General features: G+C 43.4%; 1 protein-coding gene across 2 annotated transcripts; it reads left to right on the top strand.

Moving 5' to 3' along the window:
- Window positions 1–60,958: 60,958 nt before the first annotated feature.
- Window positions 60,959–65,984, top strand: Tmem18 (transmembrane protein 18). 2 transcript variants are annotated; one of them, XM_087907218.1, is made up of 5 exons: window positions 60,959–61,095; window positions 62,364–62,484; window positions 63,984–64,038; window positions 65,359–65,452; window positions 65,537–65,984. In XM_087907218.1, exons 1-5 carry the CDS (start codon window positions 61,039–61,041, stop codon window positions 65,630–65,632), a joined length of 423 nt encoding a protein of 140 aa, XP_087763344.1. In that variant the 5' UTR covers window positions 60,959–61,038; the 3' UTR covers window positions 65,633–65,984. The 2 variants fall into 2 exon arrangements, with proteins under 2 accessions (XP_087763344.1, XP_087763345.1); XM_087907219.1 differs by having other exon boundaries at window positions 60,962–61,071.
- The last annotated feature ends 6,105 nt before the right edge of the window (window positions 65,985–72,089 follow it).

Below are 72,089 nucleotides of genomic sequence, written 5' to 3'. Positions count from 1 at the left end.
TCTCTCTATTCCATTGAGACAGGTTTCTCAGTGAACCTGAAGCTAGGCTCACAGTCAGTAAGCTTCGGCAGTCACCCTGTCTCCATCCTATACAGTGCTGAGGTTATAAATGCCAAAGTTAGTTTCCTGTTGTTGCCATAATAAGCTACCAAAACTAGGATGGATTTGATAGCTTATCTTAGTCAACCAAGGTCAGAGCCTGGCTGGTTCTCACCATCAGCCCTGGGGAAGACCAATGTCTGCTCAGGTACTAGCAGAATCTGATCCTTTATGGTTGGAAGCCTGAGATCCTTAACTCCTTCCAGTCTGCCTGTGTTCTTGGGCTTGGGGCAGATTCCCTGGGAAACAGGTCTAAGGTCTCCCCCTCTTAGAATTGCTCTCGTTCTGTTCATCTATTGTACTTCTTATAGTAGCCAAGGAGGGACTCCTATGTGATTGGATGGGACCCACCCTGACAAATTCAGAACAAATTCCCATCTCTCAGTCATCACAGGCAGCAAAGATGGCAAAGCCCTGTGGCCACACCAAGCGAGCTAGTCACATTCCAGTTTTCGAATGGCAATCAATTTTATGATAGAGGGTCTCAAGAGCATCTCAGACGGCCTTGGAACTCAAGACTGCCTTGCTTTCACCTCTTGTGTAGAAACCATAGCACTGATCCAACCCAACTGGCTCTGCAATAACCCTCTTCACTGAGAACTCACTGATGTACTAACCTTCAGCTTCTCTGTGTTTTTCTTACTACAATGGAAACTATCGGAAAACTAATTGGTATGCTTCCTCCTTCTTCCCCCAGACCATAGTTTTGATAAACCTGAATTCTAAGGATCCCCTAGGCTGAGACCCACTAGAGCATTTCCGCACCATAGACACGGGGCCTGTCAAGGCAGTTATTATAATTTCATAAGCTGTAGCTATTAACTGTAAGTTTATTATTATTACATTAGGCTCTCAAAGTGACTATTTGTGTGCGATTTTCTTTTTAGTGTTTGTTAGTGTTCAGGTTGGATGTTAAAAGAAAAATGGTTTAACAATGAAGCCCTTTCAAATAAAAATGAGGGAGAATTTTGTCTCCATCAGTAGCTCTGGAAAGGGGGTTGGTTTCCTCCAGATTTGTGAGGCAAATGAAGTATGCTCGGAGAACAGCAGTCAACCCCGACTGCTCATTTTCCGTGGCATTTGAGACTTTGCTCTATAGCTACAATAAAACATGTGAGATGGGATGTTTTGAGGAATAAATATTAATTTACCTGCACTTTTAGAAGTTCAAGGTCTAAGATCAGGCAGCACCTTGTCCTCGGCCTTATGGTAGATGGCTTCATGGCAGACAGAATGATGGAACACTGATTCATGATGGGGTCATGATAGATGGATGAGATGATATCATGCAGGATTCATGGCAGATGGATTCATGGCAGATGGATTCATGGCTGATGGCAGGTTATGGATGGACTCACAGAGGATGGTATTATGGCAGGAGCCCATGTGAGTGGTAGCGATCACGTGACAAGACAGTAAGAAAGAGAGACTCAGGGTGGGGCTCATTCATTTCATAACAAACCACTCTTACAGGAACTTACTAGAATCCCAGAAAAATGACACTGACATCTTACAAAATCAACCTGTCTTAACCTTGATTTGACTGGAGCCGGAAGAGGCAAAGATGAGAAGCGTCAAGAGATTTCTATGATAGAAGTCTGAGGACAGGAACGGCCTAGGTAAGGATTTTCTGCATCTCCGGCATACCCGCAGCTGTCTAGATCATGTGCTGCTGTCAGGGTCTTGATGAGATGATTCCTTCCCTAACCCTATAGAGGACTGGCCCTTTAAATCCACACTGTATAACCAGATGGTGGCAGACGGTGGAATTTGCTTGTTTTTATATCGTAGCTGCACTGGATAAATTAGGTGATCGTTAAATGAGCGACTGTTATGTAAAGGTGTGAGAGTATAAGTGTGTCACATAATTTCATTCGTGCTGTGTGTGCACATAATTTCATTCGTGGTGTCTGCTTTAGGGAGATCGTGTCCCTTGATGAGGACTCAGCTCATACCATTTGAGGCCTGCTGACATCTTCCTGGGGCTCAGCATCTCCAGGAGTTTCCAGGGAAATGGAAGGTCTTCCCCACATGCTTTACTTCTTCAAATTGAAAGCATTTTCTATTAAATCACTAAATATTGCAAAAATGAGTTTGTGGTTTTCTTCACACCCTCTACCCATTCCTCCAGCGCTACATTTTTGACAGTGTTAGCAGAATCACAGACTTCCCAGAAGCAGGTGATTGACATGGAAACAGAACTGCTAATTAATGTGTCAATCTTCTGCTAATCCTACCCAGTCACCCATGAATGACTCTCTGGACAGGATCCATCCAGTGTAGTTCCTCAGTTACATGCATATACCACTCCTATACTCGTTTACTTAAAGTCTGTGAAGCTTTACTAAAAGGGGCGCAGTAAGGTACAATCAGGAGGTGAGACACCATGCTCCATGACCCTCAGATCCCTGGTATTACCAAAAATCAGAGCTATAAATAACTGCAATCAAAAACATAAGACCCCCTCTGCTGCACCTTCTGTTCCTTTGTCATGGCTGACCTACCCCCAAAGTAAACCCTTGTGGTTCTTCTGCCTGCATTACTTGTTATGCAAATGGAGAAGCTTATTTAACTTACACTGTGCCCAAAATCTTTCATGATTTCCATAGGACAGTCCAGGACCTACCTCTTAAACAGGAAAACTTGTCATGGAAACAGAAAGACAGCCCCCAAGCTTCCCGTCATGAGGGCATAACCCACTGCCCCCTCTATTCTACTCGTGATGCCGATGTCTCTGCAGACTTATGAGATACAAGAGCATGTGTTTCTGGAAAGGGTTGGGTATGGCTGATCCTCAGAAGTTTCACTCCTAAGGCATTATACTCCCCAGGACCTCATCAATGTGGGTCATCAGAATCACCACCTGAAGCCAAGGTCTTGCTCACTTCTTGCCATGTTGCCTGCCTGTGAATTAGTGGAGAAGGGTTTTGACATGTCCCAGGAGCCAGTAAACAGACTAGAGAAGGCAGTCTGGCTGCTTTGTTCATTTCTCCCTAGATTGCTGGATTCCAGTTCTTGGTTTTCCCTCCTGCAGCTCTTCTGAGTCAGTGGGCTCCAGGGTCTGTCACCCAGGTTACTACACATGGCTGCTGTCCTGGATCCCACAGAAGACTCAGCCTGGGTTTTGGCCCCATGAACATATACTTCTGCACAGCCAGGCAGGGTTGTGAGGAGTGCTTTGGAAGTCAGCTGTCGATTTGTTTCTAATAGCTCAGATTATCAGCGAGGCGCTGTTCCGTTTCAGCACTGATTGCTGGACACCCTCTTGTGTACTGTTCTGCATGGCAGCTGGAAGCATGGGGCAGAGACATTGACAGTCGCCAATGTGCTTTGACCTATATATTTCCTTCTCGTTTGCCACCCTAATACCATTTCCTCTTCGATTTCTTGGGATTAATTATAAAGAAATGCTTGCGTCTGAGGAACATTTCTGAGGACATTTGATTTGGAGACATGTCTTCAAGCTTCTAGTCAGTTCTATCATGTGCTGTGTAGCTGGAGAATTACAGTGGGTTAATAACAGTAGTTATACATTTTTCTCACTTTCTTTTGCTTATATTAAGTATTATTTTTTATTTTTTATACGTCATTTATTTTTTAATTTCACCTTACATTTCAACCTCAGTTCTCCCTCTCACCCCTCCTCCTAATCCCTTCACCTCCCCCCACAGCCCACCTCCCTCCCTGCTGTGAGATAATGGTCTTGTACACTGTAAAGTTTTGCCAGTTGTACTGATATAATAAAATGTTGATTTGTCAGTAGCCAGGTAGGAAGTATAGGTGGGGTGATCAGAACAAAAGAATTCTGGGAAGAGGAAAGGCTCACTCTGCAGGCATCACCCAGATGCAGAAGAAGCAAGATGAGAATGCCTCGCTGATAAAAGGCACCAAGCCACATGGCTAACATCGACAAGAATAATGGGTTAATGGATGCACAGCTTCCTAGGCCTGGATGTAGGAGGGAGGGCCTTGGACTTCCCACAGGGCAGGATTCCCTGCCCTCTCTCAAGTAGGCAGGGGGAGGGAGGGAAGAGGGTGAGTGGGGGAGCAGGAGAGGATTGGGAGTAGGGGAGAAAGTGTAAATTTGTGAATGGAAAAATTAAAAAAAGAGTGCAAAAAAAGAATAATGGGTTAATTTATGATGAAGGAGTTAGTTGATAAGAAAGCCTGAGCTAATAGGCCAACCAGTTTAAAATTAATGTTGGCCTCTGTGTGTTACTTTGGGACTAAATGGCTGCAGGACTGGGCAAGACAGAAACCTCTCTCAACACCTCCCAATGGGTAAGGACTCCCATGGGGCATCGCCAAAGTCTGACACATTAAGTTGTGGCAGGACCAAGCCCCTCCCCTCTGCATTAAGGCTGAGCATGGCATCCCACTGCAGGGAATGGGCTCCAGTAAGCTAGGTCATGATCCAGGGATAAATCCTGGTCCTACTGCCAGGGGCTTCTCAGATAGTCTAAGCTTCACCACTGTCTCCCGCATAAAGGAGGGCCTAGTTTCACCCCATGGAGGCTCCACACCTGTCCGTCTAGAGTTCATGAGTTTCCATGAGCTTAGTTCAGCTGTCACTGTAGATTTCTCCAACATGATATCTTGATTCGACTGGATTCCCAGAGCTCGGCCTGGTGTTTTGATGGGGAACTTCAGCCAATCACATTCTGCTTAGGGTGTGTCCCCCTGGAGCCACACAAAACAAATAAAAGATCCATGTGCCCTTGCCGCTTGCTCTCTTTTGCCCCCTGCGTCCCCGGATCACTGGAACCCTGGTTTTGTAAGTTTTCCTTTCTTCTGTTTATTAAAGTTAAATCTTTTATATTAAGCTAGTCTGGTTAATTTTTAACTACCGATCGACCATGCCCATCAGTGTTTGGTTGGGAATCTCTACATCTGGTTCCTTCAGTTATAGGATGAAGGCTCTATGGTGATAATGGGGTATTCACCAATCTGATTACAGGGGAAGGTCTATGGCTATGGGTCTTAGCTGGGGTCATCGTTGTGAATTTGTGGGAATTTTCCTAGCATCAGGTTACTGTTTTTCCTATAGGCACCACACTTTACTTCTCATTTAGGGCTGAGAATTGGACCTTGAATCATATTTTTGTTAAACTTAGTTTTCTTCTATTTACTACTATTTTTTTCTGTAGTTCAGGGGATGAAAGCCCAGGACCCATGCTTATCAGGCAAGCATTCTACCACTGGGCTGCATCCCCAAGACCCCTGATTGTTTTTACTATTTATTTGTAGGAAAGGTAGTGTTTTAGAAGAAGTTGGACATACAGAGTAATCTCTTTGGCATTTTCTTTTCCTTTTGTGTTCTAGGGAGACTTCTCTCTCAGAGCTGAGAGTTTCACTTAATAGTTTTTCTTCTTCAGGAAAAGTCCTGGCAGAATTCATCACTCTCTGCCTGCCACTGTCAGCCCGTCACCTCACCTCTGTGGTTTGGAAAGGCCTCTCTGCATTATTTCATAAAATGGCAGGTCTTGGTCTGTACACGTCTCTGTAAATAATTGCTGGCTCATGAGAGCTGATATCTCCTTTCATTATTGCTTCCATGTCCTCTAGAGAGAGCTTATTTAGAAAAAGACCTTGATGCCAACATCCCTCAAAGAATGTGTAAGAATCCTTGAAAAGGAGGTAAGGGAGCAAGGGAACTGCATCCTGGAATCCAAGATGAGCACTTTATGTGAGCTATATTTTATGTTCACCAGTTAGACGGTTGCCATGCGAGTGATGCTGTTTGACAATGGAGTTTAAAGGATGAATGCTGCCGCGTGGTGTAATCCTGCTACCAGACACGAAAGGATTCCAGGCCTTATGATGCTCAAAGTCTACACAGTGATCATGGCACACTGTGTATTACTTGAATAGCTAGCTCAATAAACAAACATCAAGCCCCAAATATTACTGAAAGCAACAGTATAAGCAGAATTTTCATGAATTTTATAAATTTATTAAGAATTGTGAATATATTTTCCATTTTTCAGTACTAAAATTGTCAATAAAGGCAGATACTGAGGTTTCATTGAGGAAGAGCATACCATCCACCTGCAGGAGATAGTCAGGAATTTTTTTTCTGTTAGCTAATTCACAGGAACATACCAAAGAGAGTGGAAGTTCATAGCTCAACATGTATCTGGCTTCCCGAGTCATCACTGTCATCAAGACTCTTAACTCTCTGTATGTTATCTAGTGGCCTTGGTGGAGCAGTGCACAGACTTTCAGCAAAGCCTGTAAGTCTTGACTGTATAGTCTAACAGGATGGCTTTAGAATAGCTGGGTAAAATGGACATGCAAACCTTGGGGGAATTTCAATTCAAACTGTAACACAACAGTTTTCAATAGCAGAACCACATGTATGAAGCACTGAGATTCAGACTGCTGAAGGACAATGGTGATCAGAATATATGCTCATGTGCAAGATCTAAAAGGTGCATTATTATGCAGTGTTTGAATTAATTTGAAAAATATGAGCACTTTGTCCTATCACACTTTATATAGAACCTGTCAAGGTTGTCTTTGTCTCATATGCTGTTGCTCTGATAAAATACCCTGACACAAGCAACATAAGAAAGAGAAAGTGTTTATTGGATTCACAGTTCCAGGTTACAGCCCATCATTGTAGAAGAGTCAGCAGTAGGTGCTTAACAAAGATAATCACAGTATATCCACGGTCAAGAGCAAAGGGCGGTGAATTAATGCATTCATGCTTGTGCTCAGATCACTTTCCCTATTTGCACAGTTCAGGATCCCTTGACTGGGGAATGGTGTCACCCACAGTGGACAGGTCTTCTCATAAACTAATATAATTAAGGTAGTTGCTGTGGGAAGGTGTATAGCTAACAACTACCCACCTACTGGGGGATGGCCTCGTAGACTAATTACCTGGATGTAGAAGCACTTCCTGCCCTCTTCCTCTTTGCCTTTCCCCCTGGACCCTGGTTTTGTTTGTTTGGTTTGTTTGGATCTCATCTTTTGGTGTGGGAGAATTGTCTGTATTCTGTCAATCATGTTTTAAATAAACGCTGATTGGCCAGGCAGGAGGTGTAGGTGGGAAAACCAGATAGGAAGTGGAAATGATGCAAGGAGAGCAGGAGAATTCTGGGGAGGAGGAAGTTGATTCCTCCCACTCCTGCCCAGATCACCGAAGCAGCAGGATGTGATCTGCCCCAGCTGAAAAAGATACTGAGCCACATGGCTAAAATAGATCAGAAAAATGGGTTAATCAAAATGTGAGAGTTAATCAGTAAGAAGCCTGACCTAACGGGCCAATCAGCTTTATAACTTACAGAGATCTGTGTGTGATTTTTCTCTGGGACTAAACAGCTGGGGGACCAGGCAGGACAGAAATCCGAACAAGCAGGCCCCCTCATGTTACAATCTTTATCCATCATTCATGCAGAGAATCCTGATTTCGTAAGTTTTATCTATTAATAAATACCTGTATATTTCTTAGTTCTGAGCTAGTGTGGGATTCCTTTTATTAAGTGCCAGATCCCTCTGTGATCAGGTAGTCTTCGACAGAAAAGTCTACATGATTTTCAATATAGATAATCTGTCATCGATAGTCTTTCCCAGGTAACTCTGGATGAAGCTGGCAACGAAACTTTATTTGTGAATTAAAACATAACATTTTGGCTGACAAGATTACCCTGTGTATAAAGGCACTTGCTACCAAGCCTGGGAACCTGAGTTTAAACAAGAGAGAGTGGAATCCTGAAGGTTGTCCTGTGACCTGCGCATGGACACTGATATGCCTGTGTGCATGAGATGGAATCACAGAAATTAATAAATGTAACAAAAATGAAAAGTAACACCTTAATGAGAGTTTAGTCATGCATTTTATAAATGGAAAAGTTCAAGCATGTGGTCTCACAATGAGCACCAAGGAGGCATAAAATCTATAAATTAAATGGAAAGGTCAGCTTAGTTCTTAGTGTCTGTTACCTTCTGAGAGATGCATCAGTTTCCTCCAGAACAAGAGAAGAAATGTGATACTTGAGTCTGGGTAGATTGCTCCGGGGTTAAAAGCATGCCCTGCTCTTGTCAAGAATAACTTTGGTTCTAAGCACCCATGTCCAGACGGCTCACAGCAGCCTGTAGGTCCAGCTGCAGGGGTATCTGTACCTCTAGCCTCTGAGGGCATCTGTATTCGTGCGCACATCATTATAAATGTGAACATAATTAAAAACATAATTAAATCATGATGAAAAATAATTACTTTTAAATATCCAATAGTTCAAGTAAGCCAAAAATAAATATTACCTAGCACACTAATTGATTCAATAGATGACCATCAGGAACAATTTTAGTTATGGTGTGTGGTATAAAATGCGATAAGTGAAAATGTTAGTGGTATGGAACACTAGCCGATAAGGACAGACACAATGGACTCCAGGAACCTTAGGCAGAACGTGGGTGGTGTAGCAGGAGGCAGGACACTGGGGAGCTAAAGGGCCTGCTCCAAATGACTTTACTGGATAATGGGCAATGTGAACCTGGCCACATAAGGCTTCTGATAGTAATCCCACGTTAGAAAGCGGGAAGGCTCCCACTGGTATCTTGATACCTTTCTTGTCTATAAGCCAACGTTCCCTGTGGTGACCCAGTGAAACCTAGATACACATAGTTCTTTGCACTTGGGATCTGGCAAAAGCCAATTCCAGAGAGAAAGGTGCTGGATGATAAGATGGAGACGACAATGAAAGCAAAGAGGAGGAGACAGCTTGTGGATCCCTTCTAGCAGCAACCGTTTCTCAACAAGAGACTATTGATTCTCCATAGAGCAAGTTGTAGAGTGTGGGAATCCCTTCTGAGCCAGATTCCTTCCTGCTGACGATTTAACCCCTACAGACCACCCTTTCCTTCTTCTGTTCTTTATATAAGCACCTCCAAATACAAACCAGGAACTTTCTGTGGCTCTTTCTACCAAGTCTTTGTTCAAATAGCCCCTGTTCTGCCGCTGAACAATTTGGAACCTCTTTAAAGCTAGATTCGTGTTTTCAAATTGGCTTACCTGTCAGTATTTCAAGATTCAGAGCCTTCAAACCATGAATTTATCTACCTTTTTACTTATCAGCCACAGCCAGGACGCTCATCACATATGTGGAAAAAAAAGAATGAATGGATAGGAAGAATGCAAGATGATACGCAAAGCTCTGAGCCAAAGAAGCATCTAAACATCTTGGCAGCTCCTCCCCGCAGCTGTCACTACAGCTAGGTACCCAAGGAGCTCATTTCTAAATGTAGTATTAGTATCTTTAAGGTTTAAATTGTTATCATATTAAAATTATACCTACTAGTATGTATATGATATACTTACAATTCATCGTTTTACCTCAAAAATAAAATTGCAATTTCCCCCAACACCTCCACTGACAAAGACTTTAATTGTTCATTTTGACACTAGGAACTGTTGCATTGGCAGTAAAAGAGAACGAACAACTGACTTTGCTTCGTCTCCTTGTAAAGAAGCAAGCTATGATCGTGAGAAAGGCTGCTGACTGAATCCTTCAGTCATTCTTGGGCTTTAAAGTTAAAGCTTTTGCTGCCCCATTTTGTTGATGCTCTCTTGGCGCGATGTCTGTACCCATGTGCTGGGGCTCCAGGGCAGCCTAGTACACATTCCCAAGTCCTGGCCACTCTCAGTTCTCCAGGGATGACTGCGGGACACTCACTGTACAAGGCTCGTAGGCGAGTGCAGAAACCCGTTTGCTGTGCTGTTTCCGTTGTAGCAGCTCATGAGATGCTAGCATGATAAGCCTTACCTGACATATGACTATCTGAGCAACGCTAGATGAACCCCACAGCCCAGACATCAACTCCGGGGAGGAGCATGGTATGCAAACCAAAGATTGCAGTGACCCCAAAGATGAGCGGAGTAGGATCCTGGATCTCTCCTGAAGCCACCCAGTCTGTGGCGCCATAGCAACTGTTGTTTCCAAAACATCGGCCTTGGGCCATTGCCTTCATGGATATCCTTTCCTACAGCGAAACCTACAACTTACATAGTGAAGAACATTGACTAGAAACAGGTCTGGTCTACGACCACAGAAACCACTGAGTGTGTCTCTGTTAGCCACGCTGCTTCCCTGGATGCTGACAGTTTCAGAAGGAGTTACTTTTCTGAGAAAGAGTTAGCTGAGCCTGGCCATCACTTATTATTGTTATGTAAGCTATATTATTATTATATAGTCCACTATTATTACATAGTCCACTCCACAAATGATACAAAACAGATGGTGCTGAGCTTCACAAGCCAAGAACCTTGCTGGGATGTGTCCTAGGGCTAAAGCACCTGTCTGGCAGGTATGAGGCCCTGCTTTCCATTCCCAGCAGTGAAAAATACCAAAGATAATTGACTTCACCACGTGGTCTAGTTATGAATTTATTCTCAAAGCTGTCCTGTTTCAGCCCCAGTACCTTTACTAACCCACAGAGCAGGGATGATTTCGGCTTGCAGAGTTGAGAACAAAGAGAAGAAAAGATGATAAACCACTGGCGTATTGGACAAAGAGTAGAACAAAAGGGGGAGAAGATCCTGAGAAAAAGTAACCAATATGCACAATCTTGACATCACACTGGAAAAAGATCTCTACACATAATTAAGGATGCCAACAAGCTTAAGTACACATAATTGCAGATTTTAAAAGACATAGAAATTCAAAATCCCATGAATTTTTGGGATCAATTACCGATGAGGATATCTGTGGACCACAGAGATCTCTGATAGGATTGCAATAACTAGTTCACCTGTCTGGACATGAAAAGCACCAGGTACCTCTCTTGGGACCAGTCCTCGTGTTCCCAAGTAGCTTTCCCAGAATTCCTGAAGCCAGGCTATTTGGGTGCTTCTTGGCTGTTGACAATACCATTCCCCAGCAGAAATTAGAATATATAGAGATATATATTATGTATGTTTTATATCTAGTGTATGATTATACATGTATGTCTAATAAGCTAGATGATGATAGTGATCACTATCGATGACATGATTGTCTTAGCTATTTTCATGCTATGGTATAACCATCCTTTACAGCGCATGTTTAAGGAAAACACGAAAGTGTAACCTGTCTCTCTAGAGTCGAAAGCGAACACCACTCATTTTCATCCTTTGCTGGAAACAGTTGCTTCTGGAAGGATCTCCAGCTGCTGGGCTCATTGTCAGCGTCCCCACAGCATCTGCCAGAGATGTGAGGGAAGCCATCCTTTCAAATCTGGCTAATAGGAATTCTTTGGAGCCCTATGGCTGTGTCTCTATAAAGTATGAGTAAAAACCCTGACTTAGGAAGGTTCCCTGCCAGGCCAGCCTGGGACCACTGGGTACTGCATTAATTTGAGACTCTCAGACACAGGCATGAAATGAGGTGGGGGAAGGTGAGGTGGCTGTTTTGAAATAAGAAAACAGTTCAGTATTTCATAGCTAAACGTCATATGTTTTATGATGACCAAACTGTTTGAAATAATACAATTCTAGAGGCCTGCCAGTATGGCTTAGGAAGCAGATAATGTTTGACATGTTTCATGAGTTAGAGCTGTAAATGCTGATTTACACATCAGAGATAGAATTCATTAACTGAAAATAGACACCAGAAGAAAGACTCCCTAATTAATTCTTCTTAGGTTACTTGACATTTGTGTTTGACCTCAGTTGATCTCTGTGTTTGGAGTACAGACCCACCAAGACCTCCGACGAGGGACAGCAGAAACGAGCCCTGGATAGGGACCTTGCACACTGCACTCTGGGAAGAGCAGAAAAGAGCTAAGGTTAAGATGAGAACAGAATGCTGTCCCATGGGCAGGAGCCACTGTCCTAGTCCTGCAAATCCAAAACCACCACAAGGTGGCGCTGTCTCCAGCATATGACCCGCTTTTCCTTCATTCATGTAAGTGGGAATGTCCCCACCAGGATGCTGTCTCTCATGCTGTAGAGCACACACTAGAAATTATGTCACACTCAATGTGAGACTTCTATTTAAGAATTTTGAAATATCTCACATATGCACCTTCCTGACTTATTCAGAATAGTTGTTCATTAATTTATTCTTTACTACTAGGGATATAATTTCTGTCTTGTTCAGTAATTCTGTCTAATCTTTAAACAAATTGTTATTAGGGAGGGAGAGAGAGAGAGAGAGAGAGAGAGAGGACTGAGAGTATGCACTTAAAGGTCAGAGTGCTGTGGAGCCAGGGCTTTTCTTGCACCTTTATGTGGGTTCTGGGGATTGGACTCAGGTCACCAGGCTTGCACAAGCACCTTTCCTCATTGAGCCACGGACTCACTTTGATGTGGTCTCTCAATGCTACCCCGTGTATTGAATCTGAAGCAAATTCAACTTCAAACTGTTTGCTTTGTTTCTTAACATGAAACGTATCCTCGAACAGTAATTCAGGGGATGCCTTTGAAAGCAAGGGCCTCTTTCTGTGAAATCGGTCCTCTCTGTTGATTAAGACTGATGGTTTTGGCACTGGATCCCACACCTCAGGAATTCATCTTCTTGCTACTGCAGTGCTTTTAGTGCAGATACAGGCCACGGGCACCAGGGGCTCTTGCTGGTCTGGGACAGGTCACCCCTTCCACTCTGTCTGTGTCCGGTATGATCATCGTTGTTGCTATGCCTGAAAGACTTTGCAGGGATGGTGTGGTTGTCCTCAGCATGGTCTGATGTTGAGAAGGCAAGTACAAGGCAGGGATACTAAAAGTAGACCCCTTAGGTCTGATTTTATGAGTGGATAAAGAGTCAAGAAAATTCTTTTCTAGAACAAAATTCTGAACAACTTGCAGAAAAATGGGGAAATTGATAAGGACTCTGAGATAAAATTCTTCCTCTTAGTTCAGGCAATGGCCTTTCAGCTAATAGTTAAAAACAAAAACCTTATTTTTTACATATTTTCTTTTAAGAATTCATCTCTACCTCAAGTTTCGTCATTATTACTATTCTCACAGTAATGCCTAGTAATTTAAGTTCCTCCACATCTGTACACTTTTCCTCCAAACAACGTGCCTGGGGAAAGCTCATTACCATTCCCTGGGGAATCTCTCCCTCATCCTGTTTTGGGAACCTTCTGGTGCTGCACAGGGGTGTCCTAGGAGGCCACGCTGCTGATCTGCTGCCTTTGGTCCCCGTGAGCATGATCTCTCTATTCCTTCTGATGACTGAATTAAAGAGCAATGGGGACACGATTCGGAAAGTAGATGTGATCAATAACAGACCACCCTCCACTTCTCTGTGGAGTAGGGGGTCTCCTTGTCGTGATAGAGACTCCAACCTCTCCCCACATACTCCTGGATGCTAACAGTGTAGCAGGATCTAGCGGTCTTCCTACTTTCCGAGGTTCTTGTCTTAAATAGGAAGGTGTGCTGGATTTTGACTTTCGCCTGCATTTAGAACAATGACTTTGCCCTGTGTGCTGGCAACATGGTGCATCTCACTGACCAATGTTTTGGTGCCATGTCGACCTCAGATCTGACACTGATAGAACCTGGTTGTGGCGTAGTGTTCTTTCTGCACTGTGCTTTTGTAGTTACTGGGCACACTGGGCTGTACTCTGGTGATACCAGTACCTGGCTTTAATACGAAGATAGCAGGATGGACTTGGACGCATTCTTCTATTTTGGAACATTTCATCAACTACTGATAATCACATAAAAGTTTCTTATCATTTATCAGTGAGACTTTCTTCTCCTTAGATCTTTTTAACTAATAATTCTGTTTCTGGTCTTGTGATGAACTACCTAATTTCTATTTTTGGAACCTGTCTGCATCATCTGAATTATAGAATTTGGCACAGGCTGCTTAAATATTCAAATCTCCAGAAAGATGACAATAGATCGGTGCTATCATAAATATCTGTGACTTAAAATAAATGCAGTCCAAGGTAATTTCATTCGATGTAAAACTGTTTAGTTATTTACCACTCCTAGTATATTTAATATTTTATCAGCATGTATTAACATTTTTATCTCTAATGGCATTTTTATTTGTGTCTGTGTTTTAACTCAGATCATTAAATAGCTACTTTCTGCCAGGCTCCTCCCCATTGCATCTGAGTTATTTGGCCTCCCCCGTCTGCTCGCTCTCACACACAGCATGTTTTTCTGATTTCAGCTGTCTTAGCAGGTAGATAGCAGCTTTCCTCATCGCTTTAATTTACTTTTCTGAGTTGGTAATAGGAGGAACACTGTGTGCGTGTCTGTCACCCTTATGTCTGTCGTGAAATAATCTCAGTCTGTGTTCATTTTCTCATTTCTTTGTTCCTCTTGTTAGACTGTGAGAGTTTACAAGTTCTGTTTCAGGCATGACACTTTTCTAATCCGTAGTTAATCTTTTCATCCTTTTAATGAAGCATTTTATAGAGCAAATATTTCTCATTTTTGGGAAGTATAATCTGTCAAATTTGGCTTTGGTATCTAGTCTTAGAACTGTTCACCTAACTCTGGCTTCTTTATTCTATTCTCTGTGCTTTATTCTGAAACATTTATACAAAAATATATATCTACAAACAGCTATATATTTTACATGTAGTTCCACGATCCTAATTAAGTTAACTTAAGTCTCTCAAGACTTGTGTTAATGTTTATTTTTGAAGTCATGGATGCTTAGTCACCCGGCACACACATTCACACATATTGATACTCAGCACAGAGTAGAACACACTGGCTCTTTATCACAAGGTCAAAATTAAAACCCTGTGAAGAAGCCCCAGTTGTCCAAGACAAGACAGAGAGAGCATTTGTCAATGAATGTGACCAGCTCAGCTATCAAAGTTAAAAGAGATCCTTCCCTGAGAGTGCCACCTGCAGCCAGTGGCTGACACCAGCCTGCACCTCTGGATTCAGTGTTTATTTGGTGTCAGAGACAGTGAAACTCATGTGAATCTTATTTCAAGAGGCAAAATCAGCTGTATGACATTTGTTATTTGCTCATATAACATTTTTTACTGTTTTCCCTATTTTCTACTTTCTTAAGTCAATTATTCCATATATGTGAGATCTATATGTATCCAGTAATAGAATTAACAAGTATACCATGTCTAATACGCGACAGGAATGGAATTAAATTAAAAGTAATGTCTGTGGAAAGAAACATTCTTTTCTCTACTTAAGACTCCATCTTTCTTATAAAGTAGCTAGGAATGTGTTATAAAGTCAAGTCATTCCATATTATCTAAGGGGCTGATGCTGTTTTATTAGTTATACTATTTTAGAAATTGTGAAATTAACATTATTTAGTGTTGTTAATGGAAAAAACACATCTTAATTTATCTTAAAGGGAATTTCGCTTCCTTTGGAGCCATTTTGAATGACCATGACCTGGAAGCAGGATTTAAGTTACCCCAACTGCTAAGTTTCACTGTGAGAGTATATTGATGAAGTCCTATAGTTTTACAGAACAAAGAGTCATAAATCAAGGCAAGTTTAAAATATATTGTTAGGTGCATCAGAGAAGCAATTATAGCAAGATGGAAACAGCTTTTTTATTGGCCCTAGATGCTATTTGATGGTGTTCTTGGGTTTTGTGTTGGTAGAAGATAGTGGTTTGCTAAGTTAACACACTGAAAAAAAACCAGGTTGTTCTGTTGGTCACAAGGTGTTAGTGCAGACACAGGGTTGTGGACAAGGAATGACTGTTCTGGATGCTTAGAACCAGCCCAGTGTTAAGTGATTAGTCCCTGGACCCATGCTATTTCAACTTCTTTACGATACTGAAATTCTAATCAGTCAGTGTCTGCAGACACAATAGTCTTCACTCACACTATCAAAGAATATAGATTAGTGATTTACCCCCACCCACTGATAGGCATTTTAGCTGTGTGTTCTGTGATACATTTTAGAATAATTTTTTGTCCAGCTAAATAATTTTATTGATATTTTAATTAAACTACATTGGATAACTAGATTTCAGGTCCAGTTGCAACACTGTGATGTTGACTTTTTATCCAAGCATAAAAAGGTGAGTTGTAGGTTATTTTAATCATCATTTTCAGCCCTTAGATATTTTAGCAACTCTAGCAAATCTACTTTTTCCTAATTCACCAATAAATTCCCAAATCTGACAGAAACTAAATGGCATAATTCTTGAAAATTCATCCACAATACCAACCTCACTCTTCTCTTTTTTTGAAAGCAAAACTAAATAGGTAGGTATGAGAGAATTATGTTCATCTTTTCAGCCCTTCCTACTATTTAATATGTCCAGGTTGCTGCTTAGGACAGTGGTCTGAAATTGTCTCCGGACATCACTATCATGGCTGCAGCATTTGTAGCAGGATTGGTAATTCCAGATGGAGAACAGCTGGAGAAAACTCCCAGGATTACTGGAGATTCAGAAGAAGTCTGAAAATCAGAAACGACCTTCCCTACTCAAGTGGCTTTCCCAGCAGGCACCCCACTCAGAAGACCTCAGTCTCTGTGTATGTATGGAGTCATACAGGCCTAGTGATTATGTACATATGGACACAGAATGTTTTTCTGCAAACTGGATATTAGTCAAATGCACTTTGGAGAAATTTTGTTTTAAAGAATCGCTAGGAAATTTATTTCTTTTTTGTTACTGTTACTTTATGTATGTTTTGCTTTCTGTGCTCAGGAAATTAATAGACAATAACAAACTTCAAAGAAAACCCAGACTGGAGTTCTCTTCTAGAAAATCCCCCAACATAGGAAAGAAACAACACTGTACCTGCACAGTCTCTTTTAGAAGACAGACAATAAGAGAGAATTCAGAAGCAAAGTTTTGAGGACCTAATTCACTAGAACTGAAACCCTGGAAGTACCATGGAAGATAGGACAGAACAGTCTCATTCTTCCTTGGCATCTTTGTGGAAAAATTCTTAACTATATCTAACAGCTTTCCACTCAAAAAAAAAAAAACCTGAAGAAAATTACAACACATTATGACCTGTAGGAGACGGCTCTTTTGTTTTCCTGCTGCTCAGATCTGAATAATCACACAAAAACTGTATTAATTACAACATTGCATTGCTCAGGCATATTTCTAGCTAGCTCTCACATTTTGAATTAACCCACTTCTATTAATCTGTGTATCACCATGAGGCTGTGGCCTACCAGTCAGGTTCTAGCTATCTGGTGTCTTTCTCCTTCGGCAACTACATGGCATCTCCTTGACTCCACCCTCTCTCTCTCTCTCTCTCTCTCTCTCTCTCTCTCTCTCTCTCTCTCTCTCTTTCTCTCATCTCTGTTCAGATTTCCCACCTGGCTTTGCTCTGCTAAGACATTGACCAAAACAGCTTCTTTATTAACCAGTGGTAATAAAACATATTCATAGCATAAGAGGGGAATCCCACACCAATGACTCTGCTGGATGGGATCTAAGTAGGGTGGCGCATATAGCAAGGAAAAGCAACAAAGGAACCAAAAGGTGAAAAATTAATGGGAAGGAAATCCAAGATCTGTCCCCCATCAGAAAAGCAGAAACACAAGCGAAACGATCAACACCATCTTTGTGGAGGCCCTAAGAGTATCAATGCCTTATAGTTAACTATGGGGAAGAGATGTAAAAAGAGGGGACAGTCACACAGCAAACCCTACCCCAGGCGTCCTGCCTTTCCCAAGGTCTCAGAAAATAGGCAAGAGGCTCGCAGGCTACAGCACAGGCAATAGAGATCATAACTGAAACAAATGTATAGGCGATTATTGGTGACTGGGACAATGAGAGAAAAACATTTTATCCAGTGGTGTAATCACTAGTTGAATTACTCATGCTTCTGTAAGAAACCCTAATGGAACTCACTGGGTCGTCCAAACCAAAAACAACAAAAGAAAAACGCAAAGATAGAAGGGTGTCTAGTCGGTAAGAGAATCGGTGGAAGTGGGAGAGAGACAAAAAGAAGTAAGGTAAATACGGTAAAAATGCCTTTTAGACATGTATGAGGACGTCATAAGGAAGCTCATTATATACCATTAATACCTCCTCATAAAAGCAAACCGCTAACATTCACATAACAATAAACTGGGTTTAAATAGACTCTGTGCTGTTTCTATTCTCATTCTTCCCACGACCATCATTGCAAACCTTGATTCAAGAGCCGAACCGTATGAATACAGCGAGACTTCTCTATTTGATTGTTTTGCAGTTTTGCTTGAATTAATGTAGAAAACTGAGCAGGAGATTAGAAGGTTACATTAAGAGAAGGGACAATGAATACTGTGAAAATGGATAGATGCTTTTACATAATAAAGTGCAGATACAAAGTATAGGAATATTCATTCATACTGGGATATTTTATCTGGAAAACTTATTTGAATAAATTAAACTATTAGAAAGGGTTACATTCCCGTTATGTTTTCTTGTATTTCTATAACTAACTGTGTATGTGACCTAATTTTCATATATTTTATTTAGATATAATAACTTGAAAATGTTTTAACTGTTTTCTTTTTTGACCTAAAAGAAATACACTACAAATTATGTCTTTAGTTTACTTTAACTAAAGTATTCACTTCTATGTTGAAATATAACCAAATAAAGTTTAAGGATTAAAAAGTAAGAAGACTTTTATTTCCTTTTTTATTTTTAATAAGTAAATGCTTGTATTTCCTACCCTTAAGAACTGAACAGAATTAAATAAAATATGATTCTACAGTTGTTAAGCTGCCAGCAGAACTCGGTTTATCACTAGGACCCCCTCCCCAGGATCAGTCTGTGTCAGGCTATTTTGAGCCACTGTGAATACTATATAGTAATCAAGGGACTTTAGGAGAGGCGTTCAAACCACTCAGCGGGCAGATCAGGTGAGGGACACACTAAGCTCCTCGCCCCTGTGATTCTGGGGGTGTCTGAGAGAGCTGTGGATGACCGCAGTCTAGTTTGAGGACAAAAAGACCTGGAATCTGGGTAGATACTATTGCCCTGCCTCACTGCCCTTTCTGTACCCTGATGGCACACTCTGCTATGCCTGACCAGAAGACAGGAAGAGAATACCCAGATAAGTGCCATCATACCTTGCCTTGTAAGTATGGGCTAAGATGGTCACATACAGCTCAGTTCCAGAGAGTTCTACGAACACTTAAAGTGGCTCTAGCAAATATGTTGAAATAACGTGGCACAGCCTCTTTGACTGTCCCCCTCCCTTTGTGAACCACATAGCCTTTGAGCTCTTACAGCCCCGAGACTTTCTCTGATGTTTCGCCAAAACCTCTCCTCTATCATCTTGCTAGTTGGTCCCAACCACCTTCCTAAAGGACTTGGGTCTATCTTCCTGAACTCTGCAAAGGGAGCGATGCTTGTCCTGCTGTGGAAGGCATCCTGGCCTTTATTTCCCAGTGAGCCCAGTAGAGCCTGTTTCACGTTGATTAGCAAGTCCCTTCCTCCCTCCTGCTTAGCAAGACAGTCTTACCTGTCTGAGGGTTTCTACGGCTGCAATGGAACACGGTGGTCAACAAAGCAAATTGGGAAGGAAAGGGTTTATTTGCCTTATACTTCTACATTGCTGTTCATCACCAAAGGAAGTAAGGGCAGGAACTCAACCAAAGCAGGATCCTGGAGGCAGGAACTGATGCAGAGACCATGGAAGAGAGCTGCTTACTGGATCCTTCCTCTCTGATGATTCTAGCTTGTATCAAGCTGACACACAAAAGGAGCCAGTACACCTGACCCCTTGTCAACTTGACACACAAGCACATCACTATTGAGCCACAACCCTTCCTTTCTTATTCATCCCCAGCTGAGAAAGGTATGGGCCAATCAGTTTATAACCTAATGTAGACTCTGTGAGATTTTCTTTGGGACTTGCCGGTTGTGGGGTACTGGGCAGGACAGAAACCCCAACAAGCCTACCCTCATGTTACAAGGGCACCATCACAATCAGAAATAAACGAAATCAAACTCCAGCAGTGTAAGTAACTCAATGCCCAATTATCCCGGATTCACTCATGATCTTTTTGGACTCCGCCTCAGGACTTATGCCACTTCTCTGGCTCCATCGCCTGCAGCACGCAGTTTGTCTGCTAGACTCCGGTGGGCTCCGCTCCACTGCTGCCGTTCTTGGTGGTTGTCCCATGGTACTGGCATCTCCAAAACGCTGGGATCTTCTGCTGCACTTTCACCAATGGCCCCTCACAGGCTCTCTTCATAGTGCCGAGCCTCAACTTTTTTGCATGACCCCTTCAGTCCTGGGTCTTAACAGTTACTGAGGCTGCACCTTCACCAGTGGCCTCTCACAGTACCAAGCCTCAGCTGCTCTCCATGACCCCCTGATGCCTTCAAAACCAGTACCACCTGGGTGACTCTTACATATTCCCAAGTCCAGCCACCAGGATGAGATACAACCTTGGCCACCTCTGGAACACAGCTTCTTTGTGCTCTCAGGAAACACTTCCCAGATGATTTCGCCTCAGGGATGCTGGTGTCTTCTTGATCACTGCTGATTTCTTAGCCCCAGCTGACCAGCGTCCGGTATCCCAGCAAAGCAAAGTTCTGCGTTAGCGGTTTCTGCCGTCTTGTTAATCACAGCTGACTCTTCAGCCCCGGCTGACCAGGACCACGGGATCTTACTTCAGAATAGCAAAGGACCTTGTTAGAGGCTTTAAACTTCTCTCTGAAACTTTAAAAGTTGGGACTATATCCTCTGCAGTGCTCTCAATATTCTTATCGTCTGAGTTCCCACAGAACATTCCACAGACATCTTGACACTCAATAACTCTTCTAGCCCAAAGTTCCTAAGTCCTTCCACAGTCCTACCTGAAACACCATCAGGTGTGTAGCAGCAATACCCCACTACACAGGTACCAGCTTATCTTACGGTTTCTGTTGCTATGCCAAACACTATAACCAAAAGGCCAGTTGGGGAAGAAAGGGTTTATTTGGTTTATACTTTCAGATCATAGTCCTTCCTTAGAGGAAGTCAAAACAGCAACTCAAGCAGGGCTGGAACCTGAAGGCAGGAGCTGACGCAAGGCTGTGGAAGGGTGCTGCTTACTGACTTGCTTCCCCTTGCTTGTTCATCCTGCTTTCTTTCCCAGGGATGGCACCACCCACCATAGCCTGGGCCCTCCCCCACTGATCACTAATTGAGAAAATATCTTACAGATGGAGCTCATGGAAGCATTTCCTCAACTAAGTCTCTTTCGTCTCTGATGACTCTAGCCTGTGTCAAGCTGACATACAGACAAAACCAGCCAGTATAGCGTCTAAAGGAGGTGAGCTCAAAGTTCAGCATCAACCAACTCCCCTAAGGTGTTCTAATACCACCCTCGAGATGTGTCAAACATCCAACACTCACTCATGTGTCCACACATATGGTAGCTATTAAGTTAAACATGAACTGCGAGAGTCTGGTAGATATGGGTACATGAAGTACATTGCATTTTTTGAAGTAACTGAGTCCAAGACCACACGGCCTGTCAGGACTCAGCTCATCAAAAGTCCAAGCCTTCCCTATGTGTGCACCTGCTCGTGTGAAACCAGAGACATCAGGAAAAGAGTGGCTTTGCTGCCACCGCCTTAGTGGAAGCTCCATGTGTAGCACTCACCCTCCTGCTCGGGAGCTCAAGAGGAGCACTTTATTCCAGATCTCTAGATGAGGGAATGGAAAAAGAGTTTATCCACAGGAATGCAGTTAATAAACAAGTAAGTCAGTTCATGATCCATGAGGAGGTGTGACCCCATACCCGTTTTCTTAATATAATCTAAGAAACAACCTGTACTGGCTTTTTCTTTTAGGTCACCAACCACCTACCAAGTCATGGCACAGAGCTTTATTAATAGTTTTGAATGCTTGACTTGGGCACATTTCTGACTGGCTCTGTTGGATTAACCTGTTAGTCTTTATCCACTTGGGAATTCTTACCTTCCTCACTGCTGTGCATCTTCCTTTCACTGCTTCTCTGTGTCTGGCTGGCAACTGCCTGGCTCCGTGACCTGGGCGTGTCCCTCATTCTTTCCTCTTTTTCGCATTTTTTCCTTTGTTGCTTTTTTTTTCTCTCGAGTCCAGGTTTCTGCCGCATAAACACATGGAGCACATCTTTGCCTAGTGAAAATACTCCACAGCAGCAACCTTATAGTAAGATGTCTAAATGTGTAAGCTAAGTCATCAACCAAGCATCTTCAGCAAAGTTTAACAAGTCTAGGAGCCAGATTGCATCAACACAGAGGCTATAAGGTGACAGACGGCTCTCTAGGTGGACCTAGTGGCACAGGCAATCGAGCTACTCGGGAGGCTCAAGAAAATCCTAAATTCAAATACTGCTCAGGATGCAGAAAAACTTCAGTGACAGTCTTGTAAACTTACTGCGGTCCTGTTTCAAAATAAAAAGTAAAAGGAAGGCTAGAGATAACTCTTAGTATCTCTTATCATCATAAGTTACCTCTTAGGTAACTCTATCAAGCACAAAACTCCGGGAATTCCGTCCTCCTTCAGTAACATTGTCTGTCCTGAACAGCTGCTGTGCATCCAGGAGAAATACCATCGACTTGAAGAAAACTCTTTCCACCCTGAGGAAAAAAACTGTCTGCTCAGAGGAAATGCTGCCCACTGTGAAGAAGTGTGCTTCCCCAAGGAAACTCTGCCGTCTCTCAGGAAACACTGTTCAAGGTGAGGAGATGGTTTATCGTGAAACATTGTCTGCTAAGGAAACTTCCCACTCAGAGGAAGCTGTCCACCCTGCGGGAATTCTGCCCACAGTGAAGAAACATTCTTACCTCTAGGAAACACCATTCACTTGAGAAAACTGCCTATCTTGAGGAAACCCTGCTCATCCTGGAGAACTACATCCCTGAAGATCCTCTTTCCTCAGGAGACGATCCCTTCTGCATACAGCCCTGCTTTCTAGGTGAAGCAGAGCCCCAGGCCTGCCATCTGCCCCATCCTCACCCTGAGACCTGTTGAAGGCAAAGACTGTGCCCTCCAATTTGAGCATAGCTACCGCCCAGCTGTCATTATATCTCCCTTTATGTCAGGACAGAAGAGGATTTGTGTCTGAAATTGGTTTTTGCTGCCTCTAAAAAGCAATGCAACCTTGTCCGAGTGACTGTGTGGCCTCTGCTTGGGAGGTTTAGAACCTGATGAGTTCTAAATCCCTTCCCAGGTTGAGGGTTTTGTTTGAAGGGGCGAAAGGAGCCGATGGGAAGATGGGAACGGATGCTCGGCGTGGTTTGCCAGCGCCTTGGTGCGCACGCTCCTCTCTGTGCCGGGAAGCACAGAGGGGCTGCAGGTGTAGCTCTCCTGCTGCTTTGTCCTAAGCCCCACCCTGGTGCACCAGACTCTGCCTTTGGCAGCTTCCCTGCTTTCGGGTTTAAGCTGTCCAGACATGAAAAATACCACACAGACCCTTATTTAATGAGTCAATTAGAATAATAAGCTGACCTTGGGGTCAGACTAAAGCATAGAATTTCAAAGGAAATTTCTAAAGAACGGTGAAACAATATTACAAAAAACATGCTATTCGAGGAACAGAGGGGAGAAGGGGGCTGTAGCCTGGACAGGATATTTTAAGACTGGAGATAGCTTTAGGATGGATTGTCATGGCCCAGCAAGGGGCTGGCCATGGTAACAAAGCCAGATCTCTACAGAAATCTTCAGAGAAATCTACACCTCGATTATTTTTATTCTTGACTAATACAATAAACATTAGAAAGCTAATATCTAGGGAAATAATCTGTGTGCATTAAAAAAAGAAGCAAACAGATGTTTGAAAGGAAACTGTGTTTTTTAAAGAAAATTTGAAATTTGAAAACCGGAATAAACTACAGCCGGATAGTTCACATGGATAAATGATACCATTAACTCTTCATTCACCATGTATTGCAAGCTTAGAGATGACCCAGCCAGAGCTCAGGCAGTTGTAAGTATTCCAGGAAAGGTCAAACCCATTGGCCTAGGATCATAGAGTCATCTGTTCTTAGGAACAACAGCCATCTTTAAGACACAAGAACTTGGGAATCATACAGAGTGGAAGGATAGCTGGATACCGGTGTTCCAAGTAATTTCAGAAATTAAGTTACATTGAATTGGAGTGGAATTTTAATTTATGAGGGAGTCTCTATGTATGCTGTCATGTTGAAATTGCTCGTACCATTACCTAGGTAAAGTTGTAGCTTGGAGTGTTCGAATAGTATTCGCAGGAAAAGGATACAAGGGGGCGGAGTTGGGAACTCACTGCTTGACTCTCTGGGGCTGCTGTGATAAGAGACAAGATGACAGTAGACGCCATTCGCTGCAGGCAACATGAATACAGAGTTTAATTGGTGCTGTGGGCCTTGAGCATCCAGGGTGATACCCAAGAGCAGCGGGATGGAAACTGGGCAAGCCCTACTGGGAGAGTGAGTGGAGATCGGCAGGATGCTGCAGGAGCAGGAGGGGAAGTCAGTCTCTGCCTGGGCAGTCCTAGCAACAGCAAAACACCAGCAAAGGTGGTGGCTCTGAAAGCGGTCTGTAGACTAGTAGTTACATTTGTTATGAATTGTTGCTTTGGTCTTAAGCATTAGTCACTGAACCTTTCCGCAAACTATATTGAGGATGTCTTTGTTAGGTCTTTATTGCTGTGATGAACACCAGCACCCAAAGCAACTTGAACAGGAAAAGTTTTATTTCAGCTTAGTTCATGTAGTTCATCTTCCAGAAGAGTCAGGGAGGAACTCAAGGCAGGGACTTAGATACAGGAGCTGATGGATCTGCCACGGATGAGTGCTGCTTACTGATTTGCTCCCCACAGGTTCCTCGGCTTGCTTCCTTATAGTACCGAGGACTAGCAGCCCAGAGGTGGCACGACCCACACTAGGTGGGGCCCTTTCACACTGATCAGAAAATATCTTCCAGACTTGCCTCCAGCCTGATCTGAGGGAGGCATTGTCTTACATGAGGGTCCCTACTCTCAGAAGACTCTAGCTTATGTCAAGTTAAGATGAAAACTTAAGGAGTTAAACCTATCTTACAGGCATGAAATTCATAGATTGAACAATCTATGCAAAGAAGTTAGGCAAAAAGGAATCTACTACAGTCAGCGAGTTAGAACCAACACGTAGGAAGAAGACACGGAGATTCAGTTGTCCCACACAGGACATCACTGTTCCACTGAACCACTGTATGTACACAGTCTGAAAGTGACATCTGGAGCCAGCTAAACAAATCCCAGAGGGCACACATCCTGTGTCGTACAATTCACATCATCTAGTAATCTGGCGTGGGGAAGGGATCGTAATACTCACTTTAAAAAGAAAAGGCTTTGTTTTCTTTCATTTTAACAGATTTGTTGCTTTTTTGTGCTTCATGCTTTCCAGGCAGAGCAGGTAATTATACAAAGCTGGAGAGGGTGGGAAGACACACTTGGAACACGCAGTACAGACAAACCTGGGGTGGCACTAGCGGAAAACCCGGTAAAATGGACCCTTCTGGAGCAGATGGTACAGACACGCCAGGAGAGGGTAGTATAAATACACCAGGAGCAGGTGGTCACGGTATGCCTGTCGCAGGTGGTACACAGTTGCCTGGAAATAGAGATGTAAACAAACAGTTGGAACAGGTGGTGTAGACATGTCTGAAGCAGGTAGTGAAGAAATGCCAGGAGAGGGAACTGTGCCCACATCTGGAAGGGTGGTACAGAAGTGCTTAGGGTGGGTGGCGCAGACATTTGGAAGAAACAATTAACTAAGCAGCCCAAAGTCACACTTGTTGGGCTGAGAGTGGAGGTGACTGAGGAGCTGGGCCATTCTAACTCATCCAGGGGCTCTTTTCCCGCACACACTGTCTGAGGAAAGAAAGACGGAGGAAGATGTGAGCTGATGGCATCACAACAGCACAGGGTATTTCTAAAGGTGTGGTCTGTCAGCATCTGCGCCCAAACAGATGGCTTCAGTGAAAATAAGGGAGCGTCAGGGAAGGAGAAACAGAGTGCAACCTGTTCACCCGACAACTCTACTAAGCATCAGACATGCTCTCTTAAAGGGAGGATCCCCCCCCCAAAGATAAATAATCCAGGTATTCAGATGGGTTTTCTGAAAACAGCTGCGCTTGTCCACAGCACTGCATCCATTGTGTCCTTCTGGAATTCAGAGAGAAGGAAGGTCCTGCCTTTCCTAGCCCGGCAGTACCCTTTCCAACAGCAACAACAACAGCAACAACAACAACAACAACAACAAACCCTCTCACTACTGTTTTTTAAGTTCAGGTAACAAAGGCCACTATGGACTAATTAAAATAACTTAGTGTGATCAGACTTAGACTCCTAACACAATGAAAGGTTGCTAACACTCCTGTTGAGGACCCAGGGCGCTAATGCTATCGTGGGCGCTTTCCTACCATGTTGTAGACCCTGGGTTCCATTCTAAGCACTGGAGAAAACAAAACCAAAAGCCAAACCCAAACCAACAAACAATCCTCTTTCCATCGACCATGTTTATCCCCAGGAATGCCTGAGCTCTGCAATTTGGATGAGAACTTCACGTTCAGATTGGAACAAAGAACCTGGTGCCACTCTTCAAGTGCTGCACTGCTGCCAGAGCGTGTGAGCATTCTGTGCTGGTGTCCGTGTGTGCCGTAACATGTAAACCGCTGGTGTCCATGTGTGCTGTAACATGTAAACCGCCAGAGGAACTTGCAGATTCCCTAGATGTCTTCGTGTTCAGATTCTCGGCGCTCCTTTAACCTGGAATAAACAAGCTTGCCTTATGTGAACTTTGTCTATTTGAAGTTTCCCTAGGAGCAGAAGTCTGTTCCTGTATCTGGGATTGTTGAATCTTTCATAAGAGGACTCAAAAGCTGCTCCCTACAGAGGACAGGCTGTACTCCCGGAGTCACGCTGTACACGCCACAAGAGAGGAAGAGGCAAAGGAGCATGCTCAGTGAGAGCACCAGCAAAGGTGACACACACTCTGCGCAGGTGATACGTGCTCAAAGGCGAGGGAGCAGGAGCAGGGGGAGCACAGCGCGCTGTTATATAGGTACACTTCCATAGTCTGACACAGGAAGCCACCAGTTACGCCTGCAAGGTTCGTGTCTGTTACACAGAACAAGGAACGCTGTCCCTCGAGGTGGGATAAAATGAGAGAGATGTCCTGATTTCTTATTGGTGAAGACAGCAATTTATTTCCAAATCTAGACAAATAATTCTCATATGGATATCAAGGGAGTACAGTGGGGGAAAGTCATTCAAATGCAAAAGAGCAATATGACAAGAATTACTGGCGATAAAAATTCTCAGTATTTCAGATTAATGAGGAGTGGAGGACTTGAACAACGTTCTAGAAAAGCACCAGTGACATTAAAATAGACATTTGTGCCCAAGGACTCAGGACAGCGCTAGAGAAGCACATTCTCCAGACTCTAAAACAAGTGCAAGGCAATATTAGAAAGCTTACATCCTATGAAGCATTTTTTTTTCTGACAAAAATGGAAAGGAGAAGTCAACAAAAGAAACAAAGCTCAAGAATTCAAAAATAAACAGAAATTACACAACACACGCCTAAGCAACCAGTGTGTGAAAGCAAAATATTGCACAAGGACAATGAGAAAATACCATGAGATGAAGGAAGATAAGGCTTACCAAACTCACCGATCATGGGAAAGAAATATTCTAAAGAAACTTTATAGCTGGGAAATTCTAAACAAAGAAGAGGAAAACAGAGAGAAAGTAAAGAGGAAGAGAACGAGGGAGAGATGTGAAGGAAAGAGGAGAGAGGGAAAGAGATCTCCATAACTATCAGCTAGGAAACAGCCTTTAGAGTATGCGTTTTGGCCAGCATCTTAAAAATTTATATATAGCTTTAATAGGTGGAAACCAGGCATTTTAGGAGCCTTGTCGAATTACAGACCTTCAAACTACTTCAGCAACATTGGCTATGCAGCTCCTAGAGAGGCAGAGATTCACCATTTCGGAGAGGCCGGCCACAGAGCAGCTGGAGGCTGCGGCAAGGTCAGGGAGGTTTCCTCCTGCCTCACTCCGTGACTGAAAACAGAAGGACAAGAACCCACTCCATCCAGCAGTGCCCTGCTGACAGTCTGATTTAGATAGTCGGGGAGGAAAATACATTTCAAGTTCAACGCTATTATAGTTTTCCAGCAGACAAACTCCGTCAAACATATTTGAAGGTTCGGCACACACATTGAATTTCAGATGCCTCTGAGAAAGAATGTGTGGGGAAAGTAAATCTGTTTTGCTGTGATAAGATCCAACTGGCGATTTGGTAAACAACATTTCGGGGGCTCGGTCCCTCCCACACTAAGCACAATGCTGTTCACCTTGTTATCTAGACTATCTATAAGAAATCCCACTGTCAGTTTATAAATCCCTCAGCTAGCCCCCTGAAATAATCAGAAAAGTTAAATGATCCTTTACTCTGGGGTGAAGAGGAGAACTCTTGGATATAATGGGACTCAGACAGTGCTTGTCTCTCGCGCTTAATTGTCTTCTTAATGTGCTGGGAAAGGTGAGAGAAAGGTCCTGCATGAAAGGCTTAATTTAAACCAATAGAACAAACTAAAAACGTTCACGTTTTCTTCACAAAAACATGATTTTCTGGTTTCCATTTGTATATATTGACTATCTAAGGAGTTCATTATAGCGTTTTCATGCATGTGTGTAATCTATCAGGTCATATTCAGCCTGTTACTCACTCTTGTTTCTCCTTCTGTGTCCACTGTCTCCTTCCTCTTCCCCTTCCGGAGTCCCTGTGCCTCTCGTCTACTTTCCTGTCTCTAAGAAACAGCAGTAACTTCTTTTAGTCGATGGTGCACGAGATGACAGGACGGGCGTGATCTCCCCGTAAATGAGACATCGATGGACAGGAACAGTCAGCTGTGGAGTGGACTCTAGCCTGGAAGGGATGGGAACACACTCAAACACAGACGGAGATGTGTCTCTGCAGTGTTGCTACAGGCAGCAGAAGGCACGGGGGGCCTTGGAGAGTGAGTCCAGCTTCCTGAAGACAGGAGGACACACTCTATTCTTAGACTAGAAGTAAGGTCATCTTCATGTTTAGGTGCCTCCTGACTCAGCAGCTGTGCCTATGACACCATGCTGACCATGGCTGGCGCAACTGGACTTTAGTTTATGATCACTTTGTTCCTTCTTGCCTGGATTCTGTTTGGTTCAACACCCTTTCTTCTTGAATTGTGCCTCATGGCCACACTCAGCTTTCCAGCAAATCCTGGTATTGGTGTGGGCACCACTGTTTGCCTTCCCTTGAGAACTTTCCTGTTCTTTGTTTCTATCTCCCCAAACTTTAATTTAGTATGCCTCTTTTCATCACACCGGCTAACAATATCGCCTACTATTTAAGAAAATTCAGCCTTATAATATTGCGTTTTTAATCTGGAAAAATACTGTATCCTTCCACTTTCAGGACTTTCTTCATGGTTATCATTTCAGTTTTCCCAGAGGAACTGATTTAAGACAATTTAACAATGAGACCATTTGGCCCGGGAATCTGATGCCCCGAAAACTTTTATGACAGTTTCGGTATACTGAATAAATATAGATCTATTCAAACTTTCTATTTCTTTTTTTTCTATTTCTTTCTAGATACTTTTAATATATATATTGGCATATCTAGGATTTCTTTATTGCATTTAGATCCTCCACATGTTGGCAAAAGTTTGCTTGTCATTCTTTCTATTAGTTTATTATTTTGAACTACTCAGATTTTCACCACTGTAACAAATACCCGAGAAATCAGACTAAAGTGTGGGAAGTCTATTGTGGTCATGGTCTCAGAAGTTTCAATTCATGGTTGGCTCCCTTTGTTGCTACTGAGCTGTGGTGAGGCAAGACAACAAGGCAGAGAGTTTGACAGAGCAATGGGAGAGAGAGGGGAGTGGGAGAGAGAGAGAATTACTCCACTGGACCCCAATCTATGAGCTGAAGCTTCTCCCATCCACCATCTGTGGAAATGTCCTTACAAATACACCCACGAACATGTATTGATCATTAGAGTGATATTTTTATGTTTCTAATTTGGTAAGTGAAGACCCTCTTAAATAAGCAAGCCTCTTCTGATTTACTTAGGAAGCATCTATAACATCCTAAAGGCAAGAGAGGGCTGAGAAACCTGCACAAAGTGATACATGTCCCATGTAGCCAGAGAGAACAGGAAAACAGACTGTTCTTTTTTAGCCAACTTGACATAAAACCCAACACTATAGATATACTGTTCTGAGTTTACATTATTCAAAATGCTTATCTGACATTTTACCCCAAAATGAGACATACAAAAACAAGAAAAACGTATCTCAGACAGCTATGCTAGGTATGTCATAGACACAGACATGGGACAGGATTTTATAAACATCAGACAGAGTGTTTATAATAGTTATGAACGCTATCGTAGTGCCCTTATATAAAAAGAAAGAATACTCAGGAACATAGTGATAAATATGGAACCTCTATGAAGGAATCAATGTAAGCGCTTGAAATCAAAGTACTCTAGTGTTATTGGTAAGGCTTTTCCTGGGAACATCGGCAGAATGGGTCCAGTCCGATGGATACTCGGAGCTCCAGGGTAGGCTGCGGAGATCTTACAAGCTAGAATGCAAACAGGCAAAGTGCATGGAACTTTCTTATATCAGGGAACTGGGAACTGTGTTTGGCAGGATGGCCATTTTTACAATATTACTTCTAAATTAATCCTACCAATAGGAGCAATGAGAGGTCTGGCCATCTTTAGATATCATCAGTTTTTTTTCATTGTCTTAAAGTTTCTATTGTACAAGTCTTCCATTTCCTTTATTAGATTTATATCAAAATATATTTTTGAGTCTACTGTCAATTTGCTATTGTATCCTGGTTTATTTCTAAGTGTGCTTGTTGTTTTATGTAAGAAGGCTACTGATTTTTGTGTGTTTAATTTATATTTTCCTTGTGTGACTAGTTTGGTATTTTGGGTGTGTTGTTGTTGTTGTTGTTGTTGTTAACTTGACACAAACTAGAATTATCTGGAAGAGGAACCTCAACCGAGAAAATGCCTCTATCTAGACTGTCTATAGGCAAGTTTATAGGGTATTTTCTTTTTTTTATTACTTAAAAAATGCCAATCTAAATTCTCACTCTCTCCTCTCTTCCCAGTCCCCTCCCTCTCCCTCCATAGACCCTTCACCCCCCTACGCTCTAACTGTAAGGGAGTGCCATGCATCCCGCCCTGGGGAAAGTCCAAGGCCTTCCCTACTACATCTAGGTTGAGTAAGGTTTACATCCAAAGAGAACAGGATCCTATGAAGCCGGTATGTACAAGTAGAGACACATCCCAGTGGCGCCTCAGTCTGCCCCAGCTGTCAATCCCCTTCAGAGGGGCCAGGTTGCTCCCATGCTTGTTCACTCCCGGACCAGTTGGAGTTGGTGAGCTACCATTAGCTCAAGCAAACTGTCTCAGTCGATGACACCTTCATGGTCTTGACTTCCTTGCTCATGCTCTCACTCCTTTCACTCTTCAGCTGGATCTTGGGAGCTCAGTCCAGTGCTCTGATGTGAGTAATTGCCTCTGTTCCCATCTGTTGTTGGATGAAGGTTCTATGGTGATATTTAAGATAACCATCAGTCTGACCACAGGGTAAGGTCAGTTCAGACACCCACTCCTCTATTGCTTAGGATCTCAGCTGGGTTCATCCCTGTGGGTTCTTGAGCATTTTTCTAGAGCCAGGTTTCTTGCTAACTCCATAATGGCTCCCTCAATCAAGATATCTCTTTCCTGGCTCTCATCTCTGTCCTTCCTCCATCTCAACTATCTTATTCCCTCAAGTTCTCCTCACCCCCCTTCTCACCCCCTCTACTCCCCACCCCCCTGCTCCCAAATTTTTGTCTAATTCCAGTTTCCAGGTGGGAAATATGTTTTTCTTTGGGTTCACCTTATTATTTAGTTTCTCTAGAATCCTGAACTATAGGCTCGTTGCCCTTTGTTTATGACTAGTATGCACTTATGAGTGAGTACATACCATATTCGTTTTGGGGTGTCTGAGTTACCTCACTCAGGATGATGCTTTATAATTTTGTTCATTTTCATGAAAAATTCAAGATGTCATTATTTCTTGGAGAGATTAGGGATACGAGGATCATATTTAAATATAATAAAAGCAATATATAGCAAGCCGGCAGCTAACATCAAATTAAATAGAGAGAAACTCAAAGCAATTCCACTAAAATCAAGAACGAGACAAGGCTGTCCACTCTCTCCATATCGCTTCAACATAGTTCTTGAAGTTTTAGCAATAGCAATAAGACAACATAAGGAGATCAAGGGGATTCAAATTGGAAAGGAAAAAGTTAAACTTTTGTTATTTGCAGATGATATGATAGTGTATATAAGTGACCTCAAAAACTCTACCAGAGAACTCCTACAGCTGATAAATACCTTCAGTGAAGTGGCAGGATACAAGATCAACTCAAAAAAAAAATCAGTAGGCCTCCTATACACAAAGGATAAAGAAGCAGAGAGGGAAATCAGAGAAACATCACCTTTCATAATAGCCACAAATCACATAAAATATCTTGGGGTAACTCTAACCAAGGACGTGAAAGACCTATTTGACAAGAACTTTATGTCTTTTAAGAAAGAAATTGAAGAGGATACCAGAAAATGGAAGAATCTCCCATGCTCTTAGATTGGGAGAATCAACATAGTAAAAATGGCAACTCTACCAAAAGCAATCTATAGATTCAATTCAATCCCCATCAAAATCCCAACAAAATTCTTCACAGACCTTGGAAGAATGATACTCAGCTTCATATGGAGAAAGAAGAAACCCAGGATAGCCAAAACAATCCTGTATAATAAATGAACTGCCGGAGGCATTACCATCCCTGACTTCAAGCTCTATTACAGAGCCACAGTATTGAAAACAGCTTGGTATTGGCATAAAAACAGAGACGTTGACCAATGGAATCGAATTGAAGACCTGGATATTAATTCACACACCTATGAACACCTGATTTTTAATGAAGAAGCAAAAAGGATACAATGGGGAAAAAAAGCATCTTCAACAAATGGTGCTGGCATAACTGGATGTCAACCTGAAGAAGAATGAAAATAGATCCATCTCTGTCGCCATACACAAAACTCAAATCCAGATGGATTAAAAACCTCAATATAAATGCAACCACACTGAATCTGATAGAGGCAAAAGTGGGAAGTAACCTTCACTGCATGAGCACAGGAGACCACTTCCTAAATATAAACCCAGTAGCACAGACAATAAGAGCATTAATAAATTAATGGGACCTCCTGAAACTGAGAAGCTTCTGTAAAGCAAAGGACACAGTCAATAAGACAAAAAGGCAGCCTACTGAATGGGAAAAAAATCTTCACCAACCCCACATCAGAAAAAGGACTGATCTCCAAAATATATAAAGAACTCAAGAAATTAACCATTAAAATTCTAAATAACCCAATTAAAAAGTGGTGTACTGAATTATACAGAGAATTCTCATCAGAAGAATTTCAAATGGCCAAAAGATACTTAAGGACTTGTTCTTATCCTTAGCTATCAGGGAAATGCAAATCAAAACAACTTTGAGATACCATCTTACATGTGTCAGAATGGCTAAGAGTAAAAGCACTAATAACAGCTTATGCTGGAAAGGTTGTGGAGCAAGGAGAACACTCATCCATTGCTGGTGGGAATGCAAACTTGTAAAACCACTTTGGAAATCAGTGTGGCAGTTTCTCAGAAAACTGGGAATCAATATACCTCAGGATCCAGCAATTCTACTCTTGGGAATATACCCAAAAGATGTCCAATCATACTACAAGAGCATTTGTTCAACTGTGTGCACAGCAGCATTATTTGTAATAGCCAGGACCTGGAAACAACCTAGGTGCCCCTCAATAGAAGAATGGTTAAAGAAAGTGTGGCACATCTACACATTAGAGTACTGCCCTGACTTCCCTACATGGTGGACTACAAGCTGTGAGATTAAATAAGTCCTTTCCTTCCCAAGTAGCTTTCGGTCATGGTGTTTTATCCCAACAAAAGCAACACTAATTGGGCACTGCTCCTTTCCTGAGTGTAGGAGATTTCTGGTGTAGTCGTTAGGGTCTTTGGTGTACGGAATCATATCGTCAACAAATAAGGAAACGTTGACTTCTTCCTATATAGATTCCTCTTTATCTCCTTCACTTACCTCATTGCTCATCTAAGATTTCAAGTACTGTCTGAACAGGAAATGGGAGAGTGGACATCCTTGTCTTGTTCTTGATTTTAGTGAAAATGCTTAGAGTTCTTCCTCATTTAGCAAAATGTGGGCTGTAGTCTTACTGTGTATTGTCTTTCTTGTGCTGGACTATGTCCCCTGTATTTTTAATTTCTCAAAGATTTTTATCATTAAAGTTCTGGGACTGAGAACATAAAGAAATCAAACTGGTACTCACATAAAAACATCACTCCTACTGGGTGACTTCCACAGTACTGGGAGGTGCTAAGTGACTGGGTGTTACCAGAGGAGAGAAGTAATTATCACTACTGCCCACCTGTGAACCCTACAAGTTACAATAATGGCCAACCTTGCAATACATGCCCACTGGGACATGTATGTCATAGGAATAATCATCTAGATTCTGATGGGATTTGCAGCTTTATCCACAGGTTGAAAGCCATGCTTAACATCATTGTTTAATAAAAAAAATATGACTAGGCAGGTCATAGGCCCTAGGGTGAACTATTACTACTACTCTGCTAAAGGTACACAGTATTAAAGCAACTTCTAATGACTTATCATTATACCCATACATTAGTGCATCTTTCAACCCTCATTGGAGAAGTCCTGGGGTTTTGTTGCTATTTGTTTTGTCTTGTTTTACTTTATTTTGTTTATTTTGTATTTACAGTAGATAGCAATTAACAAACAGACCCACAACTAGTCAATGAGTAGAGAAAAAGAGACTGCAGAACGGGGCATTTATATCTTACCTGCCTCCTCTTAAGGCTCAGGGATTTTTGTGGAAGAGGGAGCAGAAAGATTCTAAGAGCATAGGTAGATGTTTTTTGGACAAAGCAGGATAGTTACACATAGGAACCCATAGCGACTGTGCCGACATGCAAAAGAATTGCACAAGTTCAATGTAGACAAAGCCCGGAATGTTGGGGAGAGGCAAGCAGGAAGTCTCATCCTTAGTGGAGTCCACTTTCCCTAATGGTGAGACTTCTGATTGGTCAACCAAGTTCAAGTGGAAGTTCACACATCTAAGGTTATGTGGGTGGCACAAACAATACTTAATAAGGTAAAGGAAGGATGCAAAGTTAGGCAGGTAGAGATGGGGTGAATTGATGTGGGAGTCCCCTCTGTGTTGTGATTACCATTAATGAATAAAAAAACTGCCTTGGCCTGTTGATAGGGCAGAAGTTAGGTAGGCGGGGAGTTTACAGAGTGGAATGACTATGATTTAAAAAATACATTATATAAATGGACTACAAAAATAAGAAAAACCAACAAAGACCTAAGAACTATGAGAACATCACTTAAGGAATATTTGAGGGTATGAGGGTATTGGCAATAATGTTCAACAATTGAACACCTGCCTATCATGCTTAAAGTCCTGGGTTTGATCCTCAGCATTCAGCATGTACACACGCACACATACGTGTACAGGACACATACATAGACAAAGGAGAAGGTGCACCGTGCTGCCTGTGATGAGTAGAAAAATTGATGAAACAGATATCAGAGCTCGGAAACTGTGATAGAGAGTGAGGTCCTCCATTCAGGCTGGGACTCTAGTTAGTGGTAGAATACTTGGAAAGCATACACCTGTCCTTCGGCTCAATCCTAAGTACTACCAAAAGCCCATACTGGGGAGTCACATGGTGATAGATGATCACTTTACAGAGAAAACACACTGATATTAAACGTGGGCCATCATCACATTAAATTATTTGAGGGGAAAAAATCAAGAGAATGTAGATCTGCCCATAATCTACTGCTAACCGTGGCAAATTTAACACCACCTCTTCCATAGCTGATAGATATAGAGGGCAGCAATCAGTAAGGATACAATTTAAGCGAGAAGCACAATCAGAGTACCCATCTGAGAATTAGCAAGATGCCAAACCACAAGTCAGGAAAGCAGGAGCAGCAGACATTAGTAAAGCTTATTGTTATGCAGAACACAAACCTCACTAGAAACTAAGCACAAAAATAAATCATAGAAAGCAAAATTCGTACTTCCACTATTTCTCAGATAATTAAAAGATCATAAAAATCTAACTATTTCTACCATGTCCTTTCAATAATATCATGCTCTGGGTTATTCAAATATTTTAATTACATTGATCATTGCTTTGAAAAAAATGAATAGTTATTTCATAGAACCCCAAGCTTCATACTGTTCCTTACCCAGTGTGTTGTGTGTGGTTCCTTTCCTTACACATGAGAAACATCACACTGTTGTTCTCTGACTCTGATAGTCCCTCACGTATTGTCGTCCTTCCTTCCTGTTTCGAGGGGGTGTTTCTGTATGTGAGATCTATGGTTGGAAGCCGCCTTCAGGGCTTCACGAGTGCCATTGACCTCCATCAGTAGAGTCAATAGTTTTCATTCTTCTGATAATAGTGCATCTCTGTCCCATTCTCTAGGCTCCATCATAGTCTTTGTTTTTGTTTTTGTTTTTGGTTTTGGTTTTGGTTTTGGTTTTTTTTTGAGACAGGGTTTCTCTGTAGCTTTGGGGCTTGTCTGGAACTAGCTCTTGTAGACCAGGCTGGCCTTGAACTCAGAGATTCATCTGCCTGCCTCTCCCTCCTGAGTGCTGGGATTAAAGGTGTACCCTACCACCGCCTGACTCTCTGTGTTATCTTTCCACTTTTATTTACGTAATTATTTGGTATCTGTTCTACAATGAGTCAACATTAGTTAACGTTTTCTTAGGTTTGCAACACTTGACCTTAAACATGATAGTTTATTTTGGTTTTCTCACAAACATCAGGATTTAACATCGCTCACTATATGTCTTACTGTGGTATTGTGACAAAACAAAGTTAAATATTTGGTCTTTCTCCCTGATTCCTGATGCAGAATGCCTAAAACTCTCACAGCTGCCGAATGGTGGTGGGGAGATTGTTGTTATTTATTCTTATCATGAGATAATCACCTTTCATTTATTCCTGATTATGCTAATGAGATGGCCCCTGAATATCTCAGGGTGGGCTGGTTGCCAGGAGAACCTCCTAGTAAATCAAAGTTGGACTTCTCGGCCTTGTCCCAGCCCAGGAACAGAAAGAAATCCTAAAGTCAAAACCAGTCACTATTGGCCAACCATTTGGTCAGCTTCACTCTCATTAATGACAGGAATCAGAGCATTTTCAGGCGTGGCATTTGGAAAGAGCCTTCATTCAAGAGGGGCAGATCTGATGAACTTGGTGCCCCTCCAGACCTTCTTAACCTACATACCTGCTATGAAGGACATAGAGAAGAGCTTGACCCCTAAGGAAGATGTGGGACACCGCCCCTGAATACCTTCCCAGACTCCTCAAAAATGGAGATACTGTGAAAGGCTAGGGGAGCTTGAGTCCAGATAACAGGGAAAGAACAGCGCAGCTTGCAAGAAGGAGCAAGGTGCAGAACTGGGAAAATAACAAAGAACCTGTCTCCCTATGTCTTGTTGTTTGTAGCTTTTATTGTAGGAGGTTTGAAAACTGGATTCTGCCCAGGATATTTTGAGTCTTGGGTTGGAAGTTTTCTTATGCCTTGCTTGGTCAACTGAGAAAGAACTACTTCGTTAAATTCATTATTGTTGATCTTGTGATAGCAGCTAAAGGCTCTCTACACAGCAGGAAGATCAGGGAGGGTATTTGAAATGAGGAATGGTTAGTCCTGTGTATTACAGAGTTTACCTCTTAGCTTTACTGGCTCTGACTAGGATACTTCTATTTGCTATCATCAGCTCATCCTTTGCTGGGATACTCAGTTTAAAGCCCCCATTGGCAGTTTGTCCTTAACCCCAGTTACAGCTTCCAGTTACAGCTTAACTGCATAGTGAGAAGCAGATTGAGGATGGCTGAAATGTGAATGTTTCAAAGCTTAAACTGTGTTTCAGAGAATCTGATGCTTCATCTAGTTTCCAGACTCCTTGACTACTCTAACACACCAGCTTCTCATTTTTATCCTTTACAAAGAGGACAAGGACCATGCATGAGCATGGCAATCTCCGGAGCTCTGAGAACGATTTTGGTAAACTTCAGAACCTGGGCAAGTTAAGTTTGCAACCTCTGACTTTAAGATTATATGGAACAGAATAGCAGGTGGGACCCTCACTTTTTCTTGTCCGCCATGTAAACATCCACCTTCATATTAACTAGAGGATTCATGTTTTCACTTTGATAATTCTATTTCAGAAGATATGACTCAAAAATATTTTCCAAAAGGACGAGATGATTCTTTTCTTCTTCCAATACCCTTAGGACAGTCAGTAATCGATATCTGGTCACTACGTTTCCAGGACCATCTCCGCCAAATCAGCAGCTTTCTAAAGACATTCAATAGTTGAATCCTCTGGCTAAAACACCAATACCCATGGCAGGGCAATGGACATGGGTCCTGCTCACATCTTAATTTAGGAAGTTCGTTGTCCCTAACAGCTCCACCTTGTAGCCCCCAGAATGTGCAGGAACAATGATTCATGGAATCTTCCTACGGCCAGAGGCAACCAGACAGGAAAGATGATATTCCAGTGAGGGCTTCAACTCTCTACTAGGTGAGAGGTGAAAATATTCATGAGATATTTTCAAGAAGGGACAGTGGAAATTATTTTAAAAACTTGAGCCTGGAAGGAGGGAAGATCAATACCAAGAACTGTCTGATATTCTGCATTAACTTTCTCTTCTTATTCTATAGTGAATATTTTTTATCTGAGTTCTATTCATACTCCACGATAAAAAGTAAATGTATAAGTAAGAAATGCATATAAATAATTTGAATACTATTGTGAAATAAGACATAATGGAGTCTAGAAAGAAAAGAAGTGTGGATGCGCCCATAAAATAAATGGAGGTTGTTTTAGAGAATGCAATCTTTCATGAAATAGAAAGGAAATCAAACCTCCAGGAAGGAAACAGAAGCCTATGATTTGAGGCTATTATCACAGGTAAAGCTTCCATGAAGCATGTAATGTGCTCTTTTTATAAACACTCTCCATGCTTGTGTGCAGATCTTCAGAAGACGGGTTAAAGTTAGAAAATGATGAAATTGAGCTTCCTGAAAATCCAGAGAGAAAAAAGGAAAGAAAAACATTCTCTAAGTACCATGATAGGAATTTCAAAATCAAAGGGAAGGGAGATTCTCCCACATGCTACTCTTCTGCAGAAGGTTTTCATGGACACGCATGTGAGACATATGGAAAACACACATATGTCCAAGGCTGCCATCAGGAGTAAAGACAATGCACTTTTAAATTGTTGTGCATGTGTATGCATGTAAATATATATGGTCTCTGTTATATCTTTGGGGAAAGTTTTTGTTTATTTTAATTAAGAATATATGTATATGTGAGCTTGTTTGGGTTTATTTGCACCACAAGCACAGGAGCCTAAGGATGCTGAGGAGGGCATTGGATCCCCTAGAACTAGAGTTATAGGTTGTATGTTGTCATACGAGTGTTGGAAGCCGAACCTGAGTCCTCTGTAAGAGCATTAAGCACTCTCAGCCATAGATCTACCTCGGCAGCCCCTACTTCTTATAATCTTTTGTTGTTGTTGTTGTTATTGATGGGGATCAAAGTCAGGAGCATTCGCCATGCTGAGCACATGTTCCCAGTCTGAGCTGCATCCTAGAGTTGTCATAGCTCCTGGAGAGAGGATACTTGTCCTAGAGTTGGTGACCGTTATACCTCTTTGTTCACACAAATATATTGTTAATTCAATGGTGGAGAGCACACTGACTGATTAAAACAATAAGAAGATGTACATCTTTGCACGGTGCTTCCTATCCAGAGCCCAGCCCAGCCATGGAGACATTAAGGATTAACACAGGAGTAACGTTAAAGAAATTGGATAGACTCTTAGATACTGTATTAGTGTATTAGTCAGGGCTCTCTCTTTCTCTCTCTCTCTCTCTCTCTCTCTCTCTCTCTCTCTCTCTCACCATACACACACACACACACACACACACACACACACACACACAGATATAGATATAGATATAGATATAGATATAGATATAGATATAGAGAGATTTGAGATTTAGAGGCTGTGGTCCAGCTAATCCAACAATAGCTGTCTATTGGAAGATCCAATAATCTAGTAGCTGTTCAGTCCACAAAGCGGGGTGTCTCTGCTGGTCTTCAGCATATGCCAGAACCTGGAAGAATTAGGATCTAATACCAGGGAAGTAATGGACTTGCTAGTGAGACAAGGATATGAATGCAAAGAGCAAACGTTTTCTCCTTCCATGTCCTAATGTAAGATTCAGCAAGAGCAAAAATTTTCTTTTTCCATTTCCCTATGTTGACTCCCAGCAGAAGGCATGACCCAGGTTAAAGGTGTGTCTTTTTACCTCAAAGATCTGGATTAGAAGTGGAGCTTCCCACTTCAAATAAGCAAATATCCCTCACAAGTGTGCCCCTCAATATTTTGGGTTTCAGTTAACTCCAAATGTAGTCAAGTTGCCAACCAAGAACAGCCATCCCAAATTAGTTCCCTTCTGCTTATTGATGAAGTGATCTCCTGAGATGGTAAAACACACATGGTGGATGCATATAAATATATCTTACATTTTTTTCTTGTTCTACAAATTCATGCAATCTATCTAGCAGTTATCATGAAATGGACAACAAAATACTAGGAGTTTGTTTTCAGAGCTTCTGATCTGAGATGCTGATTCTCAGTTGTGTAGTATAAAGAACTTGCCAAATTAAATAAACAAAAATATGTTCTGTTGTCTAAATTTTGATCTGATGGTTGAGAGAAGTATAAACTGAATGGCCAAAACGATGACTGGGGCTTCCTAAGCGGTATAGGAGGTCCTTCTGTCTATGTGTTGTTTTTAATGAATAAAGATACTGCCTTGGCCTGCTGTTAGGGCAGAACTTAGGTAGGTGGAGAAAACTGGACTGAATGCTGGGAGGAAGAAGTCAGAGTCGAAGAGACATCATGGAGCTGCCAGAGTCAGACATGCTGAAACTTTGCTGGTAAGCCACTGCCACATGGCAATACACAGATTAATAGAAATGGGTTAAACTAATATAAGAGTTAGCCAATAAGAAGTTAGAGCTAATGGGCCAAGCAATGATTTAATTAATACAGTTTCTGTGTGATTATTTCAGGGCTGAGCAGCTGGGAACAACCAAGTGGCTTCTGTCCTTGCAACACCTAAGGGCCTTTGCTTTATAATCCTTAAACTTTTCTGAGGGCTGGGGATATGGCTCAGTGTATATTAATACTTGTCACACAAATCTAATGACCTGTGTTTAGTTACTAAGAACATATTTAAAATATTATCAGGCATCTATAATCCTACTGTATCAATGCTCTGGAAAATGAGAGGTAAAAACCAGAGAATCTCCAGAATATCAGGAGTCAACTAGCCTAGTTTACACAGCATCAAAGAGAGCTTGTCTCAGACAAGGTGGAAAGGTGAAGACCAGCACCCAAAGGCTGTCTTTTGATGTGTTGTGTTCTCTGTGATACTCTCCACCCCCCTCTCTTACACACACACACACACACACACACACACACACACACACACACACTCCTCCACACAAATATCCCGAGACTTCTCCAGATGGAGAATTAGAAGAACTCTGTTGGGAACACTTCAGGTTTTGGGTCAGAAGTGATAGCTTCTGACAGCTGCCCATAGTGGTAGCATTTGTGGGTAGGCCATGGCTCTCCAGTTGCAGCTTCCTGGGCAAAGAGGTGGGGTGTCTAGTGTGTTCTCTTTCCAGCATTGAGGTTCTCACCTTATCTTCATTGGTGAGAGAGATATGCACACAGTTTATATTAAACTGTACACATGAAGGACCATCTAGTGCTTACAAGTAGGTGGTAAGGACTATGGTAGATGAAGAATTCATGAATAAAACATGACATCACATTGTTTCATGAAAAAATGTGAGACAACATTGAACGACCAACGAAGAAGGAAGAAACTTTAAACTCTTTGCCTCCTGCATTCATGAATATGAAATTTTTCCTAATAACATCACCTGAGTAGGACTATATAATGCTTCTGTCTCAAAGGGCTAATTCTAAGAAGCAGTACACATGCTTTTGTCTCTCAGAGTCCTTGGAGTTATACCATTGTGATATAAACAGATGGGTATATGATACACCAGGACAGTTCCTTCTGACAGTCCCGAATCCCGGGGCTTCTGCTTCTCCTGCAGGCAAATGAGTCCTTGCTCAAAGACTGCAGGACCAGAAATGGTCCTGGGAAGTAAATGCCACCATCCCATCAACTACTGACTTGTTACCTCTACTCAAATCCCATTGTACCACAACAATTCTATGATCCAATGAAGTTGTAATTGCTTGTATCTTACTTTCCTTATCATATGAAAAGAAGGGGACCCCTTTCCAGTAATACAGGGATTTGGTATGTAGGGGGCTATTATGTCATATGTAAATATCCCGATGATATTTAAAAGGTAAATCGTATCTGAGAACAACAGAATATCATTTCCAGATCCACAACACAATTTGTCATCTAGGTACCTTTCTTGAGAAGTTCCTAGAAGAAGTAAGCTACCAATTAGAGTAAATCCAGGGGATGAGCCAACGGGAAAACTGTAGCAGTGCCAGCGGATATAAGTAAAGACCTCAAAGTGGCAGCTGGCTGTTTGTCAGTCATGTGACTAGTCCAATCACAGAAGGAAAAGAACTCAGAGGGTTTAACCAGGGGCACACAAAGAAGATAACGGTGTGTATGCATGCCAGTCTGCACGGCTGCTGTGGAACCCTTTCTATGTGGGGTTCTTACCTATGACGATCTGATCAGGTACCCACCCATGACATCAGAGGGAGCACATAACTTATCATAATCCGGGGCATTGATCAGGTTGTATGACAGCTGGGATTCATTGTGAGTTAAAAGGCCATCCTGAATCACAGAGCAAGACCTCATTTCAAATATTTAAAGAACATTAAAAAATGAGAAAGAAAGGAAAAGAAACATAATGTCCTGAACTTGGGATATTTGTCAACTACCTTTAAGCTCACACTTTACTTGGAAGTCACTGAGTAGCACGTGAGCAGCGCCGGCTCCCGTCTGTAAACAGGAGTCCGCATCAATGCGCACTGGGCTCCTAAAGGTCGCTAATTAGCTTTACCAGTTACCTCCCTCCTAACAAGCAGCAGTGCAAATCACAGCCTCAGTCCTTCTGCAAGTTTTCTTCATGCTCACAGTTGGGTTTCCTGCATGCAGCTCGGGTATAACGTGCACAGACGCTGTATTTCATCCCTGGGCTGGTTAGATTTCATCAGCTTGGCACACACCGGGGTCACTCTGGAAGAGGAAACCGCGACTGACAAATTACCTCCCTCAGATTGGTCTGTGAGCATGTCCGTGGGGCATTTTCTCCAGGAAGGTTTTATGTGGCCCACTTCCAGCCGTGTCAGCTGGGCGCTGTAAGAAGTAAGAAATCAAACAGAGTGAGCCATGAGAAGCAAGCCGGTAGGGGGAATCCATTCTAGGTTTCACTTCGAGTGCTTGCTCGGAGGTCCTACCTTGGCTTTCCGCAGTGATGAACTTTAAAGATGGAGATGAAATAAATCCCTTTCTAGCAAATTGCTTTTGGTCACAGTCTTCATCACAACCAGAAAAGCTGTAAGGGAAAGTTTCGCTTTGTCTGCCAGTTTCTGAATAAACACTCAGAGGCTTAATATTAATTATAATTGTTTGACCAATGACGCACGCATATGATTGACTAGCTCTCACAATTAAATTAACCCATTTTCACTTATCTGTGTGTCACCATGTGGCCGTGGCTTACCGGTAATGTTCTGGTATCTTAGCCTTTTGGCGGCTACATGGCGTCTCCTTGACTCTGCCTTCTTTCTCTCCATATCTCTGTTTTGATTCCCACCCTGCCATAGGCCAAAACAACTGCATTCATCAACTAATAAAAGCAACATGTATTCACAGCATACAGAAGGACATCCCACATCAAGAAACCAAATTGGAACAATCCTCAACTAGTTTTAGCAAGACCTCTCCAACATATTAGTTTCTTTAAAAAAAATTTTAATATTATTGTGCATTGGGAGTGCATATGCCAAGGCATGAATGCGAGATCATAGGACATTACTGTGGGATTGATTCTCTCTTTATATCTTTATGTGAGTCCCAGGGATCAAACAAAAGTTGTCAGGATTCTGTGGCAAGCACTTTTACCTTCTGAGCCTTTTAACCAGCCCCTTTCTTACAGCCCACTGACACAGAGTAATGCTATTCAGTCTTGTGAGTGTCAAGTGGTGAATATGTGTAGTGTGTGTGTGTGTGTGTGTGTGTGTGTGTGTGTGTGTAAAAATTATCCAGGCAGTGGTGGCACACGCCTTTAATCCCAGCACTCAGGAGGCAGAGGTAGGCAGATCACCATGAGTTCAAGGCCAGCCTGGTCTACAGAGCAAGTTCCAGGATAGGTTCCAAAGCTACAGAGAAACCCTGTCTTGCAAAAACAAATAAACAAAAAAATTAGTAGGAAAGAATTTATGCCAACATTTGAAAAGTAGTCCACAGTCTGGGGAGGCACGGCCTTCGTAGGGAAGGAGGACATGCCCAGAGAAAGAAGGACTGATGTGCGGAGTTCCTGTCCAGGCTCCCATGGCACACTGTGAAAAAGAGGGGTAGCAACCTATAGAAGACACTTGGCCTTCCTCAGGTGACATTTAGATTTGATTAAAGGTGGCAAAAGGGGCTTCCTACAGGATGCTCCTCTTGCAGTTGGAGCAGTGTGGTATGAGACCACCTCACTGCAAAAGAGGTGGCTTTTCTGGTACCCTCCATGAAAGATATTTATTAGGGCTTAATATAGATAGAACTCAAGAAATAAATGTGACATGGTATTAATATTGTTAACAGTTAATTTAAACTTAAACAAGGAAAATTTGCTCATAAATTAATCTTAGCAGCCACAAAAATAAAATAAAGTAAATTACATGATTCTCACCACATGAAACACAAATGACATCATGGCTGGCTTGCTGCCTCTTCAACCGGAGTTTGCCTGTGGCTACAGAAACCTGCATGGAGTGTGGATGTACAGATTCCATTTGTGTCATATAAGAGGAGTAAGAGATAAGAATCTGGCCCAGGTCTGTCTCATTGTCATGGCACAAACGTCCACTTTCTTTCTGGAGAGTCAATTATTCACCTATATTCTCTAACATACTGGAAACCACTTAAAGTAGATTTACATCTTCCTTCTATGGCTCCTTCACGGGATGCAAAAGAGAAACTTGAACCAGGTATGTTGGAAAGCAAACAAAGACAGCAAGCTAAACACACTCATGTCTCCAATAAAATGCTTATTTAGTAAGCAACCCATGGATCCATCCCAGGATGGAAGATCTCTGTAAATAATGAGCGGATGAAAACACAGGCTATGTAGGTTACAGAGTACAGTGTGAACCACACAGTCACGTGGATGAGACAAGAATTGTATGAGGCTTCTAAAATAAAGCTCTAGTTTTTTAAGTCTCTTCCAAGTACAATATACAACATGCTGTGGTGTTCAGAGAAGCAAATGAAACTCTGCACTATGTTGGAGCTCAAAAGAGATAATGCTACTTGTCAAACAAAAGAAACAGTGTTTTGCTATGCTGTCTTTGTAGCATCTACCACATGCAAAAAGGAGCCAGAATATAGAGCACAGGTCTTGCAAAGTAAAAAGAGATAAACAGAAGATATCCTGGGATGGTTAAAATAAACACTTCTGTGGTGAAGATGCAGAAATAGTAGCTATTGTTAAACAGAGGCCATGAATCTACAGAGCAATGCAAGACACTTTCTGGAACCTTCCAGAAAGCCTATCAATCTAGCTTACACAGAACAGACTAATATGCCATATGGATATCAGACTACACCTTGTTGTAAGTGACTCCATGCTGTTGAAAGCAGTGGCTTTCAGGCTGTGTCTTGCCCTGAATAACTTCATTTAAAAGCAGCATTTGCCTTCATATTGAGAGTAATGCAGAAGCAGGATAAATCTGAATCTCATGTGTGAACAGCACCAGCCATGAGGCACAAACTGAGAACCACCCGTTAAAGTAAAAAGTTCATTATAATGAATTCCTCAAATTCCATTGGAAACACATAGGCACATGAGTAAGAAAACACATGAAAAATAGGGGGATAGCGAGAACTCATTGAACACATTAACCCAACAAACATCCTCACTTACATTCCAGAAAATGGCACATAGCATGACAATGGTTATGGCTCCACCGAAGTATCATCATGGAAAAATAGAGGAAGACAGAGAGGAGGAAAGGAAGCGGGAAAGGCAAGAAGTCCCTGGGATCTCGTTTGCTATTCCTGCTGACTGGAAGTCAAAAATACTTCATAACACACAAGCCCGAAATTGCCAACCACGATGTGTGTTTTCCTAAAGACATCCCAAACAAAGATGCTAAAAACAACAAATCAGCTGTGCTTGCTCATATCCAGTAAGTTTATCTTGACTTTTACCTATTAGCACTACTGCCTTCTCCATAAACCTAAATACCACCTCATAAATCCACCTTGTAGCTTCATTTACAAAAGGAAATGCTTTTAGATTGGAGAAATAAGTAAATTAAAAAAATAAATTATCTATATTCAAATTTTAAATTTCATTTAAATTTTAAACCTTGCTCAATCTCTGAATCTTGTTCTATATTACATCATTTGAGCAATGTAACTTAGGGGGCTACAAAATCACAAATGTAGCTATTGTAAAGACAGCCCGGTTTGTCTCTAATAAGAGGCCAATATCCATTTCTTGGGATTGCATCCTGTCCTTTTTCTAAGTATTTGAACTCACTAAGGTTGCTTCACTCTTGCCTGTCCTGAAACTTTCTCTGACACCATCAAGCATCCTGCCCTGCCTGAGTGTGGGTCTCTAAGAGACAAGCAAACCCTACGCCCGGCTGCTATGAACAACTTGCTGCCTGTATCTCCCACTGTTGCTAACCTTTTCTTTAAGGACTTTTCCAGCATCCACAGAACAAGGAGAAAAACCTCAGATGAAACCAACCTTGCGGCCTCTAAGCTGAGGAGTTCCGAATTCCACAACTGTGAGAAAGTAAACTTCTGTTGCTTCATCCACTGAGCGTGTGGTTGCTATGCGTCAGCGTAGCCACACTAGTGCAGAAAGGTATCCAGAACATCAGAGACAACCCTTGGACAGGCCAGAGACTGACTGTAAAAAGTGCCATGCATATAAACTTAATGACACCATGAGCTGATATACCCACCAATGAGACTTGTACTACCCATAGGCCAAACTCTGCCAATTCGGTTTCTATAGGCACATGGATTTCTGAATACCAATTTTTGTCAGAAAAACTGCCCCATGATTCAGTGAATTGCAAACACAAATCTGCATGTAAAAAACTCAGGAACAATCATCTGCTGATTTTGCCCACAATTTAGCAGCTTAGATACCTGCACCCTTTATTCTTGGGTTTTGTCTCTTTTGTGTCCCATTGAAATTGCAGTTACGCCTTAGGGAACGTGATGCAAGAAGACGTTCTGGGACCATTAATCTGCTAAGAATGAGTCCTGATTGCTTGGAGTGAGGAGGAAATTTTGTTGCAACTTAACAAATGTCTCTGGAATTATATTTCAGTTATATAGCATTTCTTAAAAATAAGTGAGATGACAAACTAATCACTGACAAAGTCCAGGAAATTGTCATGTCATCTCCAGCCACCCCTTAAGTGTTGGAGAAAATCACAAGTAGTTGGTGAGAGGCAGCCAAAACCCTGAAGTCAGGCGGAGCAGGGGTTCCCTGTGGTAGCAGAGGAACCAGTGGTCATGGGAGAAAGAGCCTGCCCTGCACCATATTGGCTGTGCTCTGCCTACGTAATGTCTTGGGAGGATATAATACAGACGGCCATGGTAGTATCTGACAATGTGCTTTCGATCCCTCTGTTAGTGACTGTAGCCAATGGGAGAGCTGCATTTGACGTAATAGAGAGAAAAAGCAAAGTGCCCTTGGCATTAGAAGCTGAAAAATGTATTTACATATGCATATGTATGTGAAAATGGTATTTCTGTGAACTTACTGCATGTTTCTTCCAAAAGGGTATAATCAGATGGAGGGATGAGTTTATAGACTGCTCTTAGTGACTCCACATTACACGAAACTATGGGTTATTGGGCTATGCCTTGCCTTGGGTGACTTCACACTACAAACCAAAAGTTAGTTCCATTTTAAAGTGTAAATCAGAATGACTCAACATTTTGTCTGTATAAATAGAGACGCATACCTTTCCAGCCCCAATAATAACGCACAGGCTGATACATAACTTGTTCGTGCAAGTTAAATTCCGTCGATGAGCCCACTGAGACATGTGAACATTTCCAGAAAGAGAAAGGCCATAGACAACTCTGTCCCTCATGTTGCCCTAGAACAAAGTGGCCTCACAGTCAGAATACTCTGTCTATGATACAGGAAGCAAATCTCCAAGCACCAGAACCGTGGGCTTACAACCTCCAGAACTGGGGGAAACGGATGCCAGTGGCAATATGTGATAATAGCCCAGGCTGATTTCACACTGAGTACAGAGAAATCTGTACACTTTGAGCTAGAGATGGAAATCAGGTAGATGGAGACCTATACCAGCATGACCAGGAACAGACAGGCACACATACACACAGGCTTTTATGAACCACAAAGGTTTTCTGGGGTGTTGGGACTTAAAATACTCACCTAAGTCTTTCAGTGGGATATTGAAGTTTGATATTCAGCCTGTGGAATGGCCGAGAGTAGTGACTTTCAGGAAGTAGAGTCTGTTAGAAGGAAGTTGTATTACCAGGAGCAGGACTTTTCCTTTTTATCTTTCTGCTTTCTGTTGTCATGATGTGAGCAGTATTGTTCCACCAGATGTTCCCACCACGATGTCCTGATTGCCCCAACAAAAGCCTGAAGCAATGGACCTAGCCAATCATGAATTAAAACCTTTGTAACCATGAGCTAATATTAACCTTTCTTTCTGATAAGTTGATTTTCAAATCATTTTTTCTTTTTGCCAGTAAGAGCTAACACATAAACCAGGTGACCAAACAGAGCCCCTACCTCGACCAATTTCCTATTGCTGCCAAAATAAATCATATAAGCATCATGGCTATTGAAACGTAGGCAGGTAAATCTGGCTCCTGGAGGCGAGTAGGAGAATTTCTTCCTCCGCAGCTTCCAGGGCCCCACATACTAGGCTGTGGCCCCTGACTCCTGAAATTGGCGGTAAGGACAGTACTTCTCATATATCCCCCAGCAATGAACTCAACCCCCACAACCCCGCCGAAGAATCCTCCAGAAAACTTTGGTCACCAGGAGGCTTAGCAGGCTTCATTCTGTGAAGTCAGTTGACCAGCAACATCCAGCCTATCTGACCACTGTGTTGGAGCCTGAGTTCCTACAGACAGGGTTGAGTCTATGGAGAAGACATAGAGTAAAAGGGACAGCTGGAGCAGGAAACCAACCAGTCACTGAGCACCCTGACTCTGAACGCAGAGCCAGTGAAAGAAACACATCTGTATTTGAGACCTGGGCCAGGGAGAGGAACATCTTTATCCATGAACCCAGGACTAAGGATGTGTGCCTGCTAGTATGGAAGAAACACACTTTGTCCCTAGAATCAGAGCCAGTGAAAGAAACATGCCCTGGTTTTAAGATTAGAGTCAAAAAGCTAAAAATGACCAGTGAAAGAAACACAGTTTGGCCATGAAATCAGAGCCATCTCTGCCCCTGAACTGACCAATCCCTGAGCAGGTAAAAACTAACCAATCCCCCTTCTCCCTGGGAAAACTCCACCGCTAAGAAGCCCTATATAAGCCTCTCCACCCCTCAGTTAAGAGCTGCCATTAATCCCTCCCTGGCAGAGGCTGCTGCTCTCCTGGATTTCTCCTTCCCAAATAAATCCCTTTCTCAAAAGAGACTTGGGTGACCCGAAGAACCTGGTTGGGCCATCCCTTAGGGGACTGAGCTGAAAAACCTTGCTGACACACTCCCTAGGGGACCTCACCAAGGAGGAACAGAACAGAAGAACCTTCTAGGATGCTCCTTAAGGGGCCAGGCAGGAAAAAGTAACAACTTTTCTCTGGAGCCAGAAGAGATTGCTACATTTCTGCTTGAGGCTTCCCTTTAGCAGAGTGTTAGCAAAAGAAAAAGCATCTTGGGTCTGAGAAGCAGATAGCTCTGCTAGAATGTTTCCTTAAGGGAACAGAACAGAACTTAGCTGTAGGGGCTCTCCAGGAGAAGAGCAGGATTGCTATATACTACAGGGAGACCATCCCCCACCACACTCAGCTTAGATAGCCTGGCTTCCGGATAGTTAGGACACCTTTTCTCCAGGGCTGAGCTGTCCTATTGCAGCTCTATCCTCCAAAGCTGAGCCGTCCTATTGTGACTCCAGCTTCCACAGCTGTCTTATTGCAGCTCTATTCTTCAGGATTGAGCTGTCCTATTGTGGTTCTAGCCTCCAGAACTGTCCTATTGCAGCTCCACCCTTCCAGAACTGTCCTATAGTGGCTCCACCCCTCCAAAGCTGTCCTATTGCAGCTATAAGTATATCCTGGTTTCCCAGTAAGTCAGGATATCCCTGCACACTACTGTAACACATTCCCCTACAGAAGACATTTTCTGTTTACAGTACTGTCTTCTACTTTCTCTCCTACACCCTCTGGATCCAGGCAACCATATTCTGCACTAAACCCTGCCTACTCTGATTCTGGAAACATCTTTGTCCCACAGTGAAGTTTGAATTCAGCAAAAACTAGCCCAAAGTCTAATTCCAACTGGCCTCTATAACCGTGACTCTATTTCTCTATCCAACCCACCCTAGGTTCTTTGCCTGACTTCGGTGGGTACACAAATCACTTTGACTAAGTTTTTAGGGGACAGGCAGAGTCACCAACTAGAGAAACATTGCTTTGACTCAAGCAGTAGATAGTTCAGTGACTTCAAATTACACACAGCGAAAATAAACTAAGAAACGCCACCATGGCTTCACCTGTACCCACTGTTTCCTTCGTCTCCCCAAAGCCCGCACTTACATGGCATTGCCCGTGGTGGAAAAGAAAGCACTCAGCAATCCAGAGCAGGAGGCTGGGGCTGGCAAGGGCATCACTCTGGAGCCACCAGATGCCTGGGTTTAGATACAAACATTGATAGAGCTGGTGACCATATACTAGCTTCCCCCCAATGTCCTGATTTGAAATGTACCAAATACCCAATAGCATGTTGATGCATCCTAACCTCGAACCAGAGATTCAGGCATATTTTTTTTCTATTTGGGGTCGAAGAAAAAAGAGAAAATATATCCAAATACAGAGGATTATGTCCAACACACCTGATGCAATGACTGCCCTTGGCTTCCCAAATATGTTCTGTGAATTCTGATGGTCTATGACCAGTTGATGGTAAAGAATGAGGCAGGAAAAGGCTCTCCTCCTTGTGTCAGTACTGACTCCATCTCCCAAGAAAAGGCAGTAACTCTGTGGCTCCTTCTATTCTTTCTCATTTTCCTTCTTCTTCGGGAACGGCCTCTCTGTTAACAGGAGGCAGCTTTACAGCGGTGTGCCTGGTTAGGGGTAGTCCTAGAAACAACAATAGAGCCTCTCCGTGGACTGATTTGTTTGCTCAGTCATACCCATACTGTCAGAGGCACTGAGGGTGTGAAAAGAAGTAATTAAGATTGGAGAATCCACATGAAAGGTTCACACTTACTGAGAAAGGCAGGGATAAGTAAAGTACACTAAGACAGTGGGCTATGTCCCGCTTGATGTTTATGTGGATTCCTCCATGAGCACTGATACAGAAGCACAGTAAAATACTGTAAGTATAAGATGACAGTCTGCTATCAGATTGGTTAGAATTTTGCTTCTATAAACCTTGTATCTGCAATTAACAATTTTTCTCACCGGTACTTTCTAAATGACTAGTTTCCTAAGGTCAATCTATGACAGAAGAGTTAAAATAGTGTTGTGTTTATCTACTCCACAGTCCTCAATCAACACATTTAATGTTGAAACTAAAAACCTTCACTTCAATAATTAAACATATGAAAGTTTACTTAATTGTAGAAATGTATGGTATAGGCTTCCTGGTGGCCTGTTGGAAGGCAGGTGCTGCCACCTAGTGTCTAGTTAAGGTATGTGGCAGCCCTGTATGCAAGGCTAGAGGGTTCTATAGCAAGAGTCTGACTGGGGGGAACCGCAATCAAATTGTCTGGTTCCCTTGCAGGAATAACATAAATTGCGATCTTAAACACACTACTCTAAATACGAAGAGAGAATCGTAGTTTGAATTTCTGAATATTTTGAGCATGGGTTTCTGTGTGTGTGTGTGTGTGTGTGTGAGAGAGAGAGAGAGAGAGACTCTAAGCAGAATGGAAAAGCTACAACTAAGAGTGGATGATGAGTGAAACAAAGTGGCGGTGACGCTGCTACCAGAGGATGCCCACTAAGACACACCACGCACAGTCTGAGGAAATGAGACAGGAGGAGCACAGGACAAGGCCGAGAGGCCTGGGCCCCTCGCTCGGGGCTCGGGGCTTCTCCTAAGGTGTTCCTCTTGTACAAAAGTGATGGAACCTTCCACTTTGTTGTGGCAATGGGCAACAAACAGAAGGGAAATGCTGTTTTGAGTCTTTAAGCAAAAGAAGAAAAACAAAAGTAAAATAAGAACAGAGGCCAGGAGGCAGCAAAGGATGAGGTCTAAAGCCAGCGATAGATGCCAAGCCCATGGAGAGTTGGTGATCAGATGACCAAAGCGGTCAGGCCTGCTTGAGATGCAGGTGATCATCAGGCCTCCTAAGAGCAGCGTGGTGACAGTAGCCGAGTGATGGTCATTCCAGGAGCTCTTGCCCAAACAGTCCTGGCCTGTGTTCACTGAAATTACAATCTTTTATTTCTTCTTTGAAAAGGTTTGATCAAAAAGAGCAAGGTTATCAAATACTTCATTGATAAAATTCTGAAGTTGAAACTAAAGGGAAAAGTGAGATTGTAGGTCAGGGCAAAATACTGTGCATCAGCACGAAGAATTGAACGAGGATCTGCCCCCAAGTCATGTTCCTGACTGGTGGCTGCTGTCTGGCCTGTCCCTGGGCCGTTTTCAGTGGAGATAAAGTGTCATACTTTGGCATAGGTCAAAAGCATTCCAATGGGTCTGACTGTCATCCACGTGAGGCAGTAGAGGCAGTGGGTGTCTAGTCCTCTGGAATCTGCTGAGCATAACTTACCAAGACGTCCCTGAGACGAAGTTTCTAGACAGCACTGCAAGGCCCCACTTGAGGAATAGGACTGAGAGTCCTAAGCCAGTGGGTAGGAGACAAACTCTAGAGACTGTAGTGGGGATCCGTGCTACCTTCCTTGATCCTTATAACTAAACACACTGTGCAAGTCATTGGAAGGAACACAGCAGTGTTCTTAGACTTATGGACCCTTCCTACTGTTCTCTCACCTACATCTGACTTTCCACGAGTCCTGAAGATACCACTTGGCACACAAGTTAGTAAGGCTCAGAGGTAAGAGCTTGTAGGGCAAGGTCCTCAGTAGTACTGGCCTGAAATGTCCTCAGAGGAGGATGGGGGAGGACGCTCACTCAAGACCACTCTTGTTTCAAAGGAAACTGATAACAGCAGTCACAATATGGAATTTACATGGGGACTGTGTGGACCACAGCAGATTTAGCCAGCATGGCACTGGCAAGGATGACCTGGGGTAGCTTCGGATGCAAGGATGGTCCACAGTACGTGGGCTAAGTAGCAAGCAGGGCGTGAGAAGCTTGTATGTTTGGCTCAGAGTGTGACCTCTGAGCAGGAGTGTAGGCATAGGTCTCCTGTGAAGCAGCTTCTGACCAGGGCATGGTAACCATACTGTGAATGACCACGAAGACCTGAGCATTTCCAGAACAGTGCAGACACAAGCCTGGTGACACAGATATCCTCCATGATCTCAAAGGATGACACTTCTGACTTTTGGGTGACAGGGCTTCTGTCCCTTCTGGTGTCTCCTTAATGTCCTTCTTTCTGTCCTGCATCAGTAGAAACTTCTACCCACCTGGTGGGACTGAGGTAATGATTAACCCCTTCAGTCACCGACAAAACTGCTTCATTAGGAATCTCTAGCCATTCTGCTGTACTTACTCCTTTACTTAAACCTAAAGCTCACGTCATTGTCCTGGAGACAGATTTAGGGCAGCTGAACTCCTCTATCTATTCTGCTTCCCAATACAATGAAAACGATGAAATCTTTGTCTCTATTTTCATCATTACTTATCTCTTTACTTAGCACATCAAGATAGTGGCTGAAGCTAGTCTATCAGGACTCCCTGAGGTACAGGCTTGCCCTAAGATTCCTCTAGCCATATAAACAGGAGGCAATGGAAATTTTCAGCCAAGAAGTTTGAAATTGTGCCTCAGATACACATTTCCCAGGAAAGTATTGGTTATCAAAGTTAATGAAGAAGCAAGAGCTTTGATATATTAAGAGGAAAAATCTTGAATAGTGTTCATCTAAAACACAAAGAATGGAGGAAGAAATGTTTAGTGGTGCCTTCTCCCTTGTTCATCTACAAGTGAATTCATCTAATCCTTTCAGTTATTTGATGAAGGTTTACAGGTTTACTGTGTACTGTGGACCAAAGGTGCTGGTGACTCTGACAGGTGCAAACAAAAGTGCTTTGTGCCACGCTTGTATTCTTTTAGGCCACCAACCAGCTCCCAAATCATGACAAAAAGACTCATTATTAGTTTTGAATGCTCAGCCTACCATTCAAAACTAGACACATGTCTGACTAGCTCTTTTAACTTAAACTAACCTGTTTCTCTTTATCTAACTTTTGCCTCGAGGCTTATTACCTTTCCTTCTCCTGTATCTCCTACTGCTTCTTGCCCCAGGTGTGTTTCCCCCCTCTCCTTCCTCCCTTCTCTTTCGAGCCTAGATTTCTCCTCCTGTTTATTCTCTCTGCCCCGTCAGAGTCAGAGCTGCCTGTCCTTCCTCTGCCTCGCCATTGGCTGTTCAGCTCTTGATTGGGTCAGTCAGAGGCCCGAGGAAGGCAGTGAAACAGATGCCACAGAGCTTTACATAAATGAAGTGCAGCCTTACATTGTTAAACATTTCTAGCACAAACAAAAGAAACACACCGTTACACAGCTAAAGTAATATTCTGCAGCATAAATAGACGTAGCACACCTTTGCCTGGTTAAACAAATATTCCACAACAGTGTATAATTTCATAAACAATAAAGTAAGCACATGGCAAATAGTAAGCAAATACATAATATGGGTAAAAAATACTGGTGGCATTAAACCATGTTGTGGGTGGAACGGTGTCGTCAGGAAGGTATGAGGAAGTGCTAGCCAGGACCTATAAGGAGGAAATGTAGCCTGATTACAGTTCTTACAGATGGAAGTATATTTAGATGAGATCGTGGGAGGTTAGACTGGGAAACTCAGAGGGAAGAAGGCCTCTGCAAGCTCCACATGTCTTGGAATCCTGCGATGCCAGGACTGAGCGCTCAGCAGAGTGCACCAGGGTCCTCGGGAGTTAGACCCATTCATCAGCCTGGACCACTGACCTCCAGGAACAAGGGATCCTTCTTTCCCTCCGGATTTCCACTTGAGTTGCTAGTACCTTGTTAGAGCAGTCCAGGGAACCAAGAAAGCAAAAAAAGAGGCTAAAAAGTAAGAGTGAGCAGTCAGGAAAGTCAGCGAAGGTCTGGATGACTGCAAGGACACCATGACACCTGAGACACGGGCCTAGGGAACAAATGGATGGTGTTGAGAAAAACAGAAAGAGTATGGAAAGGCTAGCAGCGTTCCTTGTGGTTGGAGATCCTGCAGGACCAGACCGCAGAAGGAGACACCTGTGAAATGTTCAAGCAAAGCACTTAAAAACAATCCTGTCTGTGTGAACTATCTCTAGCTGAAGGCGTAAGTCACAGACAATCCCACACCATTTTGGAATTATGATTAATAGAATGGTTATTTATTCAAAGGGGAAATAACTTACAGATTACCGTCCCAGACAACAGCCCCTCTGTGCGAACAGGAAATGAAGTCTAGGAGCTGGAAGAGGAGCCAGAGCCAGAAGCCAAAAAAAAGGAAGTGGAGGATAGCCGCTGCTTTTTTAAAGAGAGAGAGAGACCACGCCCCAATGGGCTGGTAACTCAGCGGCGATTGGCTGAAGGAGCGGAAGGAGCTCCCGCAGCATCTCCCCCTTTTGTTTAAGTAAGAGAGTTCTAAGCCTACTACGAAATTATATACAATAAGTACAAATCTACGAAATTATATACAATAAATACAAATATCCTATTCTAACTAGCTTAAGTCTTGCATAACAAACAACTTGGCCAAGTCATGAAAGGAAAGTAACTACATTTATATAATCTTCAATCCCATCAAAGATCTGAGAGTGGAAATAATGTTACCTGAGCAATTGGGAAGCGCAATCAAACAACTTTCAGAACATGTAACAAATCACAGAGACAACTGGCTACCTGGGCAAACACCCAAAGTCACGTTTGCAGCATTGAAGCAACCAACTTTGGCTAAGGCCTGACGTAACTGACATACCATTTTCAAAGGCAAGAAACTTCAAAACTATCTTACCCTGTCTTGGCAGGATATGACAGTCCTGTTTTATCCATTTACAGATATTCTGTAACTCTGTCAGTAGTTGAGGTATGAGCATTTCTTTACCCAAAGGCCAGTTCTGCCAAGAAGAAAGGCTCCAGGTGGAGTGTCTTTGGTGCTCAACATTCTCTCGGGAATAGATCGGTGTTGCCAGGAGCGATTGTGTCTCCCTACCACAGAACTCTGAATTAGATTAAAGGCCATTTTCTACAGCTCTTTGAAGAGGTTGAAGATTATCTATCTATACTGAATATAATCTCTATGTATCTAAAGAACCTGATTAGTCTAATTATAAATGACAAACTTAGATGACTGTTGATCTATATAATTCTCAATATCTATCTAACTTAAAGACTGAGATAATAAACAACTGTGCAATAAATGAGGACAATGTGACCTCCAAATATAAACAATGTGCAAGTATACATTGCAATATGGTAAATATATATCAATACATAAACAATATGTAAGTATCTTAATCAGAGGTAGAAGTGTACAATGCAATATGGTAAATATACATATATCAATACAATATATATATAACAATACATAAAATGTTTTAAACAGAGGTAGAAGCACGCATGCATAAAATAGTCAACATAATTTAACTTTGTATCAATATATAAGAATGGATACCAATATGTTTGTCTAAAAACAATAGCTCACAAGTACACATCTATTATCCCATAATCCAATTATCCCTCTTTTTTTTTTAAAGATTCCTGCACTTATAAAATTCATCCCCCAACCCTCAACCGTATACTAATTATAACCAACCCCTAAATGATGTCCCTAAACCCAAGGACAAACTTTACTGGGAGAGGGGACTCAGAATAATGGGTTAAGATAAGTCATAAGAACTAATAAGTAGCCTGACCTAATGGACCAATCAGTTTATAATCTTATGGAGTCTTGTGTGTGATCTTTCTTTGGGGTTTGCTGGCTGTGCGGTACTGGGCGGGACAGATACCCCAGCAAGCGGGCCTCTCATGTTACATCTAGCTGTGGTCTAAAGAATTGCCCATGGGATGGAAGCCTGTGGCAGGAGTACAGAACAGGGCTAGAACAGAGATGCCATCAGACAAGGATGTGGTACTTCAGGCATCTAAAGATGAAGGAAAGACTCACTGTTGCATGTGGAGGAGTCTGGGCTGGGTCCTCCAGGAAGCGAGAAGGGAAAGCAATGCCTATTGCTTAATACTATATGTACTCAGGGTACAATTCCAGAGCCTAGGAAGTCAGTCACATGTTAACACTGTTGCTTTTATTTCCTTGACTGCAAATTGATCTCGGGGCTGGGAGCCATCATGATGGTGAAGAAACTGCAGTTACTCTCTATTTTATATCTTTACTGAAGTCAGTCCAAAGCACATCAGGAATAGCTAGCCCTCAGACCCCCGAGAAAACTCCAGCTCACTCACACACCAGCTCTAAGCAAATGACAGCAAAGCTGAATGGGGAGGGCCCTAGGCCCCTATCCTGGAAAACCGGGAACATCCTGTGCTCCTTGAAGCAGAACTTTAGGTCACACTCAGAAGACCTTGAGACTTTTTTCCCTCTTTCTTTCTTCCCTGATCTTTGGTGAAGACAGTGGGGCTCATGTACCTGAGAAACAGAGAGAAGCCCAAGTCTGAACAGGACAGAGGAGGCAACCATGAGAGCCTGAGTATGCCTCTGGGATAGAGGAGGAAGACTTTCGAGTGGGCAGCTGCTAAATGCGTGAAGGATATTCCACAGCCAAGTGAAGGAGATAGGCTAGGACCGTCTCTGTGTTCAGACTAGTGGAGATGGGCTACAAAATCATTGTTCACATCACCCCACTATGGGAAGAGCGAACACAGACTGGATAACAAGGTACATTCATTTATGCCATGTGCATATGTTACGGCAGAAAGGCTTCACACTTCTGCATCCTCATTGTTTACACAGGCAGTTAGGAGAACTTCACACATGAGCTAAGTGTGCTTGATTGTCTTAAAACCATTAAACAATCCATTGCCAGCCCATGCTCAACGGCCTGCCGCTTCTCCAATAACAGGTGTAATAGGTCGGCAGCTCAGTCTCCATGAGCGCTGACACTCCAAAACTGCCCAGAGGTGAGGCACTCTTGAGTAACCTACCACCTCAGAGTTGCGACAGCCTCCCCAGCCACACAAGGTCACTAGGGCAATGTTTATCCCATAGATCTGAGGAACATCAATACCTTTGTCTCTTCTAGATGAATGAGTTTGGATGTGAATGAGCATCTTCTGTAGAGAGAGAAGCAGTGGAGAAACCAGGAAAGTTAATCCCAGAGCTTAGCTTACCTCTTCACTGGAATGAGGCGATTAGCTGCTCTTCCGGGAATGACAGAGAGAACACAGTTTTACAACTTGGTGATCCTTTGATGTCTGATGAGATAGACTATGCCCATATCTCCCACAATTTTTGCATTTACTGATCCCAGACCTTTTCCTCCTAAATCCTGAGCATTGTTTTTAGGCCATAAAACCCATTCTTGGGAGTGAGATCACTTGTGCTTTAGGAAAGCCTAAGAGACCTCTGTCTTATCTCAGGGCCAGGCCAATCCTGGCACACACAGGGGTTGTGTTCACCTCCATCAAGCTCCTTAGACCCGAGATCCTGGGCACTGTCTCTGAGTCAACAGTCCCCATTCTTGAAAAAAAAAAAAAAAAGTCAGAGATACTTTGTAAATAATCTCAGGGTAAACATACCTTAAAGTGTTGTGCACTTGGGACTGAGCTAATTATTTTCTGAATTTTTTTCCAAAATTGTGTTGTACTTGAATATGACTAAAGTAAAATGATCTAGGACAGACTCCAGATGTCCTGGTCCATCTCTGGTTACAATTACATCAGGCTGAGCCGAGTTTCATTCTTACCTCACTCTGAGCATTTTTTCCCTTCCTGCTCTAAAGCTTGCAGGGGAATCACCATAATCTTAGGTTAGCAGACTGAATGCTGCGTCCATCCTACATCTGTGGGCACTGTCTGTGTATTCATTGTGGTTTGTGGGGGAGATAGCATAGGCACCCAGGTCTACCGGGTAGGGCTGCTTCGCTATGCCATATGGACACAATTCCATCTCTAGTTTGTGGGATGGAAAAGCCCGTCTGTAGAGACGCCTTTAGTCAGCATCCATGTTTGGGTCTGTGGCTCAGATCCTGTGTTCAGTCTGGGTGTGTGGGACCAGGTATCTGTGTTCACCCAGGATCTGTGGGATGGGTCACCATGGTCACCTAGGTATTCAGGGAGGACAGCGTCCACCTAGGTATGTAGGATTCTGTGTGCATTCAGGTCTGTGGAGCTAGATAAATACTGTATCTGTGGGGTGGAAATATCCTGTTCACCCCTGGAGGGTCCAAATGCCGGGCACACGCAAGGTCTCTGCAGAAGGTGTCGTTTCTATCCCAGGTCTCTGAAGAAGATGCCATATCCATCCTGGGTCTGAGGCATGGGCACCATATTCCTGGCCTGCAAGGCAGAAGTCGTGTCTATCTCAGGTCTGTGACAGACACCACTAGCATCCCATTTCTCTGAGGAAAAGCTATGTGTATTGTAGGACCCAGACGCTATGTCTACCCAGGGTTTGTGGGACCTGACACTATATTCATCCTGGGTCTTTAGGGTGCCCATGCCTTGTCATCGATTAAAACAATCCAGCTCATTAGGGCTCTGTGGGGAGCACAGACACAGTAACCAGCCTGGGTCTGCATCTGACCCGGGTCTATGGTGAGGATGCTGAGCTCATTCCGATTCTGTGGGACTGGCGACAAGTCCACCCAGGTCTCTGAGGAGCACGCTATATTCATGTCGGGTTTGTGCGGGGGTCGCCGTGTCCTTTCCAGGTGTGGGGTGCAGATGCCCGAGTTGATCCCAGGTCTGTGAGGAGGACGCTTGAGTTCAAAGAGCTCGCTAATTCATTCCCGGACTGCAGTGCAACCCTGCAGGGTGCTTGTCCAACTCTGGCAAACTGGCCCCAGCCGCTGGCTGCTTCTGTGGAACCAGCAGCTTTCCGAGGAGTTTGAGAGAAACAGAACCAGGCAAGCACTTTTTACACCGCTTCGTGAATGTAGCGATGTAAATTGGACCTCTTTAAAAAAAAAAAAATAAAAATCTCGCGAGAAGAACTAAATGCCTTGTTCGTACCCGTAGATCTCGCGAGAAGTGTAGGCGACTGTCCTGGCTGCCGGAAGCCGCAAACTGCTCCAGGTTGTCGGTATCCCCGGCGGCGTGATGCCCTCCCCATTCTCGGTCAAAACCTTCCCGGTCAGCATCCCCGCGGTGATCATGGTAACTCGCGGACTATGGAGACTGGGAGGCGCTGGCACGTGGTGGGGAGTCGCTAGTTCTTTTGTGGACTGCGCAGGCGCGGGCACGCTGTCTTCCTGAAGTCGCCCTGTGGCTCCGCTGGATGGGGCAGACCCTGTGTTCGTGCTGGCGGTGCCCTGGTCACCAATACCAGTGTGCCTACAGTGGCTCCCCTGGATGGGGCAGACCCTGGGTCCCCAACACCAGTGTGCCTACAGTGGCTCCCCTGGGTGGGGCAGACCCTGGGTTCGTGCTGGCGGTGCCCTGGTCACCAATACCAGTGTGCCTACAGTGGCTCCCCTGGATGGGGCAGACCCTGGGTCCCCAACACCAGTGTTTCTGCCGTGGCTCCCCTGGATGGGGCAGACCCTGGATCCCCAACACCAGTGTGACTGCCGTGGCTCCTCTGGATGGGGCAGACCCTGGGTACACACAAGCCGACCTCAGGACCCCCAACACCAGTGTGCCCACGCTGGTGGGGTTTTGGCAGCGGCGGCGTGCATTGGTTTCCCTACCGGGCTCTGGACTGACTCTCAGTGGTCATTCTGGTATGGCACAGAAGACTCGTTAAGGGGCAATGGACTCCAAACTTTTGGGCTCCACACTCCAGCGCTCGTCTTACTTTGTGGAGCAGTACCCTTGGACATAGGCGGGCGTGGGGAAAGTACTGGGAAATCTGAACTAGGAACCTTATATGGGATGGGGACAGTCAGAAAGTTTTGAGCCTTGGGGTATGGACCCTGTTCATCTGTGAAGATATTCCCCAAAGAACTGATGAACCACTGTCCAGTGAACTGGGTGCACTGCAGAAGTGCTGGAGACACTCGGTCCTGCGGGTTAGGGTGACTCTCATTTCCAGGCCTTAATAAGAACTTGATAAGAACACACTCCAAGTGCATCTCCTTGACTAGGCCAACTTCTTTACTCAGCTTGTTAGTTTAGATGACAGTAACCCTTTAGATTGCACCCAGCTTGGGAAGAATTGTATTCACCAGTCCAAAGAGGCAAGTGGGCGATGGTTTCCAGTCTGTGTGCTCAGACTTTAAAATCTTTGTATAAAATCCGTGGATGTGTTTGCAACGGAAGTGTCGCTGTTTCCTCTCTTTGCTCCCACTTGTCTGGGAGGCTTAGCTGTGTCATCCCAAAACTCAGGGACAGGGACAGGCCTTTCTCATTACCCACGGGAAAGCAGTTTTGCAGATATACCACCCCCACCCCACCCCCAGGTTTCTGACACTGTATCCTCACAGGAGACAGACTGGACAGAGCCCTGGCTCCTAGGGCTTGTCGTCTTCCACGTGCTGTGCCTGCTCCTCACCTGCTTCTCATCAAAGAGGTATAAACTACAGATCGGACACTTCCTGTGCCTCGGTGAGTAGGACAGCTGAATCCCTGTGCTTTTCTGGGATACGGTCCTGGGCTTGTTTGTATGTTTTCACAGGGTTTCCCCAACCTTTCATTCTGTACGGAAACCATGAAGTAATCTTTGGACATTGAACTTGAAGGGAGTTTTCCTTTCACTTCAGGCTGGCCAGGAAGGATATGGAGCATCAGGTGTACTAAGGTGGTGGTTCTATTACGCTGCCCCTTTCACAGTTTCCTGCCTGAGTTCAGTCCCGAATGGCATGTCTGGCATGCAGATAGTTTTTTGCTAGGCTTAGTTCCACACTGCACGCTCTGGAAATTAGACGAAAAGTTAAGAGACCTTCTCTACGTAAAATACTATTTCAGATCAGTTTTAAAGATAATGACTATAGAAACTGTGGGAAGGGATTTGGTATCCAGAATGGAGAAAGATTACAGAGAAGCAGGCATGCCATAAAAATCGTGGTACTTGGCCAAATGGAGCCAATCAGTATATTAGGTCCCTCAGTTAGATCAAAAGGATGCTCAGTAAAATGTCAGTAAGAAAATATAAGTTAATAGCTGGCTAGCCCAGGCATGGTATCTCCCCCAACTGCAGATAAGTGAGCAGAGCCCCTAAAATATAGGGTGAAAGATAGGTAGGCAGCTGGATCAGAGGTCAAAGACCGCAGTCCACCGGAAGTAAGCGTTACGAGGCTGAATAGCTACAGTGTAAATACTTGACTCTTGTGGGCCCTGGAAGGAGGAGATGTTGCCTGGTAAATGGGAAATCTGATTTCAGACGACTTTAATCAGTTGACTGTGAGAGGTGGGACACAGGACCCAGTAGCTGTCTCAGAGAAACGAGTCATGCAATGCGTGTGCACTTTACAGAACTGGAGTCCTTTCTCCATTCGGGGTTCATCTCCTGAGAAATGCTGGGCTTATAATGGAGAGCAAAATAGGGCTCAAAGCTTGGTGTCCTTGGGGACCCCCACATTCTGTAGATAACCATGGATGTACTGTAATTGTACTGTTACCTACCTTAGTGACCATTCTGATAAGAACTGAACTGCGGTGTGCAGGAAAAATGCCGAGGGGCCTTGTATGCCTTTCTGCAGGCCGTGTAGACGCTCACGGGCTCAAGCAGACAGGAGCTGGAATGAGGATGCAAACTGTGTGTGGGGTCCTGAGGGCAGTGCCTTGGAAGGTGGGACAGTTTTCTCAGTTTAAGAGCAATGACACATTAGAGTTGTTTCCTTCCCACCTGAGCTATGGCGGCTCCGCCAGTGCAGCACAGCTTCACAGGAGTCTCACGGAGACCCTTGGCACCTTACATTACACATGGGCCAATCCTATAACTTTGCACTTTCATATTCCTTAACTTAACACATCCAAGCTAAAATGGAAATTGCATTTCTCGACAAATGTTTTGGTATTCTGTTGCTATATGTAAAAATGTATGATCTTGCTCTACAGTGATAGTGATTGGTCATGAAATCCTAACATGATTTCTCTTCTCTTAGTCACGTTGGTCTATTGTGCTGAGTATATCAATGAAGCGGCTGCGATGAACTGGAGGTAAAGTCAGTGGAGTTTCCCTCTGGCGGTGTTATATAGAACTTTGTCAAGAAAGCCTGAGACTTACAGGGAAACCGAGAACGTCAGGAATTGTGGCCACTTAAACATTGAGCACCCTGGATATGTAGGCTTAGACCTTAAGAAACAAACAGTTAAATATTTTTGTTGTGAACTGAAGATTAATGGTTTTATTTTATTAATAAAAATAAATAGTCAAAGCTCCTCATTAAAGCTATGTGTCATTAAACAAAAATCCTAGTGCCACTTTTGAGATAACGCCTTATGGTCAGGGGCCTTAGAGGCTTACACAACAGTGAGATGCTTTAAGAATTGTGTACCTGTGCACTGCACACTTGAGTGTTTCAGGCGCTGGCCAGTCAAGTTACAATCTGTGAGAAAACATAAGTATTGTAGAGTAATTTGAGTTTCAGGATTCCAAGGTGGGAGTTTTAGAAGGTGCTGAGTAGGTGCTGTGCGTTTGAGACCTTTCCCTACCTCTCCCCTCCTCTAAGAAAGGTCTTCCCTATACCTGGAAGTGCCAGAGCCGCCACAATCTTCTCCCTGCTTCCCAGCCCTGGCACCTAAGTTGTCTACCTGATTCTCCTGTCTCAGTAGAGACTACTCCAAACGTTCCCACATATCCCTAATCAATCAGAAAGGCCCAGAATGGTACTGTTGCCCATGGCCTCTGCTGCAGCCCCTCCTTCTGGCCCCATGGCCACCTCAAACTTGTGTTGATTCCCTCTTCAGGTCAGAGACTAGCCTTGACTCTCTGCACCCAAAGATGGGAATGTTCCCTACTTTGTTTCAGTAAGTCACATTAGCACTCTGCCTGAGCCCCTCGTTCTCTGCAGAAGGTAGACTTCCTGTAAGAGTCAAATCTGTCCTGCTGTTCCTTGCTGTAACCCATAGCTCATGCAGCAGGTTCGCAATCACTGTTACCGAGTCAGCATATTTCCACATTACTGAGAGAGATACCCGTAGACAGCTCCCACTTTCTGCTGCCTGGGTTTTTACCCTTGGGCAAATTGGAATCTTGCAGCCTGCAAGTCTCTTACACAGAGAGGCAGTTACTTCACTAAGGCAGTTGGGAGCAGGAAGTACTAGACACAGTACTTTCTTAAGCAGCTGTAGCGGGCATGCAGCTCTTCCTCTATAGTTTATGAGACGCGTGAGGTCTGTTTCTGCTTTGTGTCCCAGCTGATGCAGACTCCTCAGTGACCCCAGACTGCTAACTGCTGTGCTTTTGTCACCCCCCCGCCCCAGGACTAAGAGTCCAATAATTGTTTTCATTTGTTTATTTTTTTTTTCCCAAAACAGATCGTTTGCAAAATACCAGTATTTCGATTCCCGAGGGATGTTCATTTCTCTCGTGTTCTCAGCACCGTTGCTGGTCAATGCCATGGTCATCGTGGTATGTATGGTTCAGACTTTTTCTGTCTTGGCTTTCTTCAGTCATGTGCTTTCCAGTTTTAACCGTGGCTTCAAACGATTCTAGATTATGTGGGTTCGGAAGACTTTGAACGTGATGTCTGACCTGAAGAACTTGCAAGAAAAGAAAAAGGAGAGGAAAAGGAGAAGAAAGGAGGAATAGCGCCTAGCTGTTGCTGTGGACCTTGCTTTCCTCTGACTGGTTGTTTCCAGCTCTAAGCTGCACAGGGCCCAGATATCCTCTGGCAGCGGACTCATGGTCTGGAAAATGGTTCTTAGATTTCACACCCACAAACATGGAGCCTGCGCTAAAGATGTTTCTTCAAAGAACATCAGTGTCACTCGGATGAACGCAGAACCATATTTGCCTGGTGGGAGCTCTGGTTCAGCTGCAGGAAGAGTCCCATGCGGCTTCCCACGGTTTGCTGGCAGACCGCATGCTGTAACTAATGTTCACTCAGTCTCCAGTGGAAACTGAGAAATAAACAGCGCCATCCTGCCTTGTGGCACCACGACCCGCTCGCTCTTCTGTTTCTGACCTGTAGGGGTCGCTCTTAGTTAAAGGTGATCTTGTTCCCACAGAGACTTTGGTGACATTGGTCACCACAGATAGGCATAGCACTTGTGTTTGTTGGGTAGAGACTAGGATGCTGAAATCTTACAGGACACGGATAGTCCTCCATCCCACCCCCTGTGGAATATTGTTCTGTATGTGATGCCAGCAGCACCCAGGCAAAGGGAACTGCGCGGCAGGTCTGGAAAAGAATGTAGTGTATCAGTTCCCATGAAGCTAAGCCTCTGAAGAATTGAGTTGGGGCTCTGCCACTGAAAATGTTTTGTTTAAAAATATTAAACTAGCATGGAAGCTGTAAAGTCCAGACTCCCTGGGAAATAGTATGTCAGATGAGCCGTTTGGTGTTGTTTTCTCTGGGTACAGAATTATAAATACTTGCATGCTCGGTGAATGGCTTGGCAGTTTCTCTGCAGCCTGTGACAAGCGCAGACCTGTTCCTCCTGAGTGTCACACCTTGTGCAGCTGGGGGTTGGCAAGCGCAGAGAAGGACGTGTTGTTTCTGTCTCGTCAGATATCCTGAGTTTCTATGGAGTCTGGAGCAGTGAATCTCCAGAAATTACAAAGTACTGGAGACTAGAGTTAGGAACAACATTCAGTACTGGGAACTCTAGAGGCTCTTAGCTTTAGTTTAAAGAAATATTTGTGAATAGTTTTCTTTATTTAGTTGGAGTTTTCTCCTTTCTAAATGAAACATTCTTCCAAGTTCTGAAATACAGTAAAATCCAGATAAAAGTATTTAAACAGTTAAAAGTAGGCAATTTGGTAGGTTCCAGTTACGTGCTGGAGCCCAGCTCTTAGTGGAAAGGGCCCTGACTGGATGTGGCAGTCTGAGAAGGCAAGAGCTTGGCTCCGTCATGCGGCCACTGCAGCCTTCAGCTGACCTGAGCTCTCAATTGCTTGATTTGTTCCACTTTTACACTGTACCTAAAAAGTACTAAAGGAAATAGCATAGTATATTAAATCAGATTTTTGAATTTAAAATCATACTGTTAAGTCATGGATATTGTATCTAATGGTGTGTTTCTGAAAATTACTGCTTTAGGGTGTTTAATCATTTTATGGTTACAAAGGCACTCGCTGTAACAATGGTTAGTTTCACAGAAAATAAAAACAAATTGATCAGTTACATTTAGTTAGATAAATCTGAAGCAGGAGAGTGTCAGGGAGGTTTAGAACTTGCCAACCAGATCTGTTCTCCTAGGCCTTTGTGTCCAAGGCTTGTGGTACAAAATGTGTCAGGGAGTGGTTGCGCTGCCCGAGTCCTGATATTGTCCTGGGCAGTTCCATGGGTGCTGGAGAGGAGAGAGAGGAAGCAGGGCACTTGTAGGTGTTGTGCCCTCTACAGCACTGGTACCAATCATGCACTGTTTGGACTGGCTACATTTGGAACCAATCAGCTTAATCTAATTTTCTCTGATAAAATAGTACAAAGGTATTATTTACTTCACCATATATTGATATTAATACCTCAGACTTTACATAACCCTGACCTTGACTTTCGGGCTTTTGTGCCTTTTCTCTGCATATGTGGTTGTTAATGCATACGTGCTTAGTTTTTGAGACAATTAGAGTTGTTGGTTTCTAAAAAGACAAATACTTGGAGTTGGAAAGATGGCACAGTTGGTGCTTGGGTTGGAGATGTATTGACAGCTGTCTGGAGTTCCCTGACCAGCCAGCCTAGCCTGCTTGGCTAGCTCTAAGCCAGAGAGACTGTCTCAAAAATGAGATGGGGACTTACGAGATGGCTCAGTGTGTAAGGGTGGTTGCTGCCAAGCATTACAACCCAAGTTCAGTTCCTGGAAAACCCGCTTGGTCGCTTGGTGGAAGGGAAGAACCAACTCCTACAAGTTGAGCTCTGAATACACACACACACACACACACACACAAGTAGACGTTTTAAAAAGAACTAGGCATTCCCGAGGAACAGCACCTGAGGTTGTCCTCTGGCTTTCACACATGCACGTGTGCACACTGGTACACACACAACACACCCACACACACAAATGTTTAAGTCACGGTCAGTGACTTAAATTATACTTTGAGGAATTGTCTTAATATTGTCCTTATTAAGGAAAACCATGCAAGCCAGAATTATGAGCAAGCATTTGGGTTCGTCAGTGTGTCTCTGAGTATATTACAGACTTGACCAGTGCTGCGCTCACACTTCTGTAGCGCAAGGTTCTCAGGCAGCCCGATAGACGTAGTAAATATTGTTTTGCTAAGTAGTTACTGAAAGCAGAGGAAAGGCCTATGGTAACCATTTTACACATTTTAGCCCCTGAAACCTATGTTTGTTGATTACTGTGCACTACTATACAATAAAATATATTTGATAATACACAGTGTGCTTTCCCTGGTGTGTATGTGTATGCGTGCACGCACACACGCGAGTAGTGCTGGTTTCTCGTTCTCTGCCTGTGACCCTCATACTGCTGGGAATGCAATGACGTCAGCATCAGTAGAAGAAAAACAGTGTGGAGATGTGTAAATAAGAGAGCCCTGAGTGGGTCTGTTAGTCACAGCCTGTGGGAAATGAAGAGGCAAGCGACTGATCTCCCCTCTTCACAACACATCCCTGTGCATGCGAAGTGTTCATAGCCCTGCTAGGATGCAGAACCAAACTTCAACATTCTTCAGCAGATATTGGGATCTGGCACACAACACTCTTTCTAAAGGGCAAAACTAAGGGCTTCCCTTGGGTAAGTACTATCACAGAGGAGCCTCCTGGGTGCCTTCAGTGGAGTGTCGGGTGTTGTGATGTTCTGCCAACCAGCCCACCCTTTATGAGTGTTTACTGGGGTCAGCTGTGGTCAGGACGTGTCTGTCCCCGCATCCACTCATTGATGAGGCAGGTAAGGAATGGACATCTAAGTACCAGAGGCTGTCAAGGTGGGCATTTTTGAACTAGTGGTTAGAGATGGGCTTTTCAGATAGTTAAGGTTATATAGTCATTCTTTGGTCCCCATAGGGAATTGAGTCCCAGAATTCCTTTCAGGAACCAAAATCCTCAAGTGTCCAAGGCTCAGCCTAAAATGGTGTAACATCTGCACAGAACCCACACATGTATCCATGTAGTTTCATCTTTAGATAACTTAAAATCTCCAGTACAATGAAAACTCTCTGCAAGCCATTGCTGTGCTTTTCCAGAAACAATCCTTTCTAAATGTAGCCATTCATGTTCAGCACGGATGTAGTTTTCCCCTTGTCCAAAGTTGCTGGAATCCAAGCATGTGAAAGCTGGGTCGAGGACTGGAGGTGCTCTGCAGAGAGCAAGCGGTTCAGGGTGGGACCCCAAGTCCAGGAAACCTGGAAAAACTGGCAATTCTGCGCGACATGGATGCCCATGACAGGGCTATTGAGGACAAAAGTCGGGCTTGTGTTGTAGCTTGGGTTCAGGATGTTCTGCCTTGGGCAGGCTGAGAAGGAAAAGGAGAAAAGGCATGAGGTAGTTGGCAGGGACTTAAAACCACAGATTTGGGATTGCTTCTGATGCAGACATGGATGGGACAGCAGGTTCCATGTGTGCCAGGGAAAGAGATCAGGTGATTCTCACTGGACAACAAAAGCATGTGGGTTGGTGGGAGGGACCAGTGAGGCTGCAAGAGACTGGCAGGAGAAAAGGTATCCAGGGCCAGACCTAAAGATAAGAGATGGTGCTATTCAGAAAGAGGATTGGTAATCCTTGATTAAACAATGCCTCAGCCACCTGGCCTTAGCTGTAGCCCGTTCCCTACAACTGTCACCAATGGGACATCTTGTCCAGCTGACTATTGCTGCCTTATTCCTCCTCAGATTTTTTTTTTCCCTTCTTAGTAAAGGGAAAAATTTTCCCTACAGTTTCACCGTGATTCTTCTAGGTTTGTCTGTATTTGTCTTGTATAGTTAGTTCTCAAGTTACCAATTCGGGAAATTGCTCGCTCCTGTTTCTGTCACATAGCATCCAGATAGAAATATATAAAATGTAACAGGGGCTGAGCTCCTTGCAGGCAAACAGGTGCCTTCTCTCTCATAGGTGAGGAGGCCTCTGTAAAGCTGATGTCTTGCATGGCCACTGGCTTCAGAGTCCACACTGTATCCACCTGCAGTATGCCAGCTGCCCCTGTTGTTTCAGAGGTTCCTGTAAGCTGCAAGGGAAACGGACATTCTATTTATATTGATTCCCGTGGCTGTCAATGTATTGATTTTCTGCTTTTTAATAGTTTCTTTTTGTTCCTAAAGCTAGTGCTTACCCCACATAAATGGGATCCAAATAAGCAGAATGTCTTAGTTTGGGTTTCTGTTTGTCTGATACAAGGCCAACCCGAAAGCAGCATGGAGAAGAAGGAGTTTACTTCATCTGACTCTTCCACCTCACGGTCCAACACTGAAGAAAGTCAGGGCTGGAAATCGGGAGCCTGGAGTCAGACACAAGCAGAAGCCCAGGAGGGGTGGTGCTGACTGGCTTGCTCCTTCTGGCTTTAGCCTTGTTCCTTGTACAAATTAGTACCCCCTTCCCAGGGATGGCACTGCTTGCAGTGGATCGGTCCCTTCCACATCAGTCACCAATTAAGAAACCGCCCCAGAGTTGGCCCATAGGCCAGTCTGATGGGGAACATTTTCTCAGTTGAGGTTCCCTCTTGCCAGATAACTCCAGCATGGGCCAAGTTGACAAAGTACCAATCAGGACACCAAAGGGAATCTACATCTCTAGGCTTCCTTTCCTTGATACTTTCTGCCAGGCACGTGTAAATCACAGGCTCCCGCATCTTGCCTGTGGGTTGCGTGTCCTTCTGTGGCCTTCAGCTGACCCTCTGCAGGTCCCTCCACTAAGCTGTAGCTCCTGTGATGGGCTTGGACACCCTGTTTTAGGAAACCAAGTGACATTGCTTGGGTGTGTTCAGCAACAGAAATGAGTTTGGGTGCCTCCCGTGACTGAAGACAGCTGGCGTGTGTGTCGCTGTCCTTTTCATGTGGAGTAACCAGAGTCCCTGCCACCGGATATCTGGGGCTCTTGACTTCACACTGCCCAGTCTGCTTGGGATTTTTGCTTACTGTTTCCAGTCTTCACCCAACTCACCTGTGCTGTGCTATTTGAAACATCCAGTATGTTTGGAACAGGTGGTTGTGGTCCCCAGCATCTATCTCCTGAAGCCATCTTCTACCATGTAGCTTTTCGGCCACTTCATCCTTAAAATACTTCTGTAACCTTACTGTCAAATGCTTCATAGTACCCAAACCAGGGGAGGCCAACCTACTTGCAGTTCTGTAAGGATCACCAATATAAATGAGACAGACACCTGTCACCTTCAAAAACTACCTTACCTTTCTGTTGCTTCCTGGGGATAAAGTCCTATTTGTCAAATTAGCTTACAAAACACCTTTTTTTTTTTTTTTTTGAGACGGGGTTTCTCCATAACTTGGAGCCTGTCTTGGAACTAGCTCTTATAGACCAGGCTGGCCTCAAACTCACAGAGATCGGCCTGCCTCTACCTCTCGAGTGCTGGGATTAAAGGCGTATACCACCACTGTCCAGCAAAAAATAACTTTTTGGTGGCAGTATTAAAGTATTGTTAAGTTAGTATTCAAGAAGATATCTGGGTGTCAGTTATACATGTATCCTGGGATCAGTCTCTACTTAATCATAGCAGAAGTGATTTTGTGATCGACAGATAGAATCCCACTGTTTATTGTGTTCCCTCGGTTATCAGGGAGGTTTGTTTAGCATCGCCTTTCTGTGACCAAATCACACATACGGTTTGCTCTTCATATTGCAATATACATTGCTAATCTCCTGTCAAGAGCAATAACAGATGCAAACGCTTCTGTCTGCTCTGTCTTTGAATCTGATCTGTGTTAAAGTTCTATAAAATGCATCGTTGTGTACTTGAGCCCCTGAGTAGGCCCGAGAGTGGAGCTGGTGATCCCCGATGGCTGAGGGTGTCCTCTTTGTCACAGTTCCAGACAGGAAATGTAGATAGACTGAGGAAGCCTGCATGGCATCCTCTCAGCTCTCTTGGGTGTAGGGTCATGGTCACGCCCAAACTTCCACTTGGACTATTTCACGGGA

This window comes from Myodes glareolus, chromosome 6 (assembly GCF_982192425.1).
Source record: "Myodes glareolus chromosome 6, mMyoGla1.1, whole genome shotgun sequence".
Classification (NCBI taxonomy): domain Eukaryota; kingdom Metazoa; phylum Chordata; class Mammalia; order Rodentia; family Cricetidae; genus Myodes; species Myodes glareolus.
The sequence above is the reverse complement of the archived record's forward strand: the minus strand, read 5'-3'. Positions and strand labels throughout refer to the sequence as shown.

Coding starts and splice junctions, on each gene's coding strand:
- Tmem18 (XM_087907218.1), top strand. CDS start 61,039: ATGCCCTCCCCATTCTCGGTCAAAACCTTCCCGGTCAGCATCCCCGCG. Junction 61,096..62,363: donor GCATCCCCGCGGTGATCATG/GTAACTCGCGGA, acceptor GTATCCTCACAG/GAGACAGACTGGACAGAGCC. Junction 62,485..63,983: donor CGGACACTTCCTGTGCCTCG/GTGAGTAGGACA, acceptor CTCTTCTCTTAG/TCACGTTGGTCTATTGTGCT.